The 72,089-nt window shown below is 41.9% G+C and overlaps 1 long non-coding RNA gene, 1 other non-coding gene and 1 pseudogene across 8 annotated transcripts; 1 reads left to right on the forward strand and 2 right to left on the reverse strand.

The window, feature by feature from the left end:
• Positions 1-3,494: 3,494 nt before the first annotated feature.
• Positions 3,495-48,030, reverse strand: LOC144339661 (uncharacterized). 6 transcript variants are annotated; one of them, XR_013414926.1, is made up of 5 exons: positions 47,887-48,030; positions 46,459-46,768; positions 30,935-31,082; positions 13,754-30,532; positions 3,495-4,013 (listed from the first exon to the last, which is right to left on the reverse strand). It is a non-coding gene; the product is annotated as an uncharacterized LOC144339661 (long non-coding RNA). The 6 variants fall into 6 exon arrangements; XR_013414924.1 differs by lacking the exon at positions 3,495-4,013 and having other exon boundaries at positions 10,715-20,940; positions 30,209-30,532; positions 47,887-48,017; XR_013414927.1 differs by lacking the exon at positions 3,495-4,013 and having other exon boundaries at positions 10,716-19,209; positions 30,209-30,532; positions 47,887-48,017.
• LOC144339660 (small ribosomal subunit protein uS10 pseudogene) lies at positions 37,093-46,464 on the forward strand (annotated as a pseudogene). The gene has a single exon (XR_013414922.1). The product of XR_013414922.1 is annotated as a small ribosomal subunit protein uS10 pseudogene (transcript).
• MIR802 (microRNA mir-802) lies at positions 46,588-46,681 on the reverse strand. The gene has a single exon (NR_032690.1). It is a non-coding gene; the product is annotated as a microRNA mir-802 (primary transcript).
• Positions 48,031-72,089: the final 24,059 nt, after the last annotated feature.

Here is a 72,089-nt window from a genome sequence, read left to right on the forward strand (position 1 = left end):
TAAGTTTGGAAAACTAAAAATAATTTCTGGCTAGTCTTATTCCTGTCCTCTGTATTTAGAGGAATTTACTCCTGATACTATTATTACAGGAAATTCCAAAAGCATGAACATTTTCTGGTATTTTCATAAAAACAAGTGTTTATGTTTTGTTTAATTTAGACCTGAAGGAAAACAGTTTTGCTTTGTAGACACTGAAGTGTCCGGTAGATACCATGACAATGAGATTTTGTGTAAAATTTAGATAATGAGGGCATTTAGGAATTTGTAGAAGCGTGATAGAGTATTGTACTTACATAAAATGTCTCAAACTCTTTTGAAGTCCATTACGAACAATGATACTTAACACAAATGCAACGTACACTTACTCTTAATATTATTGCTCTAGGGAATGGATGTTGGCATCTTTTTCCAATACCAACCTTTACGTGGTTACTGATGATCAGTGGTTGATAATTATGAACAGTTCTGAATACTGTGAGATTCCCAGGTATTTATTTGCTGGCAGCTAAGTAAGTAAAGGGATTGAAGAGTGATGAAATATTCAGATGTCTTGAAAATATACAGGCCAACATTTGGTTAAGAGCATCCCTCTTGCTCCTGGTCTCAGCCTCTCGCTGCATCTTTTCTCTCAACTCTGGAGCATGAAAACATCATCCTGAGGTTTGTCAATATTGCACATATGTAGGACAAGGATGAAGATGTTAAAAATGCTGACCTCTAGTTTACAATGTCCTTGGACCACAACTCTGAATTTCCAAGTTTATCATGCTCTTTCAACGTCCTATACAAATTCCATCTTGTTTTATAGCTAGCATTTTTACTATACCATAAGTAGATTTCTGGAAAGAAGAGCTATGGAGTGAAGAAAGCCCTTTGCACAGCTATGAGTTCAGTTCTTGTGAGTTTTATACAATCATCATCAAGGGTCATATCAATAACTCACTGAAGAAAGTGGAAAGAAGTTCTGTTCATGGAATAAGCCCATGGAATTTGTCTGACTCTGTTCCTTAGCTCTGTTTTAAAAAGTCAACTGACCATGTGCATTCATTAGAGCCTCTGAAGCCACAGGTAACTATAAGAATTTTACCCAACAACTTTGACTTAAGTGTACCTTGAACAATAACTTTGTACTGTCAGGCAGCATTAATTTTTTTTGCATCAGACAAAATCATTATTGAAAGATTTGGTATTGCTTTGCTAAAGTGGGTATCCACTGAATATCCCCAATCCAATTCTTTCCTCTAATATGGTAATCTGTTATCTGTATTTAATTATCTGGAAGGTGAAAGTTGCTGGGCAGTCCAATGGAAATTTTTAAGTCCCTTCACTCTGGGCCGGCTGTCTTTTCAGATCAATCTTTCTGCTAATGACAACCAATACTTTCATATGTGATTACAGGCCTGCTCCATCTTTTCATGAGCCGAGACTCTTTGGAATCATATGTATTGATCTTTTTAATAGAAGTCAGGAAAAATAAAATTACTCTGGCTTCTTGCGGCAAAATGATGATAAATGAGAACTTAGAAACTTATGAGAGAAATTTTTTCTGCCTTGGATTATTTTAATCACTAAAAATGATTGTCTTTTTAATAATATTTGCTTTCCATTATGCACATTTGCAGCAAAGCCAAAAATTGTTTCTGTATTGCTTTATGTTACCGCATTGAGGCAGAGGCCTGTTGGTATTCCCGTACCTGCTGGTGACTCAGGTACAATGACCCCTAATTGGAGGCAAAGAGCCAAGCTTCAGAACCTCTGCAGCAATATCAAGTTAGCTTTCAGTAGAAAAATTTGGATAAAAAAGAATTTGCTGAACGGTGTATTTTAGAAAATATTTGTTTAAAAAGCTCATTGTTAATATTATTGTCTTAGAAACAAGTTTTATATTTCTTTATTTTTTCTTTTTAGAGCAGGTCTTGCTCTGTCCCCTAGGCTGGAGTATGGTCATTGCTCACTGCAGCCTCAAACCCCTGGGCTCATGTGAGCCCCCTGCCTCAGCCTCTCAAGTAGCTGTGACTTCAGTTGCATGGTACCACGCCGGCTAATTTTTAAAGTTTTCTGTAGAGACAGAGTCCTGCCTTGTTTCCCAGGCTGATCTTGAACTCGTGACCTCAAGCAATCCTCCCAACTCCACCCTCCAAAGTGCTAGGATTACAGGAGTGAGCCACCTTGCCTGGACCTCATATTTCTTTTATTACTCCTCCCTTTTTTATTTCTAACTTGGAAAATAATAATAATTATTTATGATAATATAATTATATGATTATATAAATGTAATTTATTGTATATTTATATAATTATATATAAATATATAATTAAATATACATATAAAATATAAGTATAAATTAATATATGATATAAATATATAATTATAATATAATTATATAAACATATAATTAAATATATTTAAATGAAAATTAAAAATTTTTTATTTATTGTTTAAGATAAAGCATGTGGAATTCCTTATCTGTGGTTTTGGTTGTTTGCTTTGTGTATCTGGGAGCTGAGAAGGGGGCTGATATGGTTGGGAGGTGTCCCCACCCAAATCTCATCTTGAATTGTAGTTTCCATAATCCCCATGTGTCGTGGGAGGGCCCTGGTGGGAGGTGATGGGATCAAGGGGGCAGTTACCCTCATGCTGTTCTTGTGATAGTGAGTTCTCATGAGATCTGATGGTTTTATAAGGGGCTTCTCCCTCTTTCACTCTCATTTGTCTCCTTCCTGCCGCCATATGAAGAGGGATGTGTTTGCTTCCCCTTCCACCATGATTGTTAAGTTTCCTGCGGTCTCCCCAGCTCCCTCCCTGAACTGTGAGTCAATTAAACCTGTTTCCTTTATAATTTACCTAGTCTCAGGCAGTTCTTTATAGCAGCATAACAGACTAACACAGGGGCCATTGGTGATCACAGAGAATCAATCCTTGTTATATTGCCCTTTCTGCAAAACTGAAAATCGCAGGACTCACTGTGGCTCTCATTTTGGAACCTGGATTTCTGCTTTACATTTGAATCAACTCTCCAGCTCCCAGCTGAAGACAGGATTGTTTCCTTGGCTTTGGGGGAACATGTGGCCAACTCGGAATATTAGAGAACGTTGATGCTACTACACAGAGAGGCCAGATCTCTGTTGGTATGAAGAAATGGATGAGGATCAAAATATCACAGATGTTTGGCCAAAGCATGCCTTGGTTTGCTTTGCTTGGCCTTGGAAACCTGTCTGTAAGAAAGAAGACTTGTCCCACTGGAATGCCATGTAAACAACCTCCATGGCCCAGTTGTATTGCTTCACCCCGATGCAGACACTCACACTCTCTCTCTCTCTCTCTCTCTCTCTCTCTCTCTCTCTCCCCCTCCCTCTCCTCCTTAAGCATGACAAAAGGAAAGTTACTAATTCAGAAAAAAATTCTGTTCACTGAGCTTTTCATTAAACTTGATTTAATCCATTTCTTCAAAGATGGGCATGTGTTATGTGCCTGGCAATGGGAATGGGTTGGACAGAGGAGAAGGGTTTCCAGATTGTGCATGTAGAGCTGTTGGTCATTTCAGGAAGGTAGCCACCAAGCATCATTACAAGCCTGGGAGAGTTGCCGAGCCTCAGGTGCGAGTGATGTTGGAGGATGCAGAGTTTGATCTAGAGGTTCGTGGAAGGCTACATTTAAGCTGAGAACTGAAGAGCAGGAATACCCCAGAAGAAAACTGGAGAAGATGGGTGGGAAAAGGTTGTTCTAGGCTGAGGAAGCTGCTTGTGTGAAAGCTGGAATTTGAGAGAGCATGGTCTTTGTGAGTAACTGAGAATGTCCCAGTGTGGCTGCAGGACAGAAGGGGCCCAGTGATTTGGGTCACTCTGTCCTACCATCACTTGGAAGTACAGATGGTCTCTGGATTTAAATTTACTCACACTTGGAGATATTGATGATTTCAAGGCAGACTTCAGATGTCAGCTGCTGAATGAGCTGTGTGTGCGATGTTGCCTTTGACAAGAACTTTCAACTGTAGCTCCTTTGCTATCTTTGACTGAAAGGCAGTATTTGAACAATTATTTAAGTATTTCTAGAATTTTGGCTTTAATTTATAGAATTAAGTGAAAAATGCTAATACTCAAATGCTAATAACTGTGATAAGAAATGTAGGTTAAAAACTCATAAAATTGGAGAAAAGAATGATTGAAATATTAGAAATAAAATTTTGAAGAATATATCTAAAGGTAAAGTACATTTAAGGACATCTTACGTATATTCGGGAATCCTGTCATGCGAAATATGTTATTTAAGTTGTATTCAAAGTTATTTGCTTTCTGCAATCCCAAATCCATGTACCACAGGGATGTTTATTTTGTATGAAAGTAGAAGACTGTTGATATGGTTAGGCTTTTTGTCCCCACCAAAATCTTATCTTGTCATCCCCATAATCCCCATGTGTCAAGGAAGGGACCACATGGAGGTAATTGAATCATGAGGGAGGTTTCCTGTCTGCTGTTCTCATGATAGTGAGTGAGTTCTCATGAGATCTGATGGTTTTATAAGGCCTCTTCCCCCTTCACTGGGCACTTCTTCCTGCTGCCTTATGAAGAAGGTGCCTTGCTTCCCCTTCCCTTCCACCATGATTGTAAGTTTCCTGAGGCCTCCCTAGCCATGCTGAACTGTGAGTTGATTAAACCTCTTTCGTTTATAAATTACCCAGCCTCGGGCAGTTCTTTCTAGCAACATGAAAACAGACTAATACATCTGTCTTCATAATTTTCTCTGGGAGAGTTTGTTAACAATAATTAGAAATTGCAGATTCAAAATCCTAGTAGCTTATATGATATCAGTTTTTAGTTATATGCATTGGCTGAGACCATGGAATAAAGAAAATTAATAAAAGCAGCTGTAAACATCTGTTTGTATCTACTTTGTTGAGTAGGTACATAAACTCTTCAGATTTTCAAAATCTGGACCTTGCTATTAGAAAGTGTCAATAGGCGCGTGTGTCATGCCTGTAGTCCCGGCACTTTGGGAGGCTGAGGTGGTTGGATCACCTGAGGGTGGGAGTTCAAGATCAGCCTGGCCATCATGGTAAAACCCCGTCTCTAATAAAAATACAAAAAAATTAGTTGGGTGTGGTGGTGTGTACCTGTAATCCCAGCTACTGGGGAGGCTGAGGCAAGAGAATCGCTCGAACCCGGTAGGCGAAGATTGCAGTGAGTTGAGATCACGCCACTGCACTTCAGCCTGGGCGACAGAGCAGGACTTCATCTCAGTAAATAAATAAATAAATAAATAAATAAAGTGGCAATAATTCTTGGTAATGGTGAACACTGCAGAGCTGTATAGCAATTTGAATAAATGAAAACAGATTGATAGCAAAATATGACTATAGAGGCAGAAAGAAGAAAGAGCAATTAAATTTTTAATTCAGCTGAGTTAGGAATTCTTAAGATACATTGAAATAAATTCTGTGAACAAGTTTTGCCACATAGTTATTCAAAGGGTACTGGAAAAATGTTGTGCTTCAGTTGCATACTTGAGTGTCCAGGAAGGGCTTAAAAACATTCATATACAAGGGCACCCACTGATGTCAAGAGCTTTTAGCAACCAACTGTCCCATGTGCCTGTCTTACGTTATACCTTCCTGAGGTTGTTTCAGTTCAAGCCAATCTGTGACTTCATCATCTATAAACTATGGTGGTTGCATTAAGTAGATTCCAGAATGTTGGATAATATAAAAGCCCTTTTCTCGGCTGAAGATTGACAGGTAGAATATGGACTCTAGGTTATCAAGCTTTTAGGTTCATAACTTGCAAACTAAAATATGCAAAAGGAAAAATACCTTCTCTGTCTGCCATGTAATATTCATTAGAGAATTTTCCAATTTCCCACCCCCTTGTGAGGCCTGCTGGTAATTTACTTCCAGTATGGCCTTATTTTGTCTTCACCTATTGAAAACATTGAACCTCTGTTGTCATGTTGGTTGCAATTCCATCAATACTCAGTGTAGCTTAAAGTGGATTTTAATTTTCCATGGTATAAGCCTACAGAAAAGCATTGTGGGTCATTTTCTATGGCTGGTTTTGCTCATGACTTCTGACTTGCTGCTCTGCCTCACAACACCCATCAGCCCTTTGATATCCAAAGGTTTCTTGTGTTCCTTGAGAGTTGTGGAGCTTAAGAACTATGTCAGTCCTGTAGACATTAACCCTAAGCTCTTTATCAGGGAGACTCTAAAAGCTGGTGCATGCTCTGCCATCTGTCTAAACAGCTCTCTAAAAACTGCAGGGGAGAGCTCCTACCAGCATGAGCATGTGACATGGGCATCACATGGCCTGCTTGGGAGGATGTGTTGGCCCTTGATATGCAGTCTTCTTTGCATTTCTTTAGAATTTGCTGTTGGAGTGCAGTAGCACAATCGTGGCTCACTGCAGCCTTGACCTCTTTGGCTCAAGAGATCCTCCCAAGTAGCTGACACTACAGGCATGTGCCACCATGCCTGGCTAGTGTTTTTTAAAAAATATTTTTTGTAGAGATGTGTTTTGACTATGTTATACAGGCCGGTCTTGAACTCCTGGGCTCAAGCAATCCTTCAGCCTGGGCTTCCCAAAGCGCTGGGATTATAGGCATGAGCCACCATGCCTGGCTGAATTTGCTGTTGGGATGTTGCACATACCTTTAATTTGCAACCTTCAGTTCCGGAGCTGTTCCTGCTCTGTAAATTACATAATCCCTCTGGTAGTACTCATTAATCAACTGGGAAATCAGTTTAAAAAGCCTGCCAATTAAGATATTCTTAAGTGGGGTGTCCCTGGGCTTTAGCTTCTTGTTGAGTCACCCTGATGTAAACTGATGAGCACCTCAGGGTCTTGAAAGTCTGTGGATCCTTTCTGAAACCAGAGAGCTCAGGGTTTACTAAGAGCAACCAAACTAAAAGTACCCCACTGAATTGATGCCAGGAGATCTAAGGAACCTGGTAACTGGAAATGTTTCTGAATTCGCCATTGAGGCCAGTTTGTGGGGTATGATAAGCTTTTAAGAATTCAAGATACCATTTAACATTTTTACATTTCTTCATTTTTTTTGTCACTCATAAGTGTTTAGTTAGCACCAGTGAGATGCCAGGCACGGATGTAGGCACTGAACCCCAAAGGTGCATTGAGTTATCTCCTCCCAAAGGGTATACATGGTCCTAAAAGATACCAGCTTTCAGCAATGATGACAACAACCTATGCTTGTGCTCAAGGCTACCAAGGAGGAATTCTCAGGGGCCAGGAGAGAAAGGAAAGCCCTCATTCTGCCTTGGGGTTCATGGAAAGGTGTTGACATTTTTTTCTTAAGGGATCACAGGGCAGGAAAACCTGGATCTCTAGAGGCAGTGATACTTGGGTTGTGTCTTTATGGTTGAGTAGGAATTTCTCAGGTGGACGTGGCTCTGTGCAGATGAAGCAGTGTTTCTGAAGGCCCAGAAAAGTTGTGGAGATTTTAAGGCCCACACAAAGTGTATTTTCACATGAGTTACGCTTATAAGAAAGAACACTCTTCCTTAAAATCTATTATTGTTTGATATTTGCTGTTTGTATTACTGCTTGATTCCTGCATTTTAAAACTTTGAACCTTGTTTTATGTATTTAAAAATATGTGTCAATGGGCCAGGTGGGGTGCCTCACACCTGTAATCCTAGCACTTTGGGAGGCCGAGGTGGGTGGATCACTTGAGGTCAGGAGTTCGAGACCAGCCTGGGTAACATGGCGAAACAACCACCACCACCACCACCAACAACAACAACAAAACGAAAAACAAAAATTAGCTGGGTGTGGTGGCACATGCCTGTGGTCCCAGCTACTCGGGAGGCTGAGATGGGAGGATTGCTTGAGCCTGAGAGTTGGAGGTCTCAGTGAGCCGAGATCACAGCACTGCACTCCAGCTTGGGTGACAGAGTGAGACCCCATCTCAAAATAAAATAAAATAAAATAAAATAGTCAATGGGAAAGGAGATTTTCATGTAGTACAATTTTTTCAGGGATCCATTGAATTTATAATTTGAGATTGGTTTTTGTTATATCTACTTAAGCATGTGAAAATAACTTATTCTCTGTGGTACATTCTCGGTATGTTTGATATAAAAATCATTTAAGCTGATACCCTTTTTCTACCTTGGTGGCAATTGGGTGTGTGTAAATGTTTGGATTTGGTATGGTTGGACACGAGTATGCTAAGTTAGTAGTCTTCTCATTCCCGAATCTGGATAACAGGCAGAATTTCGAAAGTGCAAATTGGATTCATGACAGCTGGCAAGAGAGGAGCAAAGAGAATTTGTTTCCCCTTTGGGATTTGATAACTGTTAATTCTTCATGACTTTGGCTTCTGCCAAACATATATTGTCCTTTTCTCTGATAGGAAATTCATATTGTTAAACTCTATGTGAACTCAAGGTATTAATGTAGAGTGCTTACTAGCAAAAATGACTTGCAAATGTCAGATAAAATTAAATAACATGGCTTAATAAAATAAGCTTGTTTCCGAAAATCTGTTTTTCATATTTGTGAAAGAATGATCTGTCCTGTTATTTAAAGCAAGATATTGCCAGGACAGGGAAAAGAGACACTCTTTTATCAGTTATCAAGGGAACCATTGATTTCACAAAGCCAATTAAAGTATTTCTGGAGGAACAAGTAAATATTAGTTTTAGAAGCATTTCTTTTTTTAAAAGAGATTTGGTGGCTAGAATAAAAACTACTAAATAAATAAGACATCCTATCTATTACCTACAGTTAGCTGCTGGGAATGCTGGTAGATTGCAAGTTCTCAAAGTTGTTAATTTCACAGAAAATGTGGAGAGTGAGCCTTCACTATTATATGAGTATAAACTGTATGGGCAGACTTCATAGTCATTCAGAAAGAATTTTGACATCAGCCAACGTCCCACGGTTTGAGTAGATATTTTGTGGGTAATAGTGATCGAAAAAGCAAGTCTGAATACTAGGGACTTTCTACATACGAATGCCATTGACAACCCCTGCTTTTTGTTGCGGACTTTGTTGGAGTTAAATGTGAATGACCCATTTGCCATGCCTTCTTGCCTGATGTAAAAGACATCTGGGAGAAGGGGTCGAGGAGCTCTCTCTGATGGTCTACAGAAGGGCTTATGTTTCCAGCACAGTGATTGGAAATAGGACAGAAACAGGGAGCTGCGGGAGCTGCAATGGGCAGGATGGGCTGCTTCTGGAGCATGTGAACTGGTTGGAAGACACTTCAGGGAAAGCGTATTAGACTGGTTATTGGTGGGGGTGGATAGGAGGAATCTCTTGGGATCATATTCTTATCTGGCCATGTTATTGTGATCTGTGATGTTCCAGAAATATCTTTTCTGACAGGATGGAAGGAAGGTGACTCTAACTGTGAAGGAATGATCTATAACGATCTATAATGAGATCTTTATTTAGCACTGGATCTTTCTTTAGGATCAACTCTCTCAGAAGAAGTCATATTCAGATTGTTACTGTGGGTGAAGTCTAAGGTCATTTTTCTTGGAGGCTATGATATCAAACTCAGGACAAAGACTGGCCCAGCCAAAATCTTTCTTAATAATTCTTTATGATTCTGTCATCTGCGAATGGCCTCACAGCTCTCCTTCCTCCTGGGAATACTGAATTCCATAAACCTACTCACCAAATGCATAAGACAGACTTTGTTCTTATTTATTTTAATTTTCAAATAGTCTGTCTTATATTTCTTTTCACTAATTTGAGGAGGTGCTACCAAGGTATGCGTCACTGGAATTTGATAAAAAGCCAATGAAAGTTGAGAATGGAAGAGCAAACTTGTATAATTCAAGAGCTTTCCAATTATTTTTCTTCTTAGTAGACATTAAGCTGCTCATCAATATTTTTATACCCTGATGATATGGTTGAAGAAAATGTAAGTTCTGTCCGTGAACTTAGGACTTATTCTTTTCTCCTTTGACTTTTAGTTGATATTTACTTCTTAATAGTTTTCTTTTGGATTAAAAAAGAAGTTCTACTATACTTTATTCTGCAATCCTTATCTATTAGACCTAGAATTTACATTTTACTCAGAGGTCAGAGTTTTAATTTTTAAAACTTAATAAAATACTACTATTTTGATAAGTAATATTTCTATACATGAATGAGCAGACTATATCTATTGTAGTTTCTTAACAAAAAGAAAATTGTTACTATAAAGAACAACCTCCCTGGACTGTCAGCCTTGCTGAATCTGACCCTGGCTGTCATGGAAGAAGGTTGGTAGTCAGTGCTGACTTTCGGATGTGTCTGGCTCTTGTAGTTCTGATAGCAAAGCTTTGAAGTGGGGTTCCTGCCTCAGACCCCCCAAACAGCCTTGGTGAATAGAACACACAGAACAACCAAGGATGTGTCTCCACCCTCGTGTTTCATTAGGGTTCTGTGATGGTTAATTTTATATGTCGGCTTGACTGGGTTAAGGGATACCCAGATAGCTGATAAAAAATTATTTCTGAGTGTGTCTATAAGGGTGTTCTGGAAGAGATCAGTATTTGAATTAGTAGACAGGGTAAAGAAGATTGCTGTCATCGATACAGGTGGGGATTATCAACCTGTTGAAGGCTCGAATATAACAAAAAGGTAGAGGACGGGTGAATTCACTCTTTCTTTTTGAGCTGGAACATCCAATCTTCTCCTGCCTTCGGACATCAGGACTCCTGATTCTCAGGCTTTGGATTTAGACTGATTTGTACCACCGGATTTCCTGAGTCTCCAGCTTGCTGACAGCAGGTGGTGGACTTCTCGGTCTCCATAATCACATGAGCTGATTCCTATAATAAATCCCTCTTGTATAACTCTATAATTCTACTGCTTCTCTTTCTTTGGAGGACCCTGACGAATACAGCTTCTTCACTCAGGAGAGTAAGAGTGATTATCTTATAACTTGAAAAACAACTTCCCATACTAAAAACTCTTTTTTTGCACAAACTTTTTATTATGGAAAAATTCAAATACTTATGTACAACAATAGAGTATAATGAACTCCCATGTTTCCACCAATTTGCTTTAACAACAATCAACTTATGAACAATCTCATATTCTCTATACCTCCAGCACCTCCTGTATTAGTCTGTTCTCACATTGCTATAAAGAAATACCTGAGACTGGGTAATTTATAAACAAAAGAAGTTTAATTGACTCACGGTTCTGCAGGCTGTACAGGAAACATAGCAACTTCTGCTTCTGGAGGGGCCTCTGGAAGCTTTCAATCATGGCGGAAGGCAAAGGGGGAGTGAGATATCTCACATGGCTGGAGCAGGAGGAAGAAGGGAATTGGGGGAGGTACCACACACTCTTAAATAACCAGATCTTGTGAGAACTCACCATCTCAAGGACCGTACCAAGGGGGAAATCTGTCCCCATGATCCAGTCACCTCCCACCAGGCCCCACCTCCAACACTGGGGGTTATAATTCAACATGAGATTTGAGCAGCAACACAGAGCCAATGCATAGCACCTCCCTTCCAGGTTATTTTGAGGCAAATTCCAAGCATCATATTATTTTATCTATACATATTTCTAAAGACATAGGTTCCCCATTTTAAATAAAAATACTGTATTATCTCACTTTAATATTCCCTCAACATCACGAAATATCCAGTGAGTATTTACATTTCCCTGATTGTACTGTCATTTTTAACCTTTTATTTATTTGAATAAGTATCAAGTAAGACCCATATACTGTGATTTGCTAACATGCCTGTAATGTCATTTTTAATGTATATTTTCCCTTGCTCTTTACCTTTTAACCTTCAGGGCTTCCCCTGGTTTGTTCCTCAGTTGTAGACCTGTGGTAACACGTTCTTTTGTTACCTGGATTTCCTATGAGCTGGTATTAGATCCAAATGCTTAAATGGACTAAGATTCACACTTTTTGGCAAGGTTATTTTACAGGTGGGGTTGGTTCTTCCATGGGGGACATAATGTCTGGTTTTTCTCTTTGTGTAGGAAAGGCAGGGTATATGCTTGACTCTTTCTCTTTACTCATCAGTTCTCAAAATAACAGATTGGTTTACTGGTCTTCAAAGGCAATCAATGATTTTGCAGTGTCGTTATGAAATTTTGGATTAAATCTATTTGGTATGTTTCTGTCTGTTATAGTTAGTGTCCTTACTCATGCTCACCTTGTGCCATCCTTGACCAGTGGGAGCCTCATAAGTTGATTTCTGAGTCCTTTTGAAACACCCTGGCTGTCTTTGATGGCTTCCTTGCTTTCCAGTGTGACAGTGCGTTGAAGGCCCCTCTTCTACATACCCTGTTTCAGGCCAGGAGTCAGCCCTTACTCTGGGATGTCTTGTTCCTTTGTTTTGGGAAACGATATTTGGAGCACCAAGAGACCTTGTTTCCACTACATTTATCATCATTCTTAGGGTTTGTCTATGGAAAGACCTAGGATTTTTTGTTTTAAGCATAAAATGCATTAGGAGTTCCTCCTGGTGCTTCCTGTTTATTTAACTTAATTTAATTTATTGATATATAAGCGTTGTATATATTTTGGGGTACATGTAATGTTTTGATACCTGTATACAATGTGCAATGACCAAATCAGGGTAACTGGGACATCCATCACCTCAAACATTTATCTTTTCTTTGTTTTGGGAACATTATAATTCTTCTCTTCTATTTGAAACATTCAATAAATTATTAACTGTGATTTTCCTACAGTACTTCCAAATATTAGAACTTATTTCTTCTGTCTGAGTTTTTGTGCCCTTTAAGCAACTTCTCTTCATCTCCCTTTCCCCTCTCCCATCCCCAGCCTCTGATAACCACCATTCTACTCTCTCTACCTCTGTGAGTTCCATGAGTGAGAACATGTGACATTTGTCTTTCATGCCTGGCTTGTTTCACTTAATATAATGACCTCCAGTTTCATCTATGTGGCTGCAAATGACAGAATTTCATTCTTTTTTATGGGGGAATAATATTCCATTGTGTATATACCATATTTTCTTTATCCATTCATCTGTCGACGAACATTTAAGTTTATTCCATATTTTGGTTATTGTAAATAGTGCTACAATAAACATGGGGGTACAAGTATCTCTGATATGCTGATTTCTTGTCTTTTGGATAAATACCCAGTGGTGAGATTGCTGGATGAAATGGTAGTTCTGTCTTTAGTTTTTTAGGAAGAGAACTACTTCCTTTAACCTTATGTTTTATAGTATACAGAAGATCATGTATCCAGAATTTCTAGGACCTGAACTGTCCCAGATTTAGAATATTTTTGAATTTTCTAATTAACACAAAAAACCCCATGACCCTGGGGAAGGAGGGAGGTGTGTAGTAGGTACAAAACAAATCAATTGTACACAAAATGTAACCTTTTCATATTTCTATTATGACCTAATTTTTATTGACTCTCCATTCTGCTGGATGTTAGAAATTAAATTTCTGTTAATTCATGGTCTTTCCCTTTTTCCCTGTGGTTTCATCCTCATCTTGGGGGCTACAGAGAGCTGAGACACCGTAGGCACAAAGCTGTTGGGCCAGGGTCATTGTCAGGTGTTTGATGCTACATCTGCCCGCCCCACCCAACCCGTAAGGCTGGCCCAGCAGCGAAGGCAAAGTCCTAGCACACTGCATCCTGCATGGGCATTGGGGCTCAGGGCATCCAAGGCATCCCATGCAGGCATTCCTCCCATTGCTATACTGAATGAGGCATGAGAAAACTTTGAGGTCTTGCTCCTTTTTCACAAACTTCATACATGGAAAAGGACCTCTCATTCTCTGGACCTACCTGGGATTATCTTGTGAATCCCCTGGTCTTGGTCTTGGAGACAGGAGAAGGAGCTTCTCTCTCAGGATGCTCATTGATGTCTTCACTGTTTTCTTCCCCGTGGATTCTTGTGTTCCCTTCTCCCAGAACAGAGAAAGGCACTGACAGCACACAGAAGGGATGTCCTGTCTGGAGCAAGACAATCTGGCTCATAGCTCATAATTCATTTTTTCCCCCAATCTCTTGTTTGTTGTATAAATTTGATGCCCTGAGGTTTTCGTGTGCATGTGTGTGTGGTTGCAGAGAGCAGCCACAATACAGATGTAAACATGGCAATGTGGATAGATTATTATTAATAACTTAATAATTTATGATTAATTAATTAAACATACTCATAATGGCTCTGGATAGTTTACAAGGATATATGCATATTCAGGGATCAACAAACCCTCCAGAGTGGGTTACCTGCAGGGCTCTAGGAAATGGAGTGGGGATTACGGATGAAAGGGGAAAAAATAAAACAGAGAGGAGTTTTGCACAGGCTGGTTGATGCCTGTAATAAACAGCTAAGAACTGAAGAGCAGGATTCACTTGATTTCTCTGCCTGGGACCCAGAGAAAGAAACAAACTGGGCTTTATTTCCTGAAGGATTTAGAACATGGTGATTCAAGCTCAAAATCTTAGTCTCTGGAAAGATGAAGGCTGTGATTCGGAACAAGGAAAGCCATATTCAAAGTCTCATTCAAAACTCTTCTTTCTTCTCATTTTCCTACTGTAATGTTCCTTCCCTGACTCAGTGACTGCGTATTACTGACTCTGAGTTGGGCAAGGCAGGGAGAATTTCCATAGTTCAAGGAAATGCAAAGGGAAACCCTCAGTTAACATTGCAGAGTTTTATTCCACTGCATTCCTCTCCCCAGTGTCTTTGCAAAAAAGCTTTACCTATCATTCGGATGTCCCCATCTTTCTTTTGAGCACTTGCCATTGCTTGCATGGTTTGGGTGATTGCGATTCTGGATCTCTTACTGTATGTGTCATTAAATAATAGGATCTCTTGGAATAAATTAATTCCCATTTTCTCTCCTTCTGGGAGGTTCTCCAAAGCAGTGGAGAAACACACTTGTGGGACAAAGAGGTTCATTCAAGGTGTAATACATCATCTGTAATATTTTTCATGAATTCTCCTGGGAAATAGTTACGTGGAGTCTTACAGATGACATATTTTAACCCTTTGCCAGCACTCCTGATGGCATGTCTGCAATCTTGGACAATCGCTTCATTCTCAGAGTTAAGAGGTTAAGTGAGCAGAAAATATTAGATACCTTACATGTCAGCCATTAAACAAGAAGCCTTTAACTGCACACTGAGATTCCCTGGACACCACCCTTTTTATAGAACCTTTGCATTTCAGGACCAATCATTGGTATTTCCATTTCTATCCAAGAATGGGCAAGAGAAGGTACAAATGTGGTGTTCTGGTTTCTATGTCCAGCCTTCTCATGCATGGTCTAAGACTTCACTCCATGGGACACAAGATTCCCTTCCATCTCCACACAGCTGATGTCTTTTTTTCTCCGCTGGCCTTTGCCTTATGTCTGTGGGCCCCCAGCTAGAATAACTCTGTATCTTCTAGCCATCCAGAAATCACAGGGCAGGCAGTTGCCGCACTTGCCTCTCTCAACTCGACTGAGTCGTGTATGCTGTTGATTCCTCTCCTTTTGTCAGGTGGCGGGGGTGTGTGGAGGGGCTTAATTATATATGTTTTTGGTAACATGTTTTCCCTTCTCTCTTACTTTCCGTTTCTGTTAAACTCTTGGATTTTTCTCTCTGTTCCTTTGGTTTCTTTGACTTTCATTCTACATTTCCTTCTAGACTGCATTCTTATTACCTAGGGTGGAAATCGGAATTGAATGAACAGACTCATGCAAACTTCTGGAGTTTTCCATGTTAGTAAAATGCTCTGGCCTGAAACCCAGGAATCCTGGTGACCCTGCTGGCTCCTGGCCTGCCACAGCTCCCACCTCTGCCCTGCTCTGTGCATGGCACACACCTATCCATCATGCTGCTGCCTAAGCAACTCTTGCAGTTCCCCACCCCTGCCCCTGCCTCATCAAGCCTCCTCCCTGTCTCGCTGTGAACACACTTGTGCTAGGCCATCCCTTCCCATCCTGATCACTTTAAAGTGATCTTTAAAAACCCAGCCCTTGATTCCTCTACTTCTGACCACTTAGTGGCTTCCTACTGCCTTTAGAATAAACAACAGGTGTGGTTTATCAGGCCTTAGCCACCTGATCCAGCCCTTGCTGGCCTCTCCTGCCTCTTTGTCCATCCTTCTCTTCTAAGTCCTCTCCTCGAGATAAGTATGCCCCACTCCTCAGATTTCCTCGCCATACTGTTTCCCACTTGCTCCTGACTGTTGGCTCTGTTTGAGGTGTCTGCTTTCTTTTTGCCTTGTTGACACCTGTCCTGTCTCAACACGACTCCTTGCACTGGGTTGGTCTCCTGGTGTGCACTCCCACAGCATTCTGTACTTCTCCTTTCAAGTATTTCATGATTTAGAATCACCTTGCCAGTGCTGTCTTTCCCTTTAGATCCCTAGTTCATCAGGGAGCTGAGCTGGTTCATTCTGACCCCCACTGTACTCTTCTTGGTACTTGGAAGACAAAAATATCTCAAAAAATACTTGTTGACTGGATGCTTTTCCTAGGTTGATTAGTTGCTTATGCAAAGTTCAATGCTCTTAAATAGTGCTAAGAAAATTCACCTTTGAAACACAACCACTGTGGGCCCAAGTTAATTCCCAATTCCTTGCCATGCCTATAAATACTACATTTTGGGTGAACTAAGACATTGTCTAATTCAGCACAAGACTGTCTAATGTCTGTGTTCCAATGATTTCCTTATGTCTCATGTGTTTCCTTTACGCCGTGTCTGAGCTTCAGTCCTACAGGAATGATTTCTCATCTGTTTCTTGTACTAGATAACACCATATTAGTCTTGAATGAATGTGACAAAGTTCCAGCCAAATTCATCATCCTAGTAGAATTCAATGCCCAGGATTTCAATCAAGTGGAAAAAAAGAGATAAATAAGGTACTTAGAATTTATTTATGAATTGTGTGCTCCCAAAGTTACAGCCTACAAGGGCTGAAATAAAATAATGAGGCTGCCATTTCTCGCTTCTTAGGAATATGTCCAAGCCAGTTCTATCTTCTCTAGACAATAGAGCCAGAGGACATTCCATAAGCAAAAAGTTCTTTTTATTATGGGGATCAAGAGGCGGGAATGTTCCAGTAAATGGTACCGCTAACCACTTCAGCTCAAGCCTTGATTTCCTTCTCTCCCTCAAAACCTCTACTCAAGCTGTTAGTGATCCTTTTGCTTCAGCCTCCAAAACATTGCAAATCTGTATATACTTCTCTGATCTCTACCATCTCTTTTTTCCCATAGCTCTAGGCTTCTACTCTTGTCCTAAAATGCATCTACAGGCAGCCAGAGTGAGTCTTCACAAGCACAATCAGATGATATCATTCCATTGCTTAAAGTCTTCCAATAATTTTCAATAACATAAGAAAAAATAGGAATGTATTACTCTGGCCTACATGACAAATGCCCCCTCCTTAGGGAGAGATTTATGAGATGCCCTTTTGTGAAGCAACATCTCCCAACCAGATCTATCTCTTGTTCCCACCTGATGTTACACAGGTACTTATTTGATTATTTGTGTTTTAGTTTCACCCACCAGAATATCAACTCCATGTGGGAAAGGAGTTTGAAGATCTTGTTCAATGTTGCAGATGCAGCATCTATAGGGGTGTCTGGTGCAAAGTTGGTACTTGATAAAAGTTTTGTCATCTGAATGAGTGAAACAAGCAAATAAATGGGACTGAGTCTTCCTTGTGTCCCTTCCCCTTAATTTTCCTGCAAAGACAATTTCCCCTAAGTCAAAAGGAAAAGTGGCATAGGGCAGTTATAATCAAGCTATTACTATGGTGTGTTGTTTTCTTGTTATCTGCCTTGGCTTGTGGAGAACCCAGTGACCTAAGCTCAGCATACCTCTTGCACTGAGTCAATGAAATGATAATTCACCCAGACCTCCTCCTGCTCTAGCTACCTAGCAATCAATACAGGACTGCGCTTCCTGGCTGGCACCTGTCAGGCACAGGGGTTCATTTCCCTCTGTGGAGCTGTTGAGTAGAGCTATTTGTCCTTCCCAGGGTGCTAAGCCCTCATTAGCAGCTTGTAAACTTTCCCTTGCTCTTCAAGACTGGCTCTTTAGTAAACAGTGGAGCATTTAGTAAGGCCTTTGGAGAAATAAGCCACAGTTTTGCAAATGTGCATATTGAAAGAATCTGGAATAAAAGCTTACTTCTAGTGATGAAAATAGTGTGTTTCTTTGTAGACAAAGTCACCAGGCTTCAATTAGGTGTTTTTGAAGCATTTTTCTGTTTTCTTTTTACCCCGTGGATTATCCTGGTGGCCTAATTTCAGGATTGATTTCCGTAAGCCTCAGCTTTTACTTGCTGTTTTTGGGGCATAAGAAGCCAGTGAGAACTCTTCCTTTTAGCAGTTTCAGTTGATATATAACACAATACAGAAAAGTGGCCATGGACATATCCTAAGTGTACAGTTTGATAAAGTTTACATTCTGTTGTTGATGGGCATTTTGATAGTTTGACCATTATGAATAGAAGCTCTACTTTTTTTCGTCTCTCCCCATTCCCTCATGTCTTCTCTCCCTCCTTCCCTCCCTTTCCCCTTTCTTCCTTTTCCCCACCTTCCCTTCCTAGTTCCTTCCTTCTTGTTTCTTCCTCATCTCAATTTCTTCTTTTCCTTCTCCTTCTGATACTCCTTTTCCTTTTTCTTCTTCTCCTCCTCCTCCTTTTTTAAAATGGAGATTGTCTACTGAAAGTCCACCCAGGTGGGCACTAGTGTGATGGTCCTTTCAGAGGATAAGCCTGGTCACACGTCAGAGGGTCTTCACTCAGCATCTACACTGGTTGCTACTTCTCCTCTGCAACAACCTAGTGCTTTCCTTGGGCTGGACTCAGGTGTCATTTTGATGCCCTGTTTCCTATCTACTAAGACTTGAAGGAGCTTTTGGAATCAGAGATAGGCTATGGGATGGGTCACCTGGGTAGCTGCCCACGGCACTAAGCTATAAAGATGAGTTTAAACATCTCTGCAATCAGTGCACCAGGGAACTCAGGTTTTTCTTGTTGCAGCTACCACCACCATGGAAATATAACTTGGTCCACCAAAGATAGCATCCTCCAGTGGAAATTCTCAAAAACCTCTCCCCACTTGCCTAGACTTTATCTTCAAGGCTTATTGCCATGGGAGTATCATGGTATTTTATGTCAGACAGTTCTGGACATTTTCTCCAAGTCTTGAGATGTCATGGTTGGGTTCACTAAGAGGGCAGACCTTGGCATGCAGGATGTTCACTGGAGAGAGTCCTCAGGATGGAAGCAACACCTGTTGGATAGGGGCAGGAGTGGGCAGGAAAGAAGTTGAGTTGCAGCCTCAGTCAACCCCCACAGGGGACTCTGGAGCTCAAATGGACCTCAGAGTTCTTCTGACTGGAGCTAAGATGGCCAGGCTTTTATGCTCCTTCCCAATCAATCAGAAAGGGCATGACTGGGGCCTCTGAGGCCACTCCTGCAGGCCCTGAGAGCTGAAAGCTTCTGTGGACACTGACTGTAGCTGGGACAACTAGTCCTTTATTGAAGGGGATCTGAGAGGGGTGCATCCCAGCATCCACTCCAAGTGCACAGCTTTCCAGTTGTTCACATGATGCCTTAAGGAGACAGACACTATTATTTATAGAGATGAGTGCAAAGCCACTCACGTGCCTTGTTCAGCACTTCATATACACAATCTCATTTCATCCTTTCAACGACCTTACAAGTTTTCTGTCTCCAGTGTATAGAGGAGGAAGAAATGCAGTCCTAGTTAGAGCAATTAAGAAACTTCTCATGGTGGCCCACTTAGTAAATGGTGAAGATTGGTTTTAAACCTTATATTGTCTGAATATTAAACCTATGTTCTTATCCATTGCACCTGAATGTAGTCAACCTCCAGGACAGGAGTTGATAAACTCTTTCTGGTAAAATCTGGTAAAGGACCAGATTGTAACTATTTTTGGTTTTGTGGACCATATGGTCTCAGTCTCAACTTCTTAACTTTGCTCTTGTGGTGTGGAAGCAGTCATAAGCAATACAGAAGCAAACTGACTTCTGTGTTCCAATAAAACTTTATTTACAAAAACAGGTGGCTGACTGGACTTGGCCCATGGGCTGCAGTTTATCAACCCTTACTCTACAAAGTCAGTGGATTGAGCAATTGTCATGGAGTTCTCACTCCTCACTTCTAAGCATGCATCCCAGTGATGTGGAGGGCTTGTTAAAAAACACATAGCTCAACCCCGCCTCCATAGGTTTGATTCAGCGGGTCTGGGGTGGGGCCTTAGAGCTTGTAGTTTCAACAAGTTTCCGGGAGGAGCTGATGCTGTTGGTCCTAGATGAGAATCTAAGCCTTTGAGAACCACAGGTTTAGGCTAACAGTCATTAAATGGAGGCAGTAATGACATCCTTAAAGAAACGTCCATAAGTTATCCTTCAATCAAACAGTGGTGCACAATAATATTCTGAGTGTGTAACTAAAGGGCATACTGCTTAAATGGATTCCTTTCTTTGGGTCTCTGACAGAGGAGGAGCTTGCACTCTTTTACATTTGAGGAATATGAATTATAATTTGAGGAACATCAGGAATGACCTCTCCAAAATGTTTTCTGTAATCTACTATGAATGTATGAATTTTCAGTAGAGTTGGTGGCAAGGAGCCTCTTCTCCAGGAATGCAAATTCTTTTCTTTTGAAATGCCAATATCTTAGATGGAGAGAAACGTGAGGCGGGAGTGTGGTGGGTAGGGAACTTTAAGGTTTGGAGGTGAGGGACTGCTTACTAGTTTAGTGGCCATGGGCAAACTTTTTCCTTTCTGAGCTGTGGTTTCCTTATCTGTAAAATGGGAATGACGTTTATCACTTCATGGGTTGTTGTGAGAATAAAATGAAATATAATGAGATAATGTATCTGAAAATACTCTTTCTGTTCATGTATTTGCTCAAATCGATTTTATTAAATAGTATCCCTTGGGACTGGACTCAGGATAGCAGAAAATGGCAGTATCTGGAGAGAGTGCTGTGTGCTGAGGGCAAAGAAAAGACAAGATAAAAGGGGGTTACTGAGAGCATACTACTTACTTTATATTATCTAAAACATAATGCAGGCTGGGCGTGGTGACTTGTCTGTAATCTTATACTTCAGGAGGTTGAGGTAGGAGGCTGACTTGAGATCAGCGTTTCAAGACCACCCTAGGCAAAATAGCGAGACCCTATCTCTAAATAAATAAATAAAACACAATGCAGAATTATGCTTAGATTAGCCTTTGTTAAAAACAAACTGGATGTGTCAGTTAGTGTTTGCTGCATAAGAAACAATCCCAAAATCAAATGGCTTCAACAACAACCATTTGGTTAGCTCATGATTCTGCTAGGTGGTTCTTTTGGTCTGATTTGAGCTCAGCTGGTCTTGGCTGGGCTTGCTTGTGAGTCATTTTGTGGGTCAGCTTGTGCTGGCCAATCCCAGATAGCTTCATTCACTTGATTGGTGGTTGGTTGGTTAGAGACTGAGGTGAGGGGGTGACTGCTAAAGGTCTCTCATCTTTCAGTAAGCTATTAGCAGTTGTTCAGGTGGTGGCAGGATTCTAATTCTAAACCTCTAGAGGACAAAGCTGAGACGTTCCCATGAGAAGTGGCCAAATAGCACTTCTGCTGCCTTCTATTTACGAGAGCAAGACACATGGCTAGATTAAAGGGGCAGGGAAATAGACTCAGTCTCTTGATGGGAACAGATACAAAGTTGTTGACTATATTTGCAATCTACCAAACCAAGCACAAGTACATGATATTGCGAAGTACTTTTCTGATTTAAGAGTTTGCTGCTTCCAGCTTTTGTTATTTGAGTGAAAAAACTCAAAATGAACTCATAATTGCTCAGATTCCCAGGGAAATAAGCACACCTGACACCTCACAATATTCTTAGTCTTATTTGCAGGAAAAAATATAAAAGCTGCCCCCCAAATTTGCATAATTCTCAAGTAAGAAGTAGTAATGACCCCTTAAAAAAAAAGAAACTCAGGTATAAAAGAAGAGCGTTTTAGGTAATTAGAATGTCAAAGAATTTGAGAACAAAATTAATATTTATTTATTTAATTTGGGGTCATGTAGAGAGAAGATACAGAAAACTGTGCCTTAAGAGATGTGGATGGAGGAAAGAGCAAATATGATGAACCACATATAAAAGTTCCTTGAGCTAATTCTAAAACGGGAAGAATGAAACAAAAATGTTGGATGTCTTGGAAAACAAAACCAAACCTTAATATTGATATTTGTCTTGAAACTGGAGGGTTAACTCAGGGCTTTATGTCTAATATACATAACCTTTAAGAGTGTTTCTATCTCTGTGACTGTCTTTTTAAATGTTGGAATTGAAAAGGTTTTTAGGAAATTGTGACCCGGAGAGACTCTGTATTGTTTCAGGAAACCCAGTTAGTGGCAGACTCAGGGCTAGAAGCTACATAACCAAGTCTAAAATCCAAGATGTTTCCATTACTCCATACTGTTCTCATCACAGATGTTCTGTTCAGAGGCCTCAACCTCTAGGGGGAAATGCCCACAGAGCTTAGTGAGGGAGTTGGTTGCAATGCTACGAAAAGTCAGTTATTCCCCTCAGAATGGGGAAGTTGTATGTGTGAGGGCATCCTCTGTTCTTCCTATTTGAAAAGGCAGCTGGGTCTTTCAAGGCATTTTGAGGATGTGTTAATATTGCTGCTTGCCTCATTTTTGGTTGGGCATGTCTACATTACCTACTAAGTAGGTGACAACATTTTCCTTGGTGGAAAGTGTACTAGGTAATGATATTTTTCCTATGCACTCATCAACAACACTGTCCCCATCCAAGGCATGGCTGTGAGTTAGCACATGTTCCATCTGCTGGGGCACGGTCAGCTTTCCCAGTCACCCCATGTTGATGTTAAGCTGCTGAAACTACTCTTTGTGTTACTGGGTGACTATTAACCATATTTGACAAAAAGAATGTTTTCCATGTTCTGGTAAGGAAATCCTCTGTCAAGATAAACAGCCCTTTCCCTCCTCTCCTCTAACCTGGCTCTTGCCAGGAAGGTCTAAATAGGTCCTCTGTAGTCATTTTCTTTCAATATTTCACACTGGAGTTCAGTTATACATTCTGAGCCAGAAAAGTTAGCTTCTGCTAAAAGACACGGAACCCAAGGAATCAAGAGTTATTTTAGGCTTGAGTGTCCTGTTCCAGGCCTCTAAGACATATTGTATCTAGGGAAATGTCCTTTCTCTCCTCCTACCTTTTCTATCATTTTCCTGCACAATTAATTTAATAAATGCATTTCCCACTTGAAGTTTTGTTAATATTTTTTTTTCTATCCCAACATGTACCTGCTTAATTTTTCTGTTTCAAACGACTCTATGACGTGTTGGGTTTACCAACGAGCTGAAATCAACACTTAGTCCATTATAATGCTATCAAACTGATATTTGGAAGCAACTAACATCCAGACTAGCTCCTTGTTTGAGATAGATCTTTTTGTCCTGGTAAATAGATGTTAATACCCTGGGGAGGTGGGGGGAGCCCCATGTTGCTGCTGGTGGATGGGTTGCAACTCTATAAATGCATGGTGCTCCAGTAAATGTGAAAATTAATTTAGGACTCATTCATGCATCGTTGAGCGACCATTTCTATTCCATTTTTTTCCTAATTCCAATCCTTCCACTTGTGACTTCTTTTTTTTTCTTCACAGGTGCTATTGAGGTTAAATTTTTCTTTGAGACACACCAAAATAAAAAATGAGGTGATGGTGAGGAGTGTGCACTGGGGGGCTCACGGACAATGTTTTGCCTTAGATCCACACATCTGAGGAGTGAACTTGTCCTCAGATTCTTGTGTTCTGGGGAGGGCTAAGTTCTCTCTTGCTCTAGTGAGGTGTGCTTCTGTAGTGGGAATTGGACTGGACTGCTGAGAGTGGCTACAGGAAGTGACCTGAGTCTGATCCGGAGGAGAGTTTGGCTTCCCGGTCAGGAGTATCATGAAGCCTTAGGGTCCCATAGTGTTTCCCTGTGTGTTTCTGCACATCCTAGAAGCAGAGCCTTGAGACTATGGCAGTCTGGACCTGCTCTCAATTCTGCTGTTTTCCCACTGTATCCATGGTGATCCAGTGTGTGTTTCTCTAAGGCACTAGAAAGCACGGGATTTGGAGCTATTGTCCTAGGCTGCCCAGGGTCACATCCTAATGTGCATGGTAAGCGAAGAAAACTTGCCTATTCAAAATTACTTCAAGTTTTCCTTGAAAATAAATAACAAGGAATGGGGTGCAGAATGTTAAGACCAGAAGAGAAGAAGGAGGAGAATTGGTGCCACCATCTCTCTTTTCATCTCATTTTCATTCCTTCATTTAACCTGACTGAGGACTTTTTTTGCAACAGAAACTGGCTGGATGGGCTTCAAGCCTGGAAACTACATCTCTCTACCTTGTCTCCACATTAACTCAGTTTAGATGTGTCTGTTACACATATGCACCACTAATTTATCATTAAGGTTATTGTTATTATTTGCATCTGTCTTCTCCCTCCCCAACACTCTTTTGGGGGCATTATCACGTTATACTTACTTCTAGTTTTCTAATAGCCAGAGAAGCTGCAGGATAACAGAAAACCCAAAATGAGGGAGAGAAAATGGCCAAAACCCTGGTCAGGGTGACAGGTCCATGACTCTTCCAGGCAAATCCAAATAAGGGAGAAAGGGGTTGGTAAACAGGGGTCCCTGAAATTCCCTCTTTTTCCAGAATAATGATTATTCCACTTCCTAATTAAAGAAACACCCATAAAATAGGAATGCTGGGTAGTCACTGGAGAAGCGGGAAAATATCAAGCAGCAATTTCACACAGCAGCAAGAAAGGAGCGGTTAGAATTAGCTACAAGGATAAGGATGGGCTTGGGCTGATAAGACCCTCACAAACAGGGTGAGGGCTAAGCTGGTTGAACCTGGCTAGATCCAGCCTGGCACTGGATTTGTCCCTATGCCCTACCTCACACCTAATTATACGCTCATTATAAATCACACACCCACTAGCGAACATGACTAAGGGGCGAGCATGCCCATATTTAGTATAAAAATGAGTGGTGACAGGGTGCAGTGGCTCACTCCTGTAATCCCAGCACTGAGGGAGGCCGAGGAGGGTGGATGGATCACCTGAGGTCAGGAGTTCGAGACCAGCCTGGCCAACATGACGAAACCCCGTCTCTACTGAAAATACAAAAATTAGCCGGGTATGGTGGCGTGCGCTTCTAATCCCAGTTACTCAGGAGGCTGAGGTAGGAGAATCGTTTGAACCTGAGAGGCAGAGGTTGCTGTGAGCTGAGATGGCACTACTGCACTCCAGAAAAAAAAAAAAAAAAAAAAGGGTGGGACCTCAATTCTAAAAAAATCCCCACCTTTTCCCTAGAAAACGTCATGATTATTCCACCTCTAATTAGAAGAGCTCGTAAGATTAGAAATGTGAAGCCCCACCTGTGTTGTGCATGACTCAGTCTCCCAAGAACGCTTGCACTACCATTGTTGAGTGTGTACTTTCGCTTTGCAATAAAAGCCTCTTGCGTTTCACTTCATTCTGACTCATCCCTGGATTCTTTCTCGCTGTGGTGTCAAGAACTGGGAACACCAAGTGGGGTTAGAGTCTCTCTGGCATCTGGAGACCCACCTAAGCCCTCCAGCAACAACTGTGCGTGTAGTGAGGTCTGCACTTACTACAGTAAGATGGATGAATGATGATCTTGCATTCTCTGAGAGTATGCTGCTACCTGGAACATGGTTCACTTTGCATATGATGCCAGCTTCTGTACAGTCATAGATGGACTCGCTGTTTGCTGTGGTTTATAAGGGTTTACAAAGGTTTACAACATATTAGTTGTAAGTGATGAAAACACAACTTAAATAGCTAAGGTGAAAAGGAGAATGTGCTAAATGGATGTTGGGCTGCCTCATGGAACCCAAAGATGAGATTGGGTCACTCCCAACCTCAGGAATGGCCCTCAGACATAATCCTATCCTTCTCTGCCTTGGTTTATTCCTCCCTCTCTCGCTTCCTCCTGGACTGCGTTTCTTTTAGCTTCTTTGGTGCATATTGTCGGAAATGGGAGAGAGCAGCATCTCTTTCTTAGTTTTAAATTTTCCAGGGAACCGTTGTAGTTGGCCTGAAATGTGGCCACAAAGGGGCCTCACCTTGTATTCACAGGTGTAGTGGGGGAAGGAAGAAGAGTCCTCAGAAAGGAGATGAGGTCCCCACTGGAGGAGGTGCTGAGTGGACACAATGGGAGGAGTCCACTTCCTTGTACGCACTTTTCTCCACCACAGCTGATGCTCCATGTGAGCGCTTGGCCGTGGGAGGTTGGAAGCGCCATCTTCCTAGAGGGGTAAAGTGATTCTGAGGGGGCACTGGCTAATGGCTATTGTAGATATTGCCTATCACTGGTCATATTGTGTTTGATGACTGGTGATCTGCTTGGAGTGAATGAATACAGGGTCCCAGGAAGTGTAGCTGGCACCTTGTAGGTGATGCTAGAAGGTGAGAAAATGTCACCAGATTAAAAACTCAAAATTGCAATTTGTAAAAAATAAGAAGATGGATAACAGTGGAGGTTTTTTTTTTTTTTTCTCGTGTGCAGGTAAAGCAATCAGAATTTAAGATGTCAAAGTGATTTTGGACGATAAAGCAGCTGTTGGAGTGTGACAAGTGGCCAGATATACATAATGGGAGCTGTGCTTTGGGTGAAAGAGAAACTTACCTTTTGTCCCTTATCGGTACATTCATTCATTTTGAAAATTTGTGTTGAGTGCCCACCTTGGTAGGCATTCACAATGGTGAATAAAAGAATCCTAGATTCTGCCCTCTAGTTTTTAATTAAGTGTGGATTAGAGACATTAAAACCCACGGGGGCAGGTGTGAACAGGTAAGTACAGGGAGCATGGATACCTCTAGCATGAACAGGCTGAGGGCCTTTAACTTGAAGGTTGGAGTGGGGAGTAGGTGTGCAGCAGACAAAGCAGGGAGGAAAAGAGGGAGGGTTCCAGGAAGTGGGAAGAGTTTGTTCCAGGCTCAGAGAGAATACCTCCTTTGAGAGCTGAAGGTTTAGCTTTCTGGCAGTAGACAGAGGAAGTGAGAGTGACTGGGTGAGGCTGTGGCTGTCAGGGCAGTTCATAAGAGTCTTGCCATCCTTGCTAAGGATTCTGCTTTATCCCAGAGGCACTGGGAAGCTTTTGAAGGATACTGGGCTGTTATAATACTTTGAATATTAGGAAACCAACATATTAGTTTTCTATGGCTGGCCTAATAAATTATCATATACTTTGAGGCTTAAAATAGCATAGTTCTAGAGATTCTGAGTCCAAACTGGGTCTCACTGGGCTAAGATCAAGGTGTTGGCAGTGCTACGTTCTTTCAGGAAGCTCTATAGGAAGCTACTTTTTCTTGCCTTTTCCAGTGTTTGGTGACTGCTTGCATGTTTTAGCTTGTACCCCTATTCTATGAGGACGTGGACATCTTTGGGGGCTGTCTTCTGCAAGCCACAGATACTGAGCACGGAGATGACACAATTGGATTCATGTCTACTCCATGAGGATGGGAGCTACAGCTCTTTTGCTCACTACTGTATACTGTACTTGGCATGGTACCCTAGCTCACAATAGGTACTTCATAAATATTTGTTGAATGAATGAGGAAAAAGATATTTAAGTATTTTGGGGGTGCAGAGGGAAGAATGGGTAATTCAGGGACAAGAATGGATGCAGAGGGGCCGGTTAGAGAGTTATTGTGCAGAATAGGAATCACAGTTGGCTGGATGAGGTAATATCAGTGTGTGGATTTGAGAACATAGGAGACAGAATCAACGAGGTTTGGAGGGTGGTCAGATATGGGGTAGGTGATGCCCTGATGTTTAGCTGGAGCACCATGAAAGGTGTAATGTTTCTAACTGATCCGGAGAACTCGAAGGAAGAGCAGGTCTGGAGTGAGATGATGAGCACAGATTTGAATGGGCTGAGGTTGAAGTGCCCAAGGTTGAGGTACCCAAGTTTCAACTCCTCACAGGCAGTGGTACATGACTTGCAGGCCCGGAAGAGAGGCTGAGGGTGGAACTGAAGATCTGGAAGTCACCCCTGCATCTCAGCAGTTGTTCACAAAAGTCATAGACATTGTCATGGAGAGGAGAAGTAGAGCTGGGAAAGGTGAGCGAGCCTAGATTTTGTAAAACTGAATCACAGTTTTACAAAATCTGTTTCTCATGCCAGTATTGTCGATATTTGTGTTGAAACTTAGGCTTGAAGAAGAATCACTGTTTTTGTCATTGTGTTGTTTTTATGGACCTTTCTTATTAGAATGAACCCCGTGGGTTAAGATGAAACAAAAAATCACACTTTTTAGAAAATCTGTTTAGAGATTGCTTGCATTTAAGTTCTTTGTGTGAGATTTGGGATTTGGATCCAGTTAGGTGTATATTTATCAAGTTTGAATGGGGAGTGTTGTAGGTGCCCCCAAACACTGTAATGTCCAAATAGGCATCTCTGGAGGAGGGAGGAAACTGGGGACTGTGTCCATCTAAACTTTGTTTCTTTGTTTACCTGCTTTTGAGCCAGAAGATAAGGTCCCAGCCTGACTATCCTGAGGCCCAGCAAGAGTGCTGAGCCTTAGAGTAGCAGTTATGAAGGATGGAAAGGGCCAGGGAATTGCCAGAACATAGTGACTTCACCTGGGCAAGGGAGGGAAGCCCAGTTCACAAATCTAAATGGGAAAAATGAAGAGAGAGTCTTTGGGACACCTGCACTTAAGAGTATAGGTGAAGTGGCCAGGTGCAGTGGCTCATGCCTGTAATTCCAGCACTTTGGGAGGCCGAAGCAGGTGGATCACCTGAGGTCAGGAGTTCGAGACCAGCCTGGCCAACATGGTGAAACCGCATCTCTACTAAAAATACAAAAAAATTTGCCAGGTTTGGTGGCGCATGCCTGTAATCCCAGCTACTTGGGAGACTGAGGCAGGAGAATCACTTGAACCCAGGAGGTGGAGGTTGCAGTGAGCCGAGATCGCACCATTGCACTCCAGCCTGGGCAACAAGAATGAAAATCTGTCTGGGGGGGAAAAAAAAAGGAAATTCCGAGTATAGATGAAGTCAATGACCTTAGAATAGTTAAAGAACTTGAGAAAAGCTTGGGATACTTCAAGTTTTTCTGAGATCCTAGGTATAAAGAAACAAACAAAAACCCAATTTTAAAAAAGATGAAGAAAAAAAAAGCTAAAATAACCTTTCAAGCATTCTGGACTCTGTGAATTTACATTTAACACACAAATTGTTATTATTATTACTATTATTGATATGGAATCTCTATCTGTCACCCAGGCTGGAGTGCAGTGGCATGATCTCAGCTCACTGCAACCTCTGCCTCCTGGGTTCAAGCTATTCTCCTGCCTCAGCCTCCCAAGTAACTGGAATTACAGGTGCCCACCACCACGCCTGGCTAATTTTTGGTAGTTTTAGTAGATATGGGGTTTCACCATGTTGGACAGGCTGGTCTTGGATTCCTGATCTCAAGTGATCCACCCAACGTGTTGAGATAACAGGTGTGAGCCACTGCACCTGACCCAAACAAATTCTTTTTAACCTAAAGACAAACTGTTCAACTCAGTATAATGGTGTTGGGCACAAGATATTTATAGGGTTTATAAAAACCAATTTATTGTGTGTAACACGTGGTGTGGCCTGATAACAGAGGAAACCAAAATTGCATGGTGAATATCATCATCTTTCAACTATGTGTGTCATCTATATATGTCATATAAGTGTCTTGAAAGTTAAAATTTGAGACCTTGTGATTGTGACGTCAAGGTCAAATGGCTCTTCTGCGACAGCCCTTAGTGCATTTTATTCATTATTTAAAAGCCAAATAAAGTGTTCTTTCCTTCACTTTAACATTAATCAGATGCCAGGAAATGAGCCCTACTGGGTGCTCAGGACGCAAAGATAAATAAAACACAACCTCTTCTAGAAGGGCTCACAGATGACTGAGGAAGCAGCCCATCACAGCAGCTAACTCTGATTTGGGATGATCTTCCTTGCTTTTGCTATTTTTCCATGAGTCTGCGGACTCAACGCTTATCTCATCTCCTTTCCTTCTCCTTGCTCTTAGGTTCTCTACTACTTTTTAAACAAAACTCATACAGCTTGTATTGCTCTTTTTTAATGAGAAAATAAATGAAACATTATTATAAATATTTGTTATAAAATATTAAATATGATTTTGAACAATTTTAATGCAAAATAATGAGAAAATGCCTTACCTTTCATTGCAGGCTGTTCAGTACGTGGCCTTGTACGCTCAACAGAAACGGTCGTGCCAATGGCTACTTTCTGATGTTATGGTTCCTTTTCGACTCCTACATCGCAGTAGTTTAAAATGACATGTGCAAAAACTGCTCCTTCTTCCCTAGAGTTGTCTTTCCTTTCTTCTTTTTGGTAATAGAAACTCTGTCCTGCAGGTGGCAATGGCTGCTCAGAGAGAAACTACATTTCCTGCCTCCTTTGCAGCTAGGTGTGGTGGTCGGAGTAAATTCAGGACAATAAGATCTGAGAAAAAGCCATTCCTGGAGCTTTTGTGTTGTGCCCTAAAACAGAAGCTTCTAGTTAGCTATTATTGCTCTTATTATTGCTACTTTTGGCACTCTAGGAGAAAAAATTTTACCTCTCTCTGACCCCCAGGGAAGGAGTGCATATATACATATTATCATCTCTCTTATCTCCCTCTGTTGTAAGAGCCTTCTTTATCTGCCAGGCTTCCTGTGGAGCTCATTGAAATCTTACTCATATTTGCCTCTCTAGTCCCTGAGTATACTTGGCACATTAGCATGTCCTATAATATTTATGAATGAATCAAGGAATACCCTGTACTGCATCATGTTGATTGGGGTCATCTTTCAAAATAAAAATAAATCAAAGTATTGCAAGAAATAAATCAAAGTATTGCAAGAATAAAAAAAAAATAAATCAAAGTATTGCAAGAATCTTACCTTGGCTAGCATGGTGGCTCATGCCTGTAATCTCAGCACTTTGGGAGGCCAAGGTGAAAGGATCACTTGAGCCCAGGAGTTTGAGGCTGCAGTGAGTGATGATTGCACCACTGCACTCCAGCCTGGGAGGTGGAGCAGAACCCTGTTTCTTTAAAAAAAAAAAAAAAAAAAGAAAAGAAAAAGAAAAAAAAAGTATTTTATCTGTTTTTGCCAGTAACTCAAAATTGTTGATAGCAATTGATTATATTTCAATAATTAGCCCTTCCCCACATCCCACCCCATGCCATACACATTGAAGAATGGACTTTATGTTTCTGCCATCCATGAAACATCCAAATATCTAGACATCAGTGGCAACCTTTTGTATTCAACAACTATTCATTAGTGTGTGACCACATTCTTCTGCCAATGTTAAATGCTCATTTTAGATAATTTATTTGGTGGGTGCTTTATAGGAAATTCAGCTTTCCTATGAAGAGGTGGATCAGATATGTTCCTATAAACAAAGATGATTTAAACACATTGTAACTGGGAAGAAGATGTCATGTTTTAAAGGGAGGCTTTGTTTATGGAATTACCATCCGAATAAAGTAACATTTTGGAGCATCTCTGGGTGATGAGACCCAAAGGAACGACACTAGACACTGCTAGGAGCCATCAGTGCCATCTTCCATTTTTTGAACTACTGCAATTTTCCCTGATTTGGGAACCTCAGGTTAATTTTTTTTGGGCTCTGAAAACTATCTCGGGACACCCTCTATCAATTGCCATTTATGTGGTAGGAGCATAAACAGAAAGGCCCCTTTTCTCCCCTGAGGCAGGGTGGAAAGAAGAAACAAGGCTCTTGTACTAAAGTGTCACCACGTGCAGCAATTGCTAATCGTGGTGGAAATAACGTGGTCTTTTCCTTTCCCCTCATTGCTTTTATATAAACAGCCAAACACAGTGAATCAATTTTTCAAACAAACTTGTAAAATCCGAAAATACAACGACCTTTAACAGTTGGTAGCATGAATTATCAGGGCCTACAAAGAGGTTTTTAACTATTGAAACATGTTGGCAACAGGACAAATGAGGTTTTCCCCTTCCAACCCGTTAAAAATAGCTTTTATAAATTCTTAACTCCCTCTGATGGTGAGCTTATCATTAATCACCTTTATGACATCTTATATTTAGGCCACGGATAAATCTATGGGTCCTAATCAACCACTTTCCTGAGGAAATTGGCCAAATCCCGACTGGAGGTGGGGGATGAATCACAACTACCCTGCTATTCAGACAAATCTCTTTTCAAGTGCCCTTAAAGCCTTTTTTTTTTTTTTTCATACACCAGCGAAGACAGCCACACAGGAAACAATAATAGTTTAATCTCTTGAAAAATTTCCTTCCTGCATTGCATTGCTTTCAGACAGGTAGTCAGAGCCAGCCAAGGAAAATTAGCAGCAACTCCTGCCAAGAGCAGGCTGCTACTTGAGCCTGTTCATTTCACTGCCCTCCTCTTCCCTGGCTGCAGCCAGCAGCCTACTTGTGCTCCCCGGGACACTGTCTCCTCCATGGGCCCCCAGTGGGTGTTCTTCTGTTCAGAGGTGACCTAACTGACATTGGGAAAGAGAACAACAAGGTGAAGAGCTGCTTGGTGACTCACTGCATGGCTAGATATTTTTAAAGCCTCTTCTTCCTTCTTCTCCTGGAGTTCTCTGGAGCTTCCAGTAGGGAGGACAATGTGTTATCTGGAGAAACACATCTGGCTCTCAGAAAAATGCAGTTCCTCGCAGCTGGAGCCATTGTGAAGCTGTGTCTGTCCTTTGCTCATGGAAGGCTCCCGTCTGAGTGGTGAGCAATGCAGCCTATTTGCAAGACCTCTGGGAGTATTTTCATTTGAACAAGGCTCTAAAGAATCAGCTGTTTCTGAGATTTCTGAGATACACATGTCCACTGGCTTTACCTTTGGCAGGCGGTGCAGGACACCAGCCTTTAGGGATGCTCAACAATTCATTGCAGATTTCGTGAGAACCATCATAGACATTATTCCTTAGAGGTTAGGCGGCATTTTTCATGAAGGCCTCAAGCTGCCTCAGAGGAGTTTCTTCTAACAGCAAATTTATTCAACTGTGGACAAAAAGAGTCTCAGCTTCTCCATAGGCCACTGACAGCAGGCTTGGCTTCCTGGATTGCCCATGCCCATCTGTCCTCTTGACCCCATGGCTACTGTCTTCTCTAACCATCGACCACATGCAGGCTTCTGCTGTAACACACAAGCCAATGCTTCAGCTCAGAGTTCTGGCTTCTCTTCCAACAGTGTTTTGATTCTTTCCCTTGCCTTTGTAATTTCATGAACAACTTGCAGGGCCTGGACAAAGTTAGTTGCATTTCTATCTCTTGTGTATTTCTCCCTTCCCCTGTGTGTGGTATGTATAAAGAAAAAGTAATATGTTTTATAGAGACTAGAATGAGGAGGGTGGGGGAAGATCCATTGGCCGAATTTCTGATTGGCACAAAGGAAAATGAACAAAATTAGTTATTGTAAAAATAGCCCCTCAAAGCCACCCACGGTGTCTGGAAATTCTCTGGAACTGTTCCCATGCATTTTTAGGCCAAGCCAAAAGTAGATGAAATAGCGCCTGTTTTCATCTCCTTTTCCCTCTATTATCAAGGATAACTGAAAAGTAAGCTCTGTAGTATTTTCCGTAGACAAGTGCCTTAGCTAGCCAGGAATATTTTCACAGCAGTCCAGGTAAGAACGTCGGCAATCCATATTCACATAGGAGCCAAGGAGGAGCCCACCCTGTTGTGAAGGAATAGCAAAGGTCTTGAAGATGTTCATCATGGTGTTATTTATCATGTCAATAAATTATTAATAACCTCTTTCCAGCAATAAGGAAGTGCTAAAATCATTGTCTAACATCCATTCAGTGGACACCATTCACAGCTATGAAAAGACACATTTTCTTTTTTTTTAATTTTTATTTTAGGTTTGGGGGCACATGTGAAGGTTTGTTACATAGGTAAACATGTGTCATGGGGATTTGTTGTACATATTATTATGTCACCCAGGTATTAAGCCCAATACCCAATAGTTATCTTTTCTGCTCCTCTTCCTCCTCATCCCCTCCCCATCAAGTAGACTCCAGTGTCTGTTGTTTCCTTCTCTATGTTCACAAGTTCTTATCATTTAGCTCCCACTTATAAGTGGGAACATGCAGTATTTGCTTTTCTGTTTCTGTGTTGGTTTGCTAAGGATAATAGCCTCCGGCTCCATCCTTGATCTTATTCTTCTTTATGGCTGCATAATATTCCATGGTGGATATGTAATGCATTTTCTTTATCCAGTCTGTTATTGATGGGCATTTAGGTTGATTCCATGTTTGCTATTGTGAACAGTGCTGCGGTGAACATTGGCATGCATGTGTCTTTATGGTGGAATGCTTTATATTCCTCTGGGTGTATTCCCAGTAATGGGGTTTCTGGGTTGAATGGTAGTTTCACTTTTAGCTCTTTGCGGAATCGCCATACTGCTTTCTACAATGGTTGAACTAATTTAATTTACCAACAACAGTGTATAAGTTTCCCTTTTCTCCACAACCTCGCCAGGATCTGTTATTTTTTTGAAAAGTCACATTTTTGAAAGAAAGCTACATTGATGGCAGATACTCTTGCATTAAGTGAAAGAAAAGTAGGATGTACTGTTTATACTATTTTCTAATTTAATTATATTTATTGCAGAAAAAATTATTTCTGGTTAATGAAATTATGAGTGATTTTAATCTCATTTTTATAACTTTTTCTATTGATAATTTCTAAAATGTTTTTAATGAAAGATGTTTTTAAGTAGTCATACAGGCATCATTTCTGACTGGATCACTACAACCAATTTTACTTTTCTAGAGCCTTGAATTCCTCTTCAATTGTCTTCTTTTCTCATGACTTTGCCCATGGAAGTCTCTGTAATTTTTTTGGTTTTCTTTGAGACAGTCTTGCTCTGTCACCCAGGCTGGAATGCAGTGGCATGATCTCCACTCACTGCAAGCTCCGCCCCTGGGTTCATGCCATTCTCCTGCCTTAGCCTCCTGAGTAGCTAGGATTACAGGTGCCCACCACCACGCCTGGCTAATTTTTTTTAATTTTTAGTAGAGACGGGGTTTCACTGTGTTAGCCAGAATGGTCTTGATCTCCTGACCTTGTGATCTACCCACCTTGGCCTCCCAAAGTGCTGGGATTACAGGCATGAGCCACCGTACTTGGCCTTAGGTTTTTTATTTTATTTTATTTTATTTTATTTTTTTTTATGAGAGGGAGTCTTACTCTTGCTCAGGCTGGAGTGCAGTGGCGTGATCTCAGCTCACTGCAACCTCTGCCTCCCAGGTTCAAGTAACTCTCATGCCTTAGCCTCCCGAGGAGCTAAGTGCATGCCACGACACCCAGCTAATTTTTGTATTTTTAGTAGAGGGGGCATTTCACCATGGTTGGCCAGGCTGGTATCCAATTCCTGATCTCAAGTGATCTGCCTGCCTGCCTCGGCCTCCCAAAGTTCTGGGGTTACAAGTGTGAGCCACCATGCCTGGTCATAATTTTTTTTTCTGACTTTTTTTTTAGTTTTTTTTTCAAATTCACTCTCCTGTCTGGCTGTGAAACTCCAAGGTGATGCAGAAGCTTTCTTCTGTATTTCTGCTACTTCTACTCTCCCAGAGATGGTTTTTCTTGGTTAATCAGAACTTCATCCTAGGTAGCATTTCTCATAGTCTCCTCTACATTCGGATAGAGGAAGTTATCACCAAGGAGAGTGAAGAATGCATCAGATGTGCTGCTTTCTAGAACAGTCTGCAGGTGAAAGTTCACCTGCTCCGTGCTTCTTGCATGGCCAGACTCTTCCTTCCACACCTTCCCCCGGCCTTTGTTCTATTCACATACTCCCCCCGTGATATCTCGGCAAACCTTCTGCTGATTATTTCTTTCTTGTCTTCTACTCTGCTTACACCTGAGGTTGGCTGTTTCCTCTTACATATGCCAGATCCCATCCCTGTCCCCAGGACATTGAAGTCTAGTCCTCTGTTCTTCCTACACACCTGTCATCACACTGACCAACTTGTAGGGGAATCCTTAGTCTGATTCACTCCTTGGGGCAGAGGTCACTTCTGATTTAGCCCTCCAACCCCAGTGTGTAACATGGCAGTCATTTTATTTTATCAATATATTATATTTGTACATATTTAGGGGGTGCATGTGCAATTTTATGACATGCATAAATGTGAAATGATCAAGTCGGGGTTTTTAGTGTATTCATCACCCAAGTATTTCTCATTTCTGTGTGTTGGGAACATTTTCAGTTCTCCCTTCTAGTTATTTTGAAATATGCAATATACTATTGTTAACTATAGTCACCCTACTCTGCTATGGAACACTAGCACTTGTTCCTTCCATCTAACTGTATGTTTGTACCCATTAACCTACCCCTCTTCATGCCCCCGCCTCCCACCCACACACCCTTCCCAGTTTCTGGTATCTATCATTCCACTCTCTACCTCCATGTGCTCACCTTTTCTTAGCTCCCACCTATGAGTGAAAACATGCAATATTTGTCTTTCTGTGCCTGGGTTATTTCACTTAACATAATGACTTCCAGTTCCATCCATGTTACTGCAAATGACAGGATTTTATTCTTCTTAATGGCCTAGTATTCCACTTTGTACATATACCACCATTTCTTTATCCATTCATCTGTTGCTGGACACTTAGGGTAGTTCCATATCTTTGCCGTTGTGCGTGGTGCTGCGATATACATGGGAACACAAAACCTCATTTTGGTAGGCACTCAGCACAGTGATGTGAACTGGATACTGCCAGCTGTAGTTTTGATTTCCAAAAGTGCAGGATTAGTTTATTTTAAAGGTGGGTAGTCCTGATGTGGTCCCTATCACATCAACTTTCAGTGGTCTTATTTAACTCCTTCCACTAAAAATCTCATATTTTCTTTATTTATTAGCTATACCAGGTGCATTGGTTTCTAGTTGCTACTATTTATTTTCTTTAATTCTCTCAGGTCACACTTACCTAATGATTTTCATACAGAGTGACAGATGCTATGCCGGATGGATTTGCTTGTATAGTTTTGTTTGGGAAGTTTTCTTCTTTCTCAATTTATATTTGAGAGCTTCTGGAAGGAGGAAGGGTAGAGATGAGGTAGGCAGGAAAAGGGAGAACCCGAGAAAGGCATAGGGAGAGGGAGAGAAGACAGGGAGGGAGACGGATTTTATGCACCCAGAGAACAGTGAGAAGCCCTATCTAACTGTGCTCACAGACAGGTTTGACACCAGGTAGAGGTAAGAACATCAAGGAACAAAGTGGTCAGAGAAAAAGTTATGTTGACTCGAAAGTTTTTTTTTTTTTGAAAAAACACATTGAATTAATGATGCTACATCTTTGAAGATGTCTTTGGAGAGTGGCATTACTATATACATAGCTCCTGAAACAATAAAAATAGGCAAAGGTGAGATATTTGAGAGGTATTTTTTTTATTTATTTATTTTAGATGGAGTCTTACTCTTCTTGCCCAGGCTGGAGTGTAATGGCGTGATCTCGGCTCACTGCACCCTCCACCTCCAGGGTTCAAGTGATTCTCCCTGCCTCAGCCTCCCGAGTAGCTGGGATTACAGGCACCTGCCACCATGCCTGACTAATTTTTGTATTTTTAGTAGAGATGGGGTTTCACCAAGTTGGCCAGGCTGGTCTTGTACTCCTGACCTCAGGTGATCTGCCCACCTTTGCCTCCCAAAGCTCTGGGATTACAGGTGTGAGCCACCATGCCTGGCCAAGAGGTATTTTAAAGGCAACACGAGGGGTTTGTCTTCTGGACACATGAAAGTCCGAATGCCCTGGATCTGATGTTTGATAAGATATCTTTTCACTATCCATAATTGGAAAGGAAATTCTGATGGAGGAATCAAATAAAATTCATAATAAACAGGACATAATTGAATGGCAAGGAGAGAGGTAGTCGCCCTTCGACAAATGTCTGTCTTAGTGCCAGCGCTCTTCTGGAGGCTTATAGCTGTAGTCAGATGAGCCCCGTTATGCCTGGCTTAACTTCATGAAAGTTTTGTGACATAATAAACAAGGTGTGGTGGGAACCAGAGTGAGACTCAGGCTGGTCGAGCCTTGCCTAAGCACTCAGGAACAGGATCATGTGAAACAATACCTTCCCCAGGTCATGGCTACGTCGGGCATCAGCACTTTGCTTATTTCCTGCCAAAGCCCAGGTGAGTCAGGGAAGGTTCATGTACCTCTGGCCTTTGTTCTTAAAAACTTTAACTCTTAAAGATGGTTAACCTTTTTGGGGTGCTGTTTAGAGGTGTTTAATTTTTCTAAGTTATCTAAAGTTTCTATTCTGGTGCTTCTGTTGCTATAAACTTCTCAAGGACAAGTGTTCTCTTCCTTCCTCAAGTTTACTTTGAAAAATGTGCAGGCACCAGCAAATGAAATTACAGGGAAATCTTTCAGTGTACAGATGGGAAAGCACACCCTTTTGGAATTCAGATTGAATCTGTGCTTTCCCAGGTTTGGGTTTTCTCAGACAAATGCCACCTATTTTTACACAGGAAAAATTCTATCAGCAGTTTTAAGTACCTCTCAAATTTGGGCACAGCAAAGAAATTATAGTTGATCCTTGAACAATGTGGTGGTTAGGGATGCTGACCCCCGCCATGCAGTTGAAAATCCATGTATAACTTAACCAATAGCCTGCTCTTCAAAAACGTAACCAATAGCCTACTGTTGGCTGGAAGCCTTGCTGATAACACAGACAGTCAATTAGCACATATTTTGTATGTTTTATATATATGTGTGTATATATATATACACACATATACACACACACACATATATTATATACCGCATTCTCACAATAAAGTAAGCTACAGAAAAAATGTTATTAAGGAAAAGGTGGATGAAATACATTTACTATTCATTGAGTGGAAGTGGATCATCATAAAGGTCTTCATCTTCATCATGTTTATGTCGAGTAGGCTGATGAGGAGGAAGTGGAGGGGTTGACCTTGCTGTCTCAAGAATGGCAGAGGCAGCAGAAATGGAGGAGGTGTAAGGGGAGTCAGGAGAGGAGGCACACTCGGTATAACTTTTACTAAAAAAGAGTCTGTGTATAAATGAACCTGCATAGTTAATATCTATGTTCTGCAAGAGCCAACCGTACTGGAAAAACAAAACCCATAAAATCTCTTCCAACGGGTTGAGCAAAGAAATGGGAAACAATATTAAGGTTTGAGGTCTCCCTTTTCACTGGTAATAGCTTCTTTGGCTGTTTCTTCCACTCTTTATAACACACTTCTTTAGCAGGGACCAGGGACTTTTTAGATTCAGCTTGCTATATGCTTTTATGAATTCTATAAACAGAAAGGGATGTGTGCGTGGGTGGGAGAGGAGGGGAAAAAGAGGCAGAGAGAAGAGTGGTGGTCATTTGCAGGAAGGCTTCTCTGACTGCTAAGAATGTGTGAAATACTGCTTATAATTGTTACTCTGCAAAATTAAATACACTTTAATTAGCAATGAGCAATTTACCACACATTGGCTTCCACACATTGGCTTTCTTCAGAAGTCAACATGTGGTATATTGGAGTGAGGTAGTTGAGGAGAGCAGGCTCTGGAAAATAAGGTGAATATATGGAGGGGAAATGGAGGAGGGTGAAGGGAAAGGGTTCCTTTGCAATCTTTCAAAGTTTACTTGTTTCTTGAAGCCATTATCAGTTTATCATTTATAAAAAAGGTAGAACTGTAATAGGACTGAAAATGGGCTGTGTGGGGAGGATGCTAGTTTCTTCTTCAGAATGCATGGAGTCACCAGTAGTCCCAGCTACTTGGGAAGCTTAGGTGGAATGATTGCTTGGGCCTAGGGTTCAAGTCCAGCCTGGGCAACATAGAGAGACCCTGTCTCTAAAAAACACCAGGGAAACTGGTGTTTGAATCTTGGATCAAGCTGAAGGTAGTCTGAAAAGCAAGGAATGGGCCAGGTGCGGTGACTCACGCCTGTAATCCCAGCACTTTGGGAAGCCGAGGCGGGCGGATCACGAGGTCAGGAGATCGAGACCATCCTGGCTAACACGGTGAAACCCCGTCTCTACTAGAAATACAAAAAATTAGCCGGGCGTGGTGGCGGGTGCCTGTAGTCCCAGCTGCTCGGGAGGCTGAGGCAGGAGAATGGCGTGAACCTGGGAGGCGGAGTTTGCAGTGAGCCGAGATTGTGCCACTGCACTCCAGCCTGGGAGACAAAGTGAGACTCCTTCTCAAAAAAAAAAAAAAAAGAAAGAAAAGAAAAAGAAAAGCAAGGAATGTTCTAGAACATCAAGTCTAAGGGAGTGGAAAGTAAAAATGAAATCCAAGTTGAGGTGAAGACAGAGTCTTATCACTGACTCATCAGTGGCTGTGGGCAAGGAGGAGGATAGGATGGTGCAGGGAGAGCTATAGGATAGCATTTCTGGACTCCCTGAAAAATGCTGAGGTTTTCCAGTTCTCTAGCTGCAGAAATTAGTCCTCTGGGATATAATGGGGATGAATTGCTGACTTTCAGTGCACAAACTCATTTCTATTAGAAAGGAATGGCAACTTTTATGTAATCCTTCTGAGTGGCCATTTTGTAGGCATAGGATGGTTCAACTCATGGGTAATGCAGGCTTTCGATATTTGCTTTAGGAAATGGCCATAAAGGAGGAGAGTCTTGTAAGGCCTCTCATGCCCATTTCTGGAGCTCACAGTCTGGTTTGGTGTGGAAACACCTAAGTATGCTCTTTTCACAGCTTCTTAACAAACAACTCTTAGTAGCTCCAACCTCTTGTGGAAATTAAGCTTAACACTGAATAAGTTAAGCAAGTGAGCTGTAACCATAGTCATCAGACCATTTTTCCTGGGTAATTTCTATAAATTAATCTGATTATTTTGTAGACTGACTTCATAAGAAATGAGGAGCTGGAATACAGGTCCACATTATTAATGATGTGTAATATAATTGAGATTAAAGATTAAATTTTAGTCTTAATAAACATTGAAGATGTAGTTAGACACCATAAAACCAGTTGTGTTTAATGATTCCCAGCATTTTCTTCTGTCTCTCAGTATGTATGTGAGAGGGAACTGTGAGTTAAAAATAAATAAAACCTCACTTGTCACATGACAGCTAACAGCATCCATCCATTTCCAGAATGGCAACTTTTGACTCTCGATTTTAATAATTCATGAAAGAGGAGAGGTGTGGTTCCTTCAAAAGCAGGTGAAATGGACCCTTATCAGCCCATTAATTCACTTTCCTGCTGTGACTCACAGATTGATGGCAACAGTGAAACTTCTGTAGTTTCATAAAGTATAGTTTGATGTTTACATAATCATGTGGGTTGTTTTTAACCTTTTTTGTTAGAATTTTGTGGAACGAATAATGCACATAGCAAATAAAAGTTAACTTACAAGTTTATCTGGTTGATCAATGTATAAAGATAAACTACACACATACATAGATTTAACTCTACAAAATGGACATATTTAGGTAAAAATAGCCAGCTATTACTAGTTTCATAAGGTACTAATTAAAACACATACGTGCAAACATATTGCATTTCTACTTATCAAAAAATAATAATGGAACATAGTGCAATTATAGTAAGATAGATTGCAAATAATAACTTTTATAATAAAACACTAAACAAACTAATTTGTAGAGTACTCAAGGACAGTCATTTTTCTTCTGTATGCAGGTAGTGTGTTTTGTTCTATGAGGGAATTTGGGGTATGGGTTGCTATGGACCAAATTGTGTTCTTTAGAATTCCTGTGTTGAAGCTGTGATTTCCTGTGTTTGAATGTAGGGCTTTTAGGAGGTTAAGGTTTAATGGGTCATAAGGGTGGGGTCCTACTCTGATAGAATTGGTGACCTTCTAAGAAGAGAAAGAATATTACTCAGCCACAAAAAGGAATGAATTAGTGGCATTCGCTGTGACCTGGGTGAGATTATAGACTAAAAGTGAAGTAACTCAGGAGTAGAAAACCAAACATCATATGTTCTCACTCATAAGTGGGAGCTGACCTATGAGGATGCAGAAGCGTAAGAATGACACAATGGACCTTGGGGACTCAAGGGGAAAGGGTGGGAAGGGGGTGAGGGATAAGACTACAAACTGAGTGCAGTGTATACCGCTTGGGTGATGGGTGCATCATAATCTCGCAAATCACCACTGAAGAACGTATGTAACTTACTACCACCTGTTCCCTAATAACCTATGGGAAAAAAATAATAGCTTTTTGTTCCTGTTGCACCACTGTTCACTCTCGCCAATGAACAAGTCGGTCAAGAAACTGTGCCACGGCCATGGCTTTTAAAGATCCCAGAAAAACAACCATGGAGCTGGAGGTGGTGATTTGCTGAATTCGAATCACACTAATGAGCCGCCACATAAAATCTCCAGAGAAATGTGTGCTGACTTGATCAGAGGAGCAAAGGAAAAGAATCCTGAAGTGAAAGGACCAGTTAGAATGCCTACCAAGACTTTGAGAAGTACTACAAGAAAACTCCTTGAGGTGAAGGAGAAAACATCTAAGACATGGGATCGTTTCCAGATGAGAATCCACAAGCCACCCGTTGACTCGCACAGCCCTTCTGAGATTGTTGAGTGGATGACTTCCAGCAGTATTGAGCGAGAGCTTGAGGTTGAAGCCACCATTGCAGATTCTTAAGTCAAGTATTTTAATAAATTGGTTACCAGTTTAAAAAAGAAAAGAAGAAAAAGATACACCAGAGATCTCCGTCTGTGTGGGCAGGCCCTGAGGAAAGGTTGCCTGAGGACATGGTGAGGACTTGCCATTTACAACCCAGAAAGAGAGCCATTACCAGGAACCTGCTCTTAGACTTCTGACCTCCAGAACTGTGAGAAGATAAATATCTGATGTTTAAGCGATTGAGTCTGTGGTATTTGCTATGGCAGCTGGAGCAGACTAAGACAGGGATAAGGAGGAGGTAGTTGAAGTCAGAAGGCCATCCTAGGGGCTGTTGCATCTGAGCAAGCAAAATCTGTAAATAGATTTTCCTTTATGAGTAACGAGGAGGAGTTGTATGGAGCTGAGGGGATGTGGGAAGCAGCTTTGTGCTGGGAGCACACATGCAAAGGCTAGTGAGTTTGGGGACCTACAGGCAGTCCAATATTGCTACAAATGAAAACGCAGTGGAGGCTGGGCCTTGGAAAACCTTGTATGCACCCATGGAATATGAATCAGCTTCTGCCATGGTCCTGATAGCTTCCATTTATGGGTCTACCAGAAGGCTACGTCAGTCTTTGTTAAGCTGTGAATTCTGAGGCACAGAGTGAGTGACAAAGAGGCTGAGTGATAACTGAGGTTCCAGTCACCCCCACATCCATCTCTCAGGCCCAGAGGTCTCCACAAGTTGATGGTGTAAGCAACAGGGAGTTGGTGAAGGGTAAATATTCCTAGGGTGCAGGTAAAAGGCAGTGAAGGAACTGCAGTCCCATTCCTAATTCTACACTGAAGAGGATGTGATGGGGACAGAGAGCAGAGGACAGGCTCGGGTGACTTTAGGTGATCTGTTCAGCAAGAGGTGGACAGGACTTGCATCGTGTGGGAGGGATCATTTAAGGGAAGGAGTCCGGGATAACTCCCAAGTCTCTGCCTGGTTTCACCTGTGGGGAGGAAGCAAAGAATCTGGTCTGAAGTAGTGACATTTTTGATCTTGGTGGACATCTGGAAGGCAATTCAGCCTAGGACTTGCAGAGGTCTGGGCCAGACAGATGGGCTTGAGAGCAACCCTGCTTCATTTCCCACTGCTCCTAAGTTTTAGCTTAGTTTCTGCTAGGTTCTACAGATGGATGATAGGATCACAGCAGGAACTAACTCTCCATCTTGTCCACTCAAGGTCACAGGAATCTGCATTTAGGTTTCCCTTAAGGCAAAATTGGTGGTGTCATGTGAGAGGAGTTGGGGTGGCAAGAAGGGAATGTTCAGTGACTTAAATACTTAGGAACACATCAGCCAAAAATTGTGTGGTGTGGTAGGAATTTAAATTGTGCTTGTGCAGCTTGCCATGCTGGTCTGAACTTTCAGCAGAGTACCTTGGATTGAAAAATAACACATGTTGTAGGCAAGACACTTTCATGGACTTGGAAGGAATGACTATGCTTTCTACATATTTAAAGAATTAGAATTTAGGCCAGGAGCGGTGGCTCATGCCTGTAATCCCAGCACTTTGGGAGGCTGAGGTACGCAGAACACGAGGTCAGGAGATTGAGACCATCCTGGCCAACATGGTGAAACCTCGTCTCTACTAAAAATACAAAAATTAGCCAGGCATGGTGGTGCATGCCTGTAATCCCAGCTACTCGGGAACCTGAGGCATAAGAATCGCTTGAACCCAGGAGGTGGAGATTGCAGTGAGCTGAGATCGCACCACTGCACTATCTAGGCTGGCAGCAGAGCAAGACGCAGTCTCAAAAAAGAATTAGAATTTAATGCCCACTTATAGCATTATAATTTATTATATACATAGTGTCACTAAGACTAACAGGAGCCCCTATCCTCAGGAGCTTAGGTAGAGCACAAATGGGTACACCCCAAATCAGAACAAACTCGTGGAGGGGCTGGGCTTCCAAAATTGTCATTGCTGCAGCCTATCATGAAGCAGTTGGGTTTCAGGGGCAGTGATGAGTTCCCAAATTGGATAAAGAGAGCTATGAACATTGACTGGCAATACTTTGGAGGCCTAGGATGACTATTCAGCTGGCTAGGACAGGAGCAGACCCTGTGAGATGTGTGGAAAAGGATCCTTGAGAAGATGGTGCTATGGTTGGGCTGTGTCCCCACCCAAATCTTGTCTTGAATTTTAATACCCACAATTCCCACACATCGTGGGAGGAACCTAGTGGGAGGTGATTGTGTTATGGGGGCCGATCTTTCCTGTGCTGTTCTCATGACAGTGAGTGAGTCTTACAAGATCTGATGGTTTTAAAAACGGGAGTTTCTCTGCACAAGCTCTCTCTTTGCCTGCTGCCATTCGTGTAAGATGTGTCTTGCTCATCTTTGCCTTCCATCATGATTGTGAGGCTTCCCCAGCCACATGGGACTGTGAGTCCAATTAAACCTCTTTCTTTTGTAAATTGCCCAGTTTCAGGTATGTCTTTATCAGCAGTGTGACAATGGACTAACACAGATGGGATGAGGGAGAGGGAGCTGGAGGTTTAGAAACACTGCTATGGATGGAGGTCTGAGCAGGGAGGAGGATGGATGGAAAACAGTCCTGTCCAGAGGAGGGCGACAGGGAGTCGTGGTTCCTGAGGAGTGGCAGGGAGTCAGGGAGGATGCTGGTTCCGCTGTGGAAAGCAACAGAGCAAGGAAAGGAGATCCGACCCCGTCATGAACGAGGCTGGACACTCCTAGCCAGTGTACCCAGGAGGAGAGAGGTGAGAGGAAGCCTGGGGGAAATAACCTGAATATTTGAGGGATGAGCCTAAGAAAAGATACATGAGGTGAGGTTTTTAGAGGTGAAGAAAGACCACAGAGATTATGGGCCTGGGATGGCAAAGGCAGCAGTACATGTTTGCTTTCTCCTTGGGCAGAAATAGAAGGAAAAAAATCTCATGAATCCTAGAATCTTATGCATTTGCTAATTAAAGGCAAAAAATGGCCTCTGGGAAGGGAACTCTGAGACGCACAGATTGCAAGTGAGATGATGGTGAGGAACTATTAGTATTTAGGGGCTCTCTGAAACTTCGAGAGATAAATTGGGTTTGTTCAGGTATGGAAGACAGGAATTTAAAGGTCCAGGGACAAGTGGAATCCATCCAGCCATTTTTGTACAGGAGGAGGAAGAAAAAAGAAGTAGGGTCACAAAAATAAGTAAGTAGGAGTTCAGAAAGTTAAGGAGGCTGGGTGCAGTGGCTCATGCCTGCAACCCCAGCACTTTGGAGGGTCAAGACGGGAGGATTGCTTGAGGTCAGGAGTTCAAGACCAGACTGGGAAACATAACAAGACCCCATCTCTATTTAAAAAAAAAAATAAAGTGAAAGAAAAGGTCACAATACAGGGAAAAGTGAGCTAAGAATCTCGGCATTAGAGTGCCCTTGATGTGGTCCTGATTCGGCTATTTCCATCTGTGTTCCCTGAGCCTAACCTCAGCACTGGCCTCTCCAAACCTCTTTTCAGTCCTCTCATTTTGAAAATAGGGCCCATTACACATTCTCTGAAAGCTTGTTGAGTGATTTAACCACATAGTCTAGGGGAGGCACTCATCAAACATTAGGCCTCTCTTTTTGATTTTTATTCTATAGTGGTATCTATCTAGAGGTTGGTGAAGACAGTGTTGTGGAAGAAAAGTGGGAAGGATGAAATACACGGAAATAGGACATACACGTAGAGGGGAGTCCTTGATGGTCATCTGGCTTGATAGGGAAAGTTAGAGAGCTCTCCTGAACTACAGTGACAGAGCTTGGGGTTATAACACACACAGCTCCAGAGAAAACACTTTGCTTACCATATTTCCTCTTCTGCTGGGGCTCTGGCATCTTCATTGGTCAAAAGGCAGCAAGGATTCGCAAAGCCTATTCCGAATTTATCCAGGTCTTTGCATGAACGGCTTCCTTCTCCCACCTTCCCTTGTGAGGTCCAGCTATTAATTACACTAAGTGACAAAGATTCTCCTTGCTGCATGATGGACACAAGGATGAATCTTTGTTACTGATTGCAAATAACAGAACGAGTGGTGGCCAAGAGTCAGGCTGGGAAAACACGCTTCAAGTCACGCAATGGGCATATGGCACTTTCTTCTGAATTGACACAAGAGGCTGCAGAGAAACAGAGTGGGTATTATTTTGTTAAGTTCCTCCTATGAAAATAGAGCCTCCGTCCTTTTTTTTGCTGGTTCAGTTCTGGCACTGGAACAAACTGTCTCTTTACATTAGTTCAGTTCTGCAGAGAAACGCTCATTTAGAAGGAAATCATTGGAAAATCCAGGCAAGAATCCATTTTTTAAAGTCACAACTGAATGATTGCTTTCTTATTGTGCTACATGGGGCTGGAAAAATCATTCCTTTTTCTACATATTTTTCTTTTTTAGCTTTGTGTTTTCATTCTGCTTAAGACACACATATGTGCCAAAAATGAAAACATTTTCAAAGGGCAAGTTTCAAGGACTCCTAAAAATAGGACCGGTTGCCAAATATACATTTTCCCAATATGTAAATGGCTGAAAAGGAGCACAATGAAAAGCATATGCTATTCAAATTTTCTTCAGAAAAACAAGAGCCGGAGGAGCTAACTGATTCTCTCTAAACTACTGGCTTCCATGTAAATTTTATCTTTAAGTCTTTAGACATCATTCTTTGCATATTTTACATCTATCTTTTAATCAAGACTGAAACAAGCTACTAAGTATAATGTTATTTTCCAAATGGGAAAAAGTCATTTCATCACATCAGCCTGTAACTTGACAAGAACCTTGCAAATAAGCATTAAGGCCAAAAAAGGTATAAAACACTGAGAACATCTAGGCCACTTGTGGCTGCTTCCCAGATCTAGGGGCAAATCCATGAGTTGAAAAGTAAAGGCACATTAGTTCGGGTAAGAAGTCTTATTTCTTGGCTTCTGTGGCCTGCAATCAGGAATTACCTGAAATTCTTTCTGGAAACAAAAAGGCAGAGCATATATACATTAATTAAAATCAAAGAAGTCAATGGTGGAAGGGGTTTGCTTAGCATTCTGTGGCTGTCACCCAGTATGAATGGATGTTCTCTATTCTTAAGCCTGTGCCTTGTAATTTAGGAAAATTATCATTCTTTGTGAAAAATCCCATTGGTGAGCTAATCTCTCAAATGCCTTCTTTTATTTTCTGAAAAAAAAGTTTTTTGATCAATGAGTCAACATGCTTAATGATTATAAGTTGTCTTGTCAAAGGTTTACAGACCTGCATGGCTGTATCCTTCTTGGGTGGGCTTGTGTGGGGCTGGAGTCCCCCTGAATTCCCTGGAGACCTCCTTTTCCTTCAGCAGGCTATGGAGGCAGTGCTTGGCTAGGAAGTATGGCTGACAGTCTACACTTTTATCCTTGGAATTATCTTGCTTTCCCAGCCCTGGTTAAAATTTTTCTTTCATATCTTAGTATTTCCTTGATAGACCATGGGGGAGGGAAAAAAAACTCAGAAAAGGTTTCACCCTTGCTGTTAAAAAGTTGTGGCCTTTGCTCACATTTGCCAGAGAAAGTGGCTTATGCCACCAATTAACATGAATTATTAACTCATAGATTAATGATTTATTAGAAACCTAAATCTGGCACTGCCAGATCCAAATGATTTAAACAAAAACAAAGAAAACAACATAACTCTGATTATAACAATTTGTAGACAATGCTTGGAATAAGCAATGGCATTTTGGCTTTCCAAAGGATTTCTTATTTTCCCTCTAATACCACACTGACTGAAGAGTCAAGCAAATTCATTAATTAATAATACCTATAATGACTCATGCAGATGTTGGTTTTAATTTTTTTTTATTTAACAAAGATTCATTGATATGGTTTGTCTGTGTCCCCACCCACATCTCATCTTGAATTGTAGTTCCCATAATCCCCACATGTCATGCATGGGAGGGACCTGGTGGGAGGTAATTGACTCATGGGGGTGGTTATCCCCATGCTGCTGTTCTTGTAATAGTGAGTGAGTTCTCGTGAGATCTGATGATTTTATAAGGGGCTTTTCCCCCTTTTGCTCTGCACTTCTCTTTGCTACTGCCATTTAAAAAAGGACATGCGTGCTTCCCTTTCCACCATGATTGTAAGTTTCCCGAGGCCTCCCCAGCCCTGCGGAACTGTGAGTCAAATAAACCTCTTTCCTTTCTAAATTACCTAGTCTCTGGTATGTCCTTATAGTAGTGTGAGAAGGGACTGATCCATTCATATACCTCTTTCTTTGTGTCAACTTCTATTTGAAACATTTGCACGTTAATTTATTTAATTAGTGTTCCTAACGACCCTCTGACTTAGACATTTATTGTCATCTACATGTTACAGGGCAAGGAGAAACCATGCCAGAGTCACACAGATAGATGGTGACAGGCTGTGTGACCTCGCCAGGGCTGCCCAGACAAAGTAGCACAGACTAGGTGCTTTAAACAATGGAAATTTATTCTCTGACAGCTCTGGAGGCCAGAAGCCCAAGATCAAGGGGTCAGCAGGAGTGGTTCCTTCTGAGGCTGTGAGGTAGGATCTGTTCCTGACTCTCCCCCAGCTTCTGGGAGTTGCTGCAATCTTTCACATTCCTTGGCTTTTAGACACATCACCCCAATCTCTGTCTTTATCTTCACAGGGCAGTCTCCTAGTGTGCTTGTTGTTTATGTGTCCAAATTCCTTTTTTTTAATATAAGAACATCAGTTATATTGCATTAGGGCCCACCCTAATCACCTTATTTTTATTTGATTACCCTCTGTAAAGACCCTATCTCCAAATAATGTCATATTCTGAGGTCCTAGGGATTAGGACTTCAACATGTGGGTTTTGGAGGTTCAGAACACATTCAACCCATAACACTGGTAGAGCCAGGATTGAAACCCATGATGTCTTGGGTCTGTGCTCTTAACCACCATGCTATGCTGCCTCCCATTGTTTGGTCTTTTTAAAAATAGATAAAGCTCATTAGGGCAAGTTCGATTTAGAGTATCTTATTGATCCCTATACAAGACTTGTCCTCAGGGTAGGTGCTCTTGTGGACAATGTTTCCTTGAGCCCAGGAAGGGATGTGCTTAAATTTAGAGAGATCAGATTGATTTGCAGCTAGAAGGTCTCTAAATTCTCTTCAAGCTCTGAGCTCAGAATTTGAAATCAAAAAGCTCTTTTAGTTCCTCCTGTCTGACTCCCTAGCACCTTTTCTTAAATCTGCATTTTAAAGGGATTGGAACAGGGAGAAGCCTTATTACTTCCTTTTTTTCTTCCAAATTCCTGTTCTTGGAGCCATGATTGTGTTACATGGCACCTCTGCTACCTTACAAATCTACTTGACTCATCATATCTTAAAATGGAAAAGGGAAACCGAAAGGTCTGATTCTTTGGACTCATAGCTTGATAAGGAAGCAAAGCTTGAAAATCCTTGTTCCTTAATGAGGAAGGAAAAAGAAAAAAAAAAAAAAAGAAAACAGAGTAGACAAAGGAAAATCAGAAAAAGTAAGAGCAGAGAAAATAACTTGGCAAATAGAAGTAAAAATAGGATTTGGGATTTGAGAAATTGTGCTTTGTTTCATGAAATGCCAATTTGCAAAGGAGAAGGGTGATGGCTGACATTCCAATGATGAAGCCTAGGGTGGAGCTTTACACAGTACCACGTCTTATCACTTCATCCACCCCACCACCGAGCTCACTCTGACAGCTGTCTGGGAGATTCGCTGGAAAGATTAGATTCTCAAAAACATATGCTGCATTTGGCTCCCCACCTCCATATTTTTAGGGTTTTCTCTTTCCTTATTGTTTCTTTCTTTGTGTGTGAAGACTTACTGGCATTTAAGTGCAGTTTATATGTCAGATTACTTCCTTATTTTTATTTTCCTTTGAAGCAAAGAATGTCATTAAAAATCATGCAGGAGGGTGACAAGCAGATTATAGACATTTGTTCCTATTTTCTTGAACATATTGTCCACCTTTTTCAGTACGTTTACAAATTTGCTCTGTTCTGAAGGCAGAAGTGATAGAGTCAATTCTAAGTTGACTATAAAAGAGGACAGGGGACATACAGAGGTCACTTCAGAGGGTAGGATTGAATACAGAGAGAGATCAGGGCTTGACTGGGGCCACATTGTCCTGCTGCATTTCTAAGGAGGGTCATCAAATCTATTTAGAAATGTCTGACTCTTGCCTTGAAAAGACTGGTCCAGAAATTTGATCCGGCTCTTACTTCTCTCACCCTCTTAGGGGCTGCTCCTCTTTGGAAGCTCCCATAAATGTTAATTCATACAGAATCCAGCAGATTAATAGACTGCAAAAACTGCCACAACTCTTCACTTTCCCCTGTATCCATGTTCCTTGTAATGTGACTTTGCAACTCTTCCTTCAAGAGGTGGAGTCTATTTCCTCTACCTTTGAATCTGTTACTGGCCTGTGACTTGCATTGGCCAATAGAATTCAGCAGAAGTCATGGTGTGCCCTTTCTGGGCCTAGCGTGAGAACTCAAGAGGTCTTACATGTGGCTATTCTTTCTTAGAACCCTGCCCAGATATCTTATGAATAAGACAAGACAGAGTAGCTTGCTGGGGATGAGCAGACACATAAAGCAAAGGTAAGATGTTCTAGCTGAGGCCACCCCAAACGAGCCAATCCTTAGCTGACTCCTCAACTGAGCAAAGATGTAGGAATGAGCCCAGGCAAAATCATGGTACCCATCCAAATGAGCCCAGATCAAGTTGCTGACTGAATCATGAGCTAAGCAAATGGTAGTTGCCTTAAGCCACTAAGTTTTAGTGGCTTAAGTTTTAGGTTTGTTATGCAGGAATAGCTAACTGATGTACTAGCTTGGAAATTTGATTAAGTTTTGTGTTTTATGTTCTTTCTTGTTGCTAATGTTCTTTGGAGAGCCTCAACAAATGTTTATTTATACAGAAAACCTAGCACTGTTGGTAATCCCCTCTCCTGCTCATGGTACAATGATCATTGCTAGTGGAGAATATTATAAGTTGGTCCTTGAGTTCACCTTTGGGCTTTCTTCTTCATAGTGGGAGATGTAAGATAAAATATTTGATCCTTTATTTTGGATGCAGTGCCCTGGCATACCCCTTGACCGTTGGACTCCTAAACATTTTATTGATGTAGCAAGCCTCTGAATCTTCATAGGCTTTTATCTCTCATCCTCTGGAACATATGTGTCTGACTTGTACTAGTCAATTCTTGCTCATTTGGCCTGCACTACAGAATGATGTCATCTGTAGTGCATATCCATGTGACGTTCTATGGAACGCCCAGATGTAGGGATGTCCAGATCTCCACAGACTATAATATGACCAATGGTGAAAGAGGTAACATAGTCCTTGGGGCAAAACTGTAAAGAAATATTTTTTATTCTTTCTATTTCATTGCAAATAGCTTCTGATCTTCTTTTTTGATGGAATTAGAAAGGAATGGCTTCACCAAATCAATGGCTGTGTAGAATGTACCTGAGACATTATTCATCTCTCCAACAAAGATATCATGTCAGGAATTGAAGGAAAAAATGGCTGCTGCTTAGTTGAGTTTGAGTGGTCTACCATCGTCCTCCAGGATCCAGACAGTTTCTGCAGGGGACTTCCCATGGAATGTGATGATCTGGTGGGTTTTCTGGGTGTCTTCTGTCATATCTCCTCTCCAGCTTGTTCCCTGCAGTTGCTCCCAGCGACTCTGGCATCGGAACCTCACTAAGTTCAGACAGCACTTTTCTCATGCTTTGAGGCTCCATCCTAATAGCCAATTTATGCAGTCTTCTGGGGTCCCTGCTAAAGTAGGTTAAATACCATGCAAGGTCAATTTTCTGTGCCAAAGTCCGGTTCCTGGTTAGAAGAGACTGGGACCTGGCACTTAGATGCAAGGCAGCAGCTAGCGTGAGGCAAGCAAGGGGCCCATGATGCAAAATTTAAGGAGGTGTTGAAGTGTTCACTCTCAGGTCCATGCATGTTCAGGGAGTATATGAGTCCTGAAATTTTGTCCCCTAGATGCCTCCCTCACCTCACCTCATCCCCAGCTCTGCTCGGGTAGAGGAATCTGTGTTGATGCCATTAAAATCTTGAATCCCTGGGTCCTCCTGAACCCTCTAAGTTGCAAAAGGAGCCCACACCTCCTGGGAAGAGCCAGAACTTCCTTCTAGCCTGGCGATAGTACAGAGACCTCTCCTCTGCAAGGTAATGAGAATCGTCTCCTTAGTCTGTGCTTACCCCACCCCTTTTGGCCCTTAGACCTATCACTATGGTTATAGCACAGCATGCCCCAGTGGATGCTGTGCTGGGCCCCAAATTGAAGGTAAAGCACTGTAAAACCCAGGTAGCATGAACCAGCAGGGCTTGGAGAGTATGCATAGGTTGGATCCCAAGGGTGCTGTACCACGGGGCTCAGCACTGAGATTGGCTAAAGGGAGTTGATTGATTTGGGAGTACTCTATGGAGACCCAACTCCCTGGAAGGACCCTCTGGGGACTGTGCAGTCTAGCTAGCAGGGGGATCTGGGCTGCTTATTACTCTCCCACTCCTTCCTGTGCCAGATTGCTCCAGAAAGCTGATTGGCAAGTGGACTGGGAAGAGGATCCATGAAGCTAGGAGTTTTGATTCCTTGGACATGGAGATTGCACAATCTATAATTAAGGCTTTAATCAAATGCGCTCACCCCTCCCTGGTGCTTGCTCTACTCTCTAAGATTAATAACCTGTGTACTTCCCTAAAAACAGTTGAACAGTTGACACACTTACACGTATTGTCTGTATTTACTTGCTCATTCACTGATTCTTCCTTCATGTTTTGGCTCACTGAATTCCAAACTGTCCTTACTCAGGTTCTGTTTTTGGTCAAAAACCCCAGTAGGCTCACACCTGTAATCCCAGCACTTTGGGAGGCCGAGATGGGTGGATCACTTGAGCCCAGGAGTTCAAGACCAGCCTGGGCAACATAGTGAAACCCCATCTCTAGAAAAAATACAAAAATTAGCCAGGCGTGGTGGTGTGCATCTGTAGCCCAGGTACTCGGGAGGCTGAGGTGGAGGATCACTTGATCCCGGGAGGCAGAGGTTTCAGTGAGCCAAATTCGCACCACTGCACTCCAGCCTGGATGACAGAGCGAGACCCTGTTTCAAAAAGCCAAACCAAAACAAAAACAATAACGACAAACAAAACCCCAGTGGAAACGTTCAGTCCTTATGTCATGACATAAACACCTTATTCTCATAACAATTGTCACTGGAATTCCTTGTAGGAAGGAATTTGTCTCGCTTAGTATGGTTGGCGGAATAATGCTCCCTCCTGCCTTCTGAAAAGATGTCCACATCCTAATCCTAGAATCGGTTTTATGTTACATAGGAAGGGGGGAATTAAAGTGGCAGATGGAAGTCGTCATAGGGCCCCTCATAAGTGGAAGAAGAAGGTCAGTGTTAGAGAGACACATGTGAAGATGCCCCGCTGCCGGCACTGCAGATGGAAGAAGAGACCACAAGCCAAGGAATGCAGGTAGCCTTTAGAAGCTAGAAGAGGCAAGGAAATAGGGACTCCCCTAAAGCCTCCTGAAAGGAATGCAGCCCTGATGACAATATGATTTTAGCCCAGCGAGACCCATTTCAGACTTCTGGTTCTGAAACCATACTACAATAAATTTGTATTGTTTTAAGTAACTAACTTTGTGGTAATTTGGTGCAGCAGCCATAAGAAACTTTTACACTTAGGAAAGCACAGAGACACAGCTTAGGCCAGAATATCAGGAAGTCTGGTAAAGGTGTGCAGCCAAGAAGGAGAAGCTTTTGTCTGGGGAGAAGGAGGGAGGAGGAAAGGTAGGGAGGGTAGTGTTAGCCAAGCATGGTGTTAGATGAAAGGCTGGAGCCACAGCTGGCTATCTCTGAGTCTTTTTTTTTTTTTTTTTTGAGACGGAGGCTCACTCTGTCACCCAGGCTGGAGTGCAGTGGCGCATTCTCGGCTCACTGCAAGCTCTGCCTCCGGGGTTCAAGCCATTCTCCGGTCTCAGCCCCCTGAGTAGCTGTGACTACGTGCATGCCACCATGCTCGGCTAATTTTTGTATTTTTAGTAGAGACAGGGTTTCACTGTGTTGGCCAGTTTGGTCTTGAAGTCCTGACCTCAGGTGAGCCACCTGCCTCAGCTTCCAAAGTGCTGGGATAACAGGTGTGAGCCACCATGCCCGGCCTCTCTGAGTCTTAATTGCTGTCCCGATGAATGTCTTTGTTGACCACTCCCTTCTGTACTCACTCCTTGGTTTCTGTCATGCCTTACCTGCAGTAGGGGATATCACATCAGAACTTAGCCAAGCAAAACATTCAGAGTCCACTGGCACATCCAGGGGTCTTCTAGGATCTTCCCCAATCTTATCAGAACGACTCACCTCTGTGTACCCAAAGAGCCCTTAGTCATTGCCCTTCAGAGCTGAAAGCTGACTGCGGAGGTGAAACCACACACAGGAGAACAGGAAAACCACAGCTGCTGCCAACTGGGGGAGACAGTCTTCTTCACCCCAAACCATCCTCTGTCTGAAACCTTTGATGATTTAATTGAGCTGTGTTGCGGGTTGAATGATTCCCTGTCAGATTCACACATTGGAAGGCCTAATTCCTAGTACCTCAAAATGTGACCTTATTTGGAAATAGGATATTTACTAGAGGTCGTCAAGTTAAAAGTGTATCGTTAGGGTGAGCCCTAACCTAGTGATTGGTGACCTCACTAAAAGGTAAAAGGGGACATTTGGACACAGAGACAGACATGCACAGAGGGAAGACGGTGTGAAAACACAGGGAGAGGATGGCATCTACAAGCCCAGCACAGAGGCCTGGAACAGAGCCTTCCCACACAGCCTCAGAAGGAGCCAACCCTGCCGACACCTGGATCTCAGACTTCCAGCCTCCGGGACGGTGAGAAATGAATGTCTGTGGTTCGGGCCGCCCAGTCTGTGGTCCTTTGTTGTGGTGGCTGTAGCAGATGCACACAAGTTGGAAACCTCTACAATTTGCATTCACTTCCATAAACAGGTGCTCGTTCCTAGGACAGCTGGGGGTTTCCACTCTCAAACACTGAAGAAGGTGAGCCTTCTCCACTTCCTCTCTGCTTGTGGTTGAGGTTTAGTACCGAGGAGCCCACCTTTACTGTTTTTTGTTACAACGCCAAGGCCAAGGGGAAACCGTGAAAACGCAGAAGCCCCACCTGGAGAAGAGGGTCAGTGAAGAGTGATCTATTACAACATCGACTTTCTGAGAAGAGCAATTAAAGGCCCATAATCCCATTTTCTCCAAAGACAAATAATGATTATAGGGCCCCAACTTCTGGAAAGTACGATGCTTCTGCGAATGTCCATGAAGATAAACAAAGTTAAAGACCAGGTTATAAATGGGGCCCGTGCAGGAGACCATGGTCAGTGACACAGGCTGTGTCTGCTGCTCTAACTTGATTCCTCAGCTCTGCCCTCCCCACTGTTTCTGTTTCTTATATTCCCAGCATCGCTCTGCCTCAAATGCTCTGGAAGGCAGAAATTTGGAAAGGAAAGGAAGAGATTTTTCTTCCCTTTGTTTCTGATATGTTTCAGAAAGCTGTATCTTAATGAAAACATGTTGACAAAATGCATTCTTAAGCATTTAAAAGTGATGATTTTTTTTTATTCCTTAGAGAAATGGCTTCATTTATTTACCAGAGTCCTTTATCGATGCCTGATACTGACATGACCTAGGAAGCTTGGCCTTCAGATGACTTAACAGTGCTGCCATCTCACCTTTACCCTTGTTTAGGGAGAGTTATTCTGTGCAGGGTGTCACAGGGAAGACTGCATTCGTGAAAGTCCCTAATTTACCTCCTGTTGTTTACTTTCCTTAGGTAAATCCACTGCGGATGAGTTTGTAGATGAATAACTGTCCTGGAAATAATTACAAATGCTTTATTTGGAGGTTAAATATGTCTTCACAGAAGGTTTTTTAGACCTCCTGGATACAATAGTAGGAACCCTGAGATGGTGCAGAAAAATGAGAGTGTGAGGTCAAAGTGCATGCATTTGAGACAGTGGAAATCAAAATCACCGTCCTCTGGTAGATTTATGGGGACAAGGATACTAGACCGAGTGTCTTAGGGGCTCAGGACAGGACAAATTACACTGCATAGCAATGGTCCCAGGAAAAGTAAGGGAAACTCTGAAGGGAAGGGACCAGGCACCCAGTGCCAGGAGCCATATCAAACATTTCCAAAACAAGGGGTTTAGGCTCACCTGTGCAGATGAGGTCTGATAAAGAGGTCTGATGTATTCCTAGTTCCTAAGAATGTGGAAGCCAGTTTACTCTTACATGTTTAAAATGATAAAGTAGATATTTCTCATGATGCGGCATTTGGTAATGGACAAGAGGTGAGGGTGCCTCTGCACACCCCGATGCTGACTCCATGCAGGAGTGCTCACAGGGATGATGGATGAAGCTGTGATTGATGGCCCAGGCTGGAGTTCTCCCTGACATGCTCTGGGGCCAGCTACTTGTAGAAAAAGTGCTAACGAAGGACTTGGAACCAACCCAAATGTCCACCGATGATAGACTAGATAAAGAAAATGTGGCACATATACACATGGAATACTATGCAGCCATAAAAAAGGATGAGTTCATGTCCTTTGCAGGGATGTGGATGAAGCTGGAAACGCTCATTCTCAGCAAACACAAAAACAGCAAACCAAACACCACATATTCTTACTCATAAGTGGGAATTGAATGATGAGAACACATGGACACAGGGAGGGGAACATCACACACTGGGGCGTGTTGGGGGTGGGGAGGCTAGGGGAGGGATACCATTAGGAGAAATTCCTAATGTAGGTGATGGGTTGATGGGTGCAGCAAACCACCATGGCACTTGTATACCTATGTAACAAAGTGCATGTTCTGCAATGTACCCCCAAAACTTAAAGTATAATAAAAAATGAAAAAGAGAAAGTGCCAACCTGGAACTCAGGAGGTTCAAAACTTCTTTCCCTGGGCTATTTATTCAGTCACAAGAAAGTCTGGGAAAGTCACTGAACCTCTGTGTCTCATTTCATTTGTCTGTAAAAAAGGATAATAATGCTTATTTCACTTGTCTCTCAGGATAAATATGAACATCAAACTTTGAAATGGTTTAAAGGTGAGAAGGAAGAAAGGAAGAAGGAGATGAGGGAGGGAGGGAAGGGGAGAAAGATGAGTAAGAAAGGAAGGGGAAAAGGGAAAGAAGGGAGAGAGGAAGGAGAATAGTCACTTGAAATTCACCTTGCTCTGTGTTGAGATTCTGAATTAATTACGTGAAAGTTGGGTGTTGGTGCTCTGGGGTAATAGAGGTTGTACCTCTCAAATTCTGTTGCTTGGATACGTAAGCTAGAAAAACGTTGAGTAGTGCAGTCACTGAACTTATATCCTATATGAAAAATTCCAGTTCCAATCTCTGGCAATTTAATTGCTTGATGTGTCTTAACTTTTGTTCTTGCTATTGTTGGCTGCAGTCATCCTTAAACTATCAGAATTCTCTTTAAAACTGCAGAACTGTGCAATATACTTTAACCACCGGGCCCTAAACCACAAAACCCATCACAAAGTCTGGCAGAGCAGCTCAGCGTAAGAGGATGTCTTTGAAAGACTAAGATGAATATTAAATTAATCAACCAATGCTCTAGGGGGAAATGGCCACTAATTTCAAATTTTTCATCTCTGGGAAATCAATTATTATTATGTTTATTGATGTTGTATTTGTCACTATTTTCAGCCATTTCCCCTGATGACATGGGTTAAAATAAGAACATTGTTGTAAAAGAGATTAGACATGTTCAATTCTGTTTCTAGACTTTCCACCTCTCAGCTTCATGGGGTTTGGGAGAGAAATCGAGGCCATGGGGCAGAGGCTGAGCTGGCTTTTTTTGTTGTTGTTCCTTTCTAGAATTGCCTTTGCCTCAATAAGATTTTTAACATTTAGCTAAACACCAGCTAATGTTTATCATTTGCTGGCTGGATTTTGGAGACGAACGTATATAAAAACATTCCCTTTCCAATCAGGTTATTTGAGGGTTGGAATTTGTTTCCTCATTCCCCAGAAGATTCTGGGACCCCTGTCCCTCGGTGTGTGGGGTAGAACTCCCCCTTGTCAGCTGCACAGAGAGGGACGTCTCGCTGATGTGTTTAACCCCCAAAATGGAATGGCCCTGACTCACGGGAACCAGTTAACGCCAGCCTGTGCACGTTGTTCCAAAACCTAATTGCCTATTCCCTATGGAATTGCTCTTGTCCTTTTCAAAGCCCTCGGTAATTTGGAGTCCCCATAGCAGTGATCAAGACAGGTTTGTCAGCACAATGACAATATGCAGATCATTCTCCCATTTGGTTGTGTATATATTTGCATTTGCAAATATGCAAAACTACTGTCATATATATGGGCTTGTGTACAGCAATAGAGAAATGATTCTAGGATCACAGTACATGTTCCATCATATTCTATGAAGTTAGAGAAATATGTAGCAAATCTTATACACACACACACACACAGACACACACACACACACACACGTCTCTTCTAATATGCCAGGCACTATACAGATTCTGAGAAGCATTCTGGGAAAATACAAAAGCAAATTGACTATACAAACTCTACCTTTAATGAACACAGTCTAGTGAGTACATTATATTATTAAATCTTAGGTTTATACATACACATATGTTAATGTACCCCAAATAAAAATATAATGATAATTTCTGAATGAAGCTCTTAGATAACAAATGCATTTATAAACCTTTATTGGCTTTAGATATTTAAAAATAATACCTGCATGCTGTAACACATTTTAAGAATACAGACACTTATAAAACAATTACAAAATAAACATAGAATCCCTATTTTCCCTTAATCTCACTCCTGAGATGGCTATGGGTTATAACTGTTTGATGTGTGTTCTTCCTAAATTTTGGTTTGCCTGTAAAACAAAACAAGGAATATATGTGGTAGATATATTTGTATGCCATCATCTCATTCTTTTTTTTTCTTTTCTTTTTTTTTTGAGATGGAGATTTGCTCTGTCGCCCAGGCTGGAGTGCAGTGGCACGATCTCAGCTCACTGCAATCTCCACCTCCCGGGTTCAAGAGATTCTCCTGCCTCAGCCTCCCAAGTAGCTGGGACTGCAGGCACATGCCACCACACCAGGCTATTTTTTTTTGTATTTTTAGTAGAGACGGGGTTTCACCAGATTAGCCAGGATGGTCTCAATCTCCTGACCTCGTGATCCGCCCACCTTGGTCTCCCAAAGTGCTGGGATTACAGGCATGAGCTACCGTGCCCGGCTGCTATCATCTCATCCTTTCAAATGACTTCCTATTATTCCATATGATGGATAACCTCCTATTATCTCATGTCATGGATGTACTAGACTTTACTTAACAATTCCTTACTGGTGGGCACTTAGGTTACTGTCAGTTTGTGTGTGTTTTGCACTACATTTTAAATGGATTCTGAATAAGGGAGAACTTGTTATAGCAGGAATACTAGCAATGTCAATGATAGATAAGCAATGTTCAATACTTGACCATTGAAGCTTTTGATCAAGAAGCAATATGATCTAGGGTGTATATTAGAATAATGCAAGGTGAGAGCTAAATTGGAATGTGACTGTAAGCAGAGAAGACCAGCAGGCTCTTTCTACAATCATCTAGATGTGAGATGCTGAAGATTTGAATAGGGGCTATGGTAGTGAGAAAGGAGATAAAAGATTCTGGAATTACCATTCATATTCCATTAACTGGGAGAAATTGGTAGTGAAGAAGATGATATTAATTCCTAATTGGAACTAAATCGAAGCTACCGTCAGCTTGTGATTTTCTAATGGCGGGACACAGAAGAGGGCTGGGACATGCTTCTGGTTAGTGGATGAATGCTGATCATTCACTTTGGAAATGGGTCCAGTCTTGGGAGTATATATGACTTGGGGTGGAGGCAGGAGGCTGAGAAAGGGAGGCCAAACAGAGTTCTGATCTCTCTTCCCTGCTTACATCAAAGGCAGCTCTTCTGCTTTCAGGGTTCTTGCTTCTCCACCTGAGAGTTGGCCAACAAATGCTCTCAGCTGAAGAAGTAAAGGGGCCCCAACTCACTGCTCAGCCTCAACCATGTTTAATTCAGCCTCAAGTAATCAAAATGTGACCGTTTTGGGGAAATAGAACTGACAGGAGATAGTGGCTGATTAGATATAGGAATAAAGAAGAGTTAAAGACGACTATGAGATTTCAAACCTGAATGAATGGGATAATATGGTAACATTAATTGAAAGAACTTGGCAAAGAGATCAAAATTTTTTTCTTTTTAGTGGAATCAGGAGAGAAATGAATGTATTTAAATTTTTAAAATGCAAGATGGAGAAGATACAATTAGAAACTGAAAATTTTGTCCTGGAACTCTATAGAGAATTCAGTCGGAGTCATCATCACGTGGCTAAGGTTTGGCCCTGTGAAAGATGGAATTTCCCTTGGAAAAGCTGTCAAGAAAGTCAGGGAAAGCACCGTGGTGAAGAGCAGCATTTGATGATGGGAAGAACAGAGAGTGGTCTTAGAAAGAGTTATCCTAGAAGCCAGAAGAGGAGGGCGCAATTTCAGAAGAAAACTGTGGTCCACGTCATCAAATACCATGCAGGGCCTGAGGGGACACATGTCAAGAAGGAGATGCCACATCTGCTGACTGAGGATAATTAGTGCCCACTGGGTCAGGGCCAGGGCCAGATGGCAGCCTGGTGCGAGTCTCTGTGGGGAACACACAAGTCCCTGACTCCAGCTTAGGCAGAGGAGGCCAAGAAGGGGAATGAATAAGAGGAGAGAAAGGGAGAGTAGGGATTCCTGCACCCATTTTTAGGGGATTCTCCTTCCCTTTTCAGGTTTCAGTCTCTGAACCACAAGGGGATGTTGTCTTTTTGTTCTTTCCCATCATCAGCAAAGAACTCCAATTTTCTATTTTTGCTATATAACTAAAAAGCATTTTCCTTCTGACTGTATTTGAATTAAGCTTTTGGTTCTGTCATCCTTAGGTTGTTCAGCAGGGAAAAGCTGGAATGACCTAAATGGCCAACAACTCATAGATTGCTTAACTAGTTATGTTCAATAATTCATATTATAATGTTTTCCCTTTTTGTAGAAACACTATAATATACTGATACATATGAAATGACCGATCATTTGTTCAAATGTACACTGGGACACCAACCAGTTCCCATAACAGGGAGCACTGCAAGGTAGAAAATGCCATACACTTTTTTTTTCTCTACAAACAGTAGAAAAAACAAACATTGGATCTCCTGACTTTCTTTAGCTGGGAATGGAAAATTCAAGTCATCAAGGTGTGGGATTTTTCCAGGTGCATTTGACACATGATTAGAAGGGCTTAGGGAAGCTGTTACCTGGCTTCACTATAGGAAATAGGGGAGATTTCTTTTCTTTTCCTCTTTCTTTCTTTCTTTTCTCTCTTTTCTCCTTCCTTCTTTTCTTTTCCCTCCCCCACTTCTTTCCTTCCTTCCTTCCTTCTTTCCCTCCCTCCCTCCCTTCCTTCCTTCTTTCCCTCCCTCCCTCCCTCCCTTCCTTCTTTCCCTCCCTCCCTCCCTCCCTTCCTTCCTTCTTTCCCTCCCTCCCTCCCTCCCTTCCTTCCTTCTTTCCCTCCCTCCCTCCCTTCCTTCCTTCCTTCCTTCTTTCCTCTCTCTCTTTTCTTTTCTTTCTTTCACTCTTTCTTTTTCTTTCTTTCCCTCCCTCCCTTCCTTCCTCCTTCCTTCCTTTCTCTTTCTTTTCCTTCCTCCTTCGCTTCCTCCCTCCCTCCCTCCCTTCCTTTCTTTTCTTTTCCTTCTTTTCTTTTTTCTTTCTTTCTCCTTTCCTTCACTCCCTTCCTTCCCTCCCTTCCTTCCCTCCCTTCCTTCCCTCCTTCCTTCCCTCCTTCCTTCCCTTCTCTTTTCCTTCTTTCCTTCCCTCCCTCCCCTCCTTCCCTCCCTCCCTCCTTCCTTCCTTCCTTCCCTCCTTCCCTCCCTCCCTCCTTCCTTCCTTCCCTCTTTCCCTCCTTCCTTCCTTCCTTCTTTCCTTCCCTCCTTCCTTCCTTCCTTCCTTCCCTCCCTCCCTCCCTCCCTCCTTCCTTTCCTCCCTCCCTCCTCCCTTTCCTCCCTCCCTCCTTCCTTCCTTCTTCTCTTTCTCTCTTTTCTCCTTCTTTTCTTTTTCCTTCCTTCCCTCCTTCCTTCCTTCCTTTCTCTGTCTCCTTCCTTCCTTCCTTCCTTCCTTCCTTCCTTCCCTTTCCTTTCTTTCTCCCTCTCTTCCTTCCCTCCTTCCTTTCTCTTTTCCTTCCTTCCTTCCTTCCTTCCCTTTTCTTTTCTTTTCTTTCTGTCTCTCTCTCTCTCTCTCTCTCCCCCCCATCTCCCTCCCTCCTTTCCCGGGTTCCTTCCTTTCTCTTTCCTTCCCTTCCTTCCTTCCTTCTTTTTCTCTCTCTCTCTCTCTCTCTCTCTTCCTTCCTTCTTTCCTCTTTCTTTTTTTCTCTTATAGGTTATCTCTGTGGCATAGGTTGGAGTGCACAATCATAGCTCACTGCAGTTTCAAACTTCTGGGCTCAAGTGATCCTCTCACCTCAGCCTCACAAGTAGCTAGGGCTAAAGGCGTATGCCACAACACCAGGCTGATTTTTAATTTTTTTTTTTTTTTTTTTTTTTTATAGAGACAGGGCCTTGCTATGTTGCTAAGGCTGATCTCAAACTCCTGGTCTCAAGCGACGCTCTCATCTTGGCCTCCCAAATTGCTGGGGTTATAGGCACAAACCACAACACCTTGCCGATTTTTTAATATAGGTCTGATGAAATGCTGTGTGAACACAAGAAGGAAGGTTAGCCCACAGAGATGTCTCTCACTTTCCAGAATGTCAGATATTTGGGCTGATAACAAAACTTTGAGCAGTCATGAAGTATGGCAATATATTCATCTAATGAACTGGCAATATTATAAATGTCTAAGAAGCATAAAAATGTTAAGGATTCATCTTTTCTTAAGTAGAACACTCAGAAGCTGTGTTGGATTCTAATGTGCACTTATTAGATTGTGAAATTATTTCAGTTATTTACTAACCAGTTAATGCATTTAAAGGACATATTTTAAAAGGACAATTGAATGCACAAATAAAGATTTTTGCCTTGTCATCAATTTTGGTGAAATATACTTGTTGGATTCAAAACACATTTTTAAAAATATTTTGCTACCATGGGATTCTCCAGGAATATAATCATATGTTTTAATCATAGGTAGTTAAAATGGGATGGGGTGTTAGAAACTAATATCTGTTAACCTATTTTCTTAGAGGAAATTTAAGCTCATAGAGTTGGAGGACTGGTTCAAGGTCAAAGCCAGTGGACAGAATGCAGCTCCCTGATTCCCAGTCCAGTGCTCTTTTCAAAGCACAATGATGCCTCATCCAGAAACACAGCTTTAGGGAATTTTTAGGGCCTTCACATCTAGAACCTATACCATAGTATATGGTGGTTCTTGGTGATCTGAATTTGCTGGACAGTAGACAGTGGACAGTTAAACTTTCTTTAGGGGGAGGATGAGAGCGGTATATACTCGCAGACAGATACCTTACTGCAGAATAACTTAAGGATATGCCCTTCCCTTTTCAGCAAGAACACATCTGCTGTGGGAAAATAAAGGGACCCATAGACTCTTTGCAAACCCCATCTCCACTGGCCTTGTGGCTTCATCATCCACTGGGGACCCTCCGCTCACTCTCTATCTCAGTTGGGCTGATTCCCATCCCCAAGGTGTCATAAAGTGTGTCTATGGTGATGTATGCATTTGGGGAGTCATTTGAAAAGGAATGCATGCCATGGGTGGGTGGGGAATAAGTAGGACTTGGATGAATCTCTGACTCAGGAAATCAGAGGTCCCTTGGGAAGGATTCATAACAAGTGTGATTTTTTAAAAGTTTAACTCAAGTAAGAATAATAAAAAATTACTGAGGTAATACAAGAGAAACAAGGACATTGCAGCCGCTGCTTCCCCCTTTTCCCTAACTTCCTGCCCTCCTCCATCCCTGGAGGCCTTTACCTTTAACTGCTTCTGTTTTTAGCTGTTATTAGTTACTTCTAGTGGTTAACTTTCTATCTTTAAATAATATGCCTCTACCAGTGGTTGTTATTCCCCTTGCAGACCTCTCCCCTTCCCATGTGGTGATATCACTATTTTTTCCTTTATTTCTGCTGAGAAAACTTCCTCTCCACCTGAATGTAAAAAAAACTGAATCCCAGTCATGTTCACTACCATGTACAAAGCTGAGCTCCAGATAAATTAAAAACCTAAATATAAAATATAGTACTATAAAGGTAATAGAAAAAAATGTAGAAGAATATCTTCGTGAGTATTAGGCCGGGTGCGGTGGCTCACGCCTGTAATCCCAGCACTTTGGGAAGCCAAGGCGGGGAAGATCATGAGGTCAGGAGTTCGAAACAAACCTGGTCAACATAGTGAAACCCCGTCTCTGCTAAAAATACAAAAATTAGCTGGGCATGGCAGCATGCGCCTGTAGTCCCAGCTACTTGAGAGGCTGAGGCAGGAGAATCACTTGAACCCAGGAGGTGGAGGTTGCAGTGAGCTGAGATCATGCCACTACATTCCAGCCTGGGTGACAGAGCAAAACTCCGTCTCAAAAAAGAGAAAAGGACTTCAATATTACAAAAAAACATAAAAGCCTAGTAGATTTTATCACATCAAAGCTAAGAATTTTGATTCATTGTTGGACCTCATATAGACAAAGTTAATAGTCTGCACGCTGGGAGAAGATATTTGCAACATCTTAAACCAGGAAGTCTTCTATAGTGTTAATGTGCTTGACTGTAGTAATCACTTCACTCTGTGTGTGTGTGTATAAAAAATACTTATATAGGCTGGGGGCGGTGGCTCACGCTTGTAATCCCAGCACTTTGGGAGGCCGAGGCAGGCGGATCACGAGGTCAGGAGATAGAGAATATCCTGGCTAACATGGTGAAACCCCATCTCTACTAAAAATACACACACACACACACACACACACACACACACACACACACACACACACACACACACACACACACACACACACAGCCGGGTGTGGTGGTGGGCTCCTGTAGTCCCAGCTACTCGGGAGGCTGAGGCAGGAGAATGGCGTGAACCCAGGAGGTGAAGCTTGCAGTGAGCTGAGATCTCGCCACTGCACTCCAGCCTGGGCAACAGAGTGAGACTCTGTCTCAGAAAAAAAAAAAAAAAAAACCTTATGTAGGATGATCAAGGAATTCTTGCATATTAAGAAAATGCCACAAAATCTAAGAAAATGGTTATAACAAATAAATTCAGAGGAAGGGATCACTGAACAAGTAATATTTGTATTAATAAGTGTTCTGAATTATTAGGAAGCTGTGAAATGAAAATGAATACAATGAGATGCCATTTTCTACACAGTGGATTGGCAAAGTTAAGAAGTTGAGCCGTGCTGTTGTAGGCTGGGCTCTCCCAGAGCACATACTGAGCCGACATTGAATCAAGGTTTGACTTAAGGTGTTTATTTGGAATGAGCTGAGAAGAGAGTGGGGAGGATGCAAGACTGGCAGGAGAAGTAGACGTGTGATGTAACAGGACAAAGTCTCACCCAACCCAGAAGGAGCTGGAGTGGAGGTTGCCCTTCAGGGTTGCAGGCACCTGGCTGAGATAGCTGGCCCTTTATACACCCCGCAGCAGGCTGCCCTGGGAGGGGCGAAACCTGGGGCCAATCTGTATTTGGCATTGGTCAGATAATCAACTCCAGGAGGTGAAAGACTACGTGTTCTGCAATCAAGGCAAGAGCCTGCAGTTGCTGACAGCTGGAGGCCACCTGTTGACCACACTCCCTGCAGCTGGGCAGCAAGTCCTTCCTTGAAGTGGCACCTGGGCAATGTACTCTGTGTCTCTTACAGGGGTGTGTGTATATGTGTGCGTGCGTGGGTGTGGATTTGGGAAAACTGCACCTTTCAAGCATTGTTGATAGAAGTGAAGACTTATGAACCATGTTTAAAGGCAAGAAACAAGCCTTAGGTTGAGCAGGTGTGTCGCTTAAGTTCCAGTCCAGGTGATAAATATCAGAGAGATTCTCAAAGGGGTCCATAAGAAAACACACAAAAGAAGATCTATTGCAGAAGTGCCTGTGCTGGAGTTGACTGAATCTGAGGTGTTTGTTGCTGTGGGGAAAGTTTCATAAATCAAGAAAAACGGAAGTAGGCATACACACATCAGAATGACTAGACCTTAAACACATAGTGCTGAGCAGAGAAAGGAAGAAAAGAGGATCAGGTTCCGGGCGCGGTGTCTCACGCCTGTAATCCCAGCACTTTGGGAGGCCGAGTTGGACGAATCACGAGGTCAGGAGATTGAGACCATCCTGGCTAACACAGTGAAACCCCGTCTCTACTAAAAATACAAAAAATTAGCCGGGTGTGGTGGCGGGTGCCTGTAGTCCCAGCTGCTCGGGAGGCTGAGGCAGGAGAATGGCATGAACCCGGGAGGTGGAGCTTGCAGTGAGTGGAGATCGCGCCACTGCACTCCAACCTGGGCAACAGAGTGAGACTCCGTCTCAAAAACAAACAAACAAACAAACAAAAAACCATCATTGCTTAGCATATTACCATTTATTCAAATGAAAACTACGTAAATCTCAAGAATACATCCAAATTAGTAAAAGACAATGGAGTGCATGCCCATGGCAGGAGAGATAGGTGGTTATGGGAATGGGAATAAAAGGCAATTAATCAATCAGAACCTAATGAGGAGATTGCACCATTAAGTGATGGTATGTCATTAGCTGTTAGCTAGGAGTATAATTTACTTAACTCTGCGTGCTTGAGGCTGTGGGGGTAAACTGGACAGAACAGTAGACCCTTCTGGTCTTGGGTATGTTGCAGCATCTGCTGGCCTTGTCTGAGGTTCCTGTAGGCTACTTGGTCATTAGTGTCGTCACTTGGCCCCTCCTTGTCTGCACTCTGTGCCTCTTCAGTCCATTGACCTGTTCACCACTGAGGCTCATGGCAACTTCTGGATCTTTCTATGCCTTGCTTCTCAGGCTGTGGACATCTGGGGTGGTGGTTATTTCAGGGCCTCCAGATCCTACTCTGACATTTCTACTTTGCTGGGATCACCTCATGTTACCTTTGGGCACCACCCTCAAGTGGTCGCCCAGAATTCTAAGAATTGGAACATAAACCTTGCTTCTTTTTGGGTCCTTCTAAACTCAGTGTTTTTTTTTTTTTCTTTTTTTTAAATTTAATGTCTCCTACCTCAAGGGCATCTGGGTGGGAGCTGGTCCTATTCTGAGACCCTGGAAACACCCTAACCCTGGCCTCATTCCCTCAAAATCATTCTAAGCTCCTTTTGGCAATCCTGAAACACGTTTCTCCTTCTGGGGCAACAGGAACTTCCCTCGCTTCTTGTTTTCCCTCCTTACCTTTGCCCTTCACTCCTCCTGGTGTGTCCCAGCTCAACGACCTTCCAGGAGGAACTTGTTCAGAAATGTTTTGATAGTTCTTTTTTTTTTTTTTAATTATACTTTATATTCTGGGGTACATGTTCGAAAAGTGCAGGTTTGTTACATAGGTGTACACGTGCCATGGTGGTTTGCTGCACCCATCAGTCTGTCATCAACATTAGGTATTTCTCCTAATGCTATCCCTCCCCTGGTCCCCCAACCCCCCGACAGGCCCCAGTGTGTGTTCTCCTTTCTGTGTCCATGTGTTCTCATTGTTCAACTCCCACTTATGAGTGAGAGCATGCAGTGTTTGGTTTTCTGTTCTTGTGTTGTACTGGCTTTTAAAAGTGATACGTGATCATTGAGAAAGTTTTGAAAATACAGCAAAGAAAAAAGAACATAAATAGGCACATAAAATCTCAACACTCAAAAAAAAAAGCTATTGTCAAAATTTTGGTGCTTTTCTTGATTATTCTTCATTCTGGGAATCTTATTCATATACTTGAAATCACACTATATAGGGCATAGTGTATATGTAACATTACACCATAAACATTTCTTTCCAGGCCTGGGGCATTATTAAATATGCCCCTTCTATTGGAAAATGGGTTGGCTCAATATTTATTTTTATTTTTTGGCCATTAGAAACAACAGTGTGATGGACATTCTTAAGTGCAACATCTTTTCTGTATTCTGTATTATTTCCTTAGACTGAGGAACAGACTTATTGGATCAAAAGGCATGCATATTATTAATGCTTTTTATTTCCCTTACTAAGTTACTTTCCTGAAAGGGTAAGTCAGTTGATGATATGAGTGTGTATAAGGTTTATATGCAGGTAAACTCAGTTTAGCCATTCTCACCAGCATTTGCCAAACAGCCTTATTGCCGCATGAAAGAATTATGAAATTGCTGAACTTGAAGACTCCAGAGTTAAGAAGCAAAAATGTTCAAGTCATAACAGATTTATCTCCCCCTAAGTTTATTATTTTGGGGGCAGTGACACTATCTGAAGATTGACAGTCCTCTGGATTCCATTTGTTCTGTAGCCGTGCATTGGTGAGCAGCCAGCTTGGCAGTAGGTTGGCAATGTTTAATAAGATTTGTGCTCCATGATTGAAACAAATGACTCTCTTTTTGTCATCAGAAATGGGACTGTTATGCATTTGTTTTAGGAATACAAGATCTGACATCATTAATAATCTGGGCTTGCAGCTTTTGCTTGTTGAATACAATAGATGAATGAAAAATTTAATTTTTTAGTAGATTATAAAAGATGTGCCAATAGATCAAAAATAATTTAGGCAGAGAACTCTTATGCATGAGACATTCCGTTGTCTTTGCTTTTGGTTAGGCTGGCTTGTATGTACCTGCTGAAGTCATTCTTTGTGAATCCTCTAAATGCTACAGTGTAGTATTCAAAGACTTTTATTAGCTGCTTCTCCTTCTCTAACTTTCTCTCCCATTTATTCCCACCCTGGCCTTGCTATGCCAACCGTGTCAATCGATGCCCTGTCCCCCAAGGATGAATTTAAATATTTAAATTCTCACCATCATGGTCCCCCCCCACCCCCGCTATGCTTCACGTAGGGAACACGCTCTCGTCTCTGACAATCGATGGAAGTCCTCTTTCCAAGACAAATTTAAAGCCCACTTTCTGGGTATATCTCCCAGATTGTTCCGTCAAACCCAGCACTTAAATCTTGAGTTTACAGCATTTTGATTTTCATTTGATTCAGTTCTGTGTTGCTTCTCCAAGAACTTTATCTACCCTTGGCCTTGGACAGATAATCAGCTCTGCGAGGTTAGGGACCACGTGTTTGAATTCTTTGCCTTTTGAGCTGCACCACCCAGCATGGTTTGAGTGGATGGAGCCATTTAAGGTATTTCTTAAACTTTTGATTTCTCCAGCTTGTGCTGCAGAGGAGAGGTTGGATTTGTGCCTATCTGAAGCAAAGTAACACCCAGCGCAGAAACACTTGGCCAGGGACTGTTTAAAAAAGAAAAAATTCCAATTTTGCCTTTGCTGACAAGTGAGAGAGAGCTTGGCAGTGAGCCCAGAACCACTGTGGCCTCAGCTGCTCCGTGCGTGCTCTCTGGAGTGGCTCCTTGGGTCAGGCACTTGTAGAGGTTCTGCCAGTGTTGTGACCGGTGCCTCGTGTAAGTTGCATTTGGGGTCATGCAGCCAAGGAGCGGTGCTGGGCATGGCATTGAGGGAGAGGAAGGGGAGGGGTTGGGAGTTGCCTGCAAGTAGTTGATTTTTGCTTAAAAGGAAGACACTAGAAAATGTACTGAAGAGATGCGTTTGTGCACTGGTCCTGAAGGATGTGTATTTCAGTGTCAGGATGAACATGTTCATCAGTGATCACTAGGTAACGACAGCAGAAAGGTGACCAAATTACATCACAACACTTTCTTTCATTACCCACTGATGAAATTAACTGGCCCTTTAGAAAATTGCTTTTTTTCCCCACTGAAATTTATACCAAGGAGTTCCACTATCTACGTATATTCAAGAACATTTAAAAAATAGTTCTGTGAATTTTTCTTTGTTATCTCTTGTAGGAGCGTTGCTGCATAAGTTATACAACAGATATGCAGAGAGATCTAAGGAACAAATTCCTCCAGTATCAAAACTGCAGCCACCTGCACCGACCCTGGCTTAAAAAATGTCTTGTGAACCCTGAGATCCTTGTGACTGATTCCCTGTTTGGCCACCAGGAGAGGAAGCTTAGATCAAACTTTCAGATCACTGCTAGCAACTGCAGAGAGCTGTGGGCTTGCATTCCTGCTTTTCTCCAACTCCCAGATTTACCATTTTGTCACCCACTTTCCCTTTTGCTGTGATATGCTTAGTATTTATAGTTTAGTATTTAATTTTTTTAATTAAAAAATTTCAAATTAGTTTTAAATTGACATATAATAATCGTACCTATTTATGGGATACATAGTGATGTTTCAATATATGTAATGTTATAGTGATCAGATCAGGGTAATCAGCATATCCATCTAGATAGAAAGGGTAAGTTTCAGTGTTCTATCCCACTGTAGGATTCCAACTACAGTTAACAGGAATACATTATATAGTTTCTAATAGCTAGAATCAAGATATTGAGCGTTCCCAACACAAAGAAACGATACATGTTTGAGATGAGGAATATATTTTACTCTTTTGATTATATTTATTTTTACGGTTTAGCTTGCTTATTTTAAGACAGTGGTAGATTCACATTAGGTTGTAAGAAATAATATAGAGAGAGCCACTGTATCTTTTACCCAGGGTCCCCCAATGATACCATCTTGCATAAGTATGATACAATATCACAACCAGGAAACTGACATTGATACAATCCACTAATCTTATTCAGATTGACTATATTTTCAAAAGCTTCTCCAGATCACTTGTGGAAAGGGATAGGATATAAGTTAATAATATAAACATTTATTCAATAATTAACATGTAGAGAGTATTTTTTATGACGTATCTCGTAACTACTAAATGCTTTTTTTTAAGATGATTTTTTTTTTTAATTTTTGGAAGAGAAAATCTATGCTAACCCCCAGCTGCTGCAATCTAAAGATGGAGGAGTCTATCAGAATCTTTGTGCAAATGGAACAGCACAGCCAAGACCAGCCTTGTCAGCTGAGGGTCCACACTCAGGTGGGAGAGGCTTTGCTAGAACTCCTCACTGCTGCCCTGCTGAACCCTGAGGCCACTAGGTGCTCTGTGTGGCAATAGTAGGTGTTTGGGTTTAGTTTGTTTTTGTTAAAAGTCTGGATGTAACATAGCAATCTAGCACAAATGTAACAATAACTTTGCTTTGATGGAAGGCCAGCAAGCATACAGGGGTTTGTTTGGAAGTAAAGTTGGATGTCATTGGAATCAGTTGGCATAAAGGCTCTGGAAACTGAGATTTACAAAAGTTTGAGTTCTGGCTCTGTGATATTTTGCATTTTCCTAA

The sequence above is a fragment of the Macaca mulatta genome, chromosome 3 (genome assembly GCF_049350105.2).
Source record: "Macaca mulatta isolate MMU2019108-1 chromosome 3, T2T-MMU8v2.0, whole genome shotgun sequence".
Classification (NCBI taxonomy): Eukaryota; Metazoa; Chordata; class Mammalia; order Primates; family Cercopithecidae; genus Macaca; species Macaca mulatta.